At 34.2% G+C, this 72,089-nt stretch overlaps 2 protein-coding genes and 2 long non-coding RNA genes across 4 annotated transcripts in view; all 4 read left to right on the forward strand.

Moving 5' to 3' along the window:
* The first annotated feature begins 2,507 nt into the window (after positions 1 to 2,507).
* LOC136675483 (MAM and LDL-receptor class A domain-containing protein 1-like) lies at positions 2,508 to 26,277 on the forward strand. The gene is made up of 41 exons (XM_066652033.1): positions 2,508 to 2,620; positions 3,083 to 3,123; positions 3,632 to 3,721; positions 4,664 to 4,914; positions 5,055 to 5,136; positions 5,235 to 5,629; positions 6,733 to 7,276; positions 8,473 to 8,669; positions 10,003 to 10,377; positions 11,359 to 11,645; positions 11,737 to 12,002; positions 12,603 to 12,641; positions 12,754 to 12,891; positions 13,075 to 13,331; positions 13,421 to 13,574; positions 13,892 to 13,957; positions 14,194 to 14,331; positions 14,425 to 14,681; positions 14,928 to 15,012; positions 15,202 to 15,429; positions 15,895 to 16,151; positions 16,401 to 16,485; positions 16,675 to 17,292; positions 17,407 to 17,544; positions 17,702 to 17,958; positions 18,163 to 18,247; positions 18,504 to 18,782; positions 18,911 to 19,048; positions 19,177 to 19,433; positions 19,638 to 19,722; positions 20,003 to 20,281; positions 20,411 to 20,548; positions 20,677 to 20,933; positions 21,022 to 21,106; positions 21,351 to 21,464; positions 22,496 to 22,704; positions 23,569 to 23,722; positions 24,322 to 24,683; positions 24,890 to 25,019; positions 25,144 to 25,312; positions 25,813 to 26,277. The coding sequence occupies exons 1-41, from the start codon at positions 2,544 to 2,546 to the stop codon at positions 25,853 to 25,855; spliced, it is 8,106 nt and encodes a 2,701-aa protein (XP_066508130.1). The 5' UTR covers positions 2,508 to 2,543; the 3' UTR covers positions 25,856 to 26,277.
* Positions 26,278 to 30,691: 4,414 nt separating this feature from the next.
* LOC136675484 (integumentary mucin C.1-like) lies at positions 30,692 to 48,707 on the forward strand. Its single transcript, XM_066652034.1, has 22 exons — positions 30,692 to 30,800; positions 32,037 to 32,090; positions 33,486 to 33,515; positions 35,447 to 35,476; positions 37,356 to 37,385; positions 39,366 to 39,419; positions 41,164 to 41,211; positions 41,561 to 41,611; positions 41,941 to 41,994; positions 42,781 to 42,831; positions 43,632 to 43,682; positions 44,483 to 44,533; positions 44,869 to 44,922; positions 45,338 to 45,385; positions 45,716 to 45,778; positions 46,188 to 46,235; positions 46,584 to 46,631; positions 46,963 to 47,025; positions 47,418 to 47,468; positions 47,817 to 47,867; positions 48,197 to 48,250; positions 48,646 to 48,707. The coding sequence occupies exons 1-22, from the start codon at positions 30,740 to 30,742 to the stop codon at positions 48,705 to 48,707; spliced, it is 1,107 nt and encodes a 368-aa protein (XP_066508131.1). The 5' UTR covers positions 30,692 to 30,739.
* A 4,174-nt stretch (positions 48,708 to 52,881) lies between these two features.
* LOC136675365 (uncharacterized) lies at positions 52,882 to 54,054 on the forward strand. Its single transcript, XR_010796178.1, has 3 exons — positions 52,882 to 52,894; positions 53,242 to 53,292; positions 53,625 to 54,054. It is a non-coding gene; the product is annotated as an uncharacterized lncRNA (long non-coding RNA).
* A 16,656-nt stretch (positions 54,055 to 70,710) lies between these two features.
* LOC136675966 (uncharacterized) overlaps positions 70,711 to 72,089 on the forward strand; it is an 8,303-nt gene continuing 6,924 nt past the window's right edge. Inside the window, exons 1-2 of the long non-coding RNA XR_010796235.1 lie at positions 70,711 to 70,746; positions 71,755 to 71,787. This is a non-coding gene — a long non-coding RNA (uncharacterized lncRNA). The remainder of the gene's footprint in view (positions 70,747 to 71,754; positions 71,788 to 72,089) is intronic.

The following is a 72,089-nucleotide window of genomic DNA, read 5'->3' on the forward strand; positions in this document are numbered from 1 at the left end:
CCAGTTCAACTGCTCCACGGACCAATGCTAGGGGCTTTATTCCCAACTAGATGATCCTCTAGGGCATTGGGTATAGTGCAGCTGCTTGTACTTTGAATTACATATTATAATATTGGCCACAGATGTGAGTGTAAGATGCTCTGTGAGGGACTGGTGCCCTGTCCCAGGTTTGATCCCAGGTAAACTCCTGAAAATGATGAAAGTGGTTACAGAAAGTCCATTAAGAAATAAATGAATGACATTTCATTGACGCAGGTGTAAATGTTTTGCAGAAAGTTCAATAAAATTTAGGAATCAACCCTGGACCTTACAGTTATCAATCCAGAAGTTACAGCACTGACAGTAATGGGTGCACCTTCAAAATCCTACTCTAGTCTGGATCCTCTGATAACTTATCACACAAGTCAGTGAGCAGCAATAATAGGCCAAAACCAACAGAGGAATATTGTGAAACTCCATTAGTCCGTATTCTCTCACAATCAAGACATTTCCAGAAAGTTACCTCACTTGTTAATAACTGTCTCCAAACAGTTTACTGTAATGCCACATGACACCAACTTTGTGACGTGGAAAACTTTTCAAATGTTTGTGTATATGTCCAGAAACAATGCCAAAATCGTGCCTGTCACACAGTGTCAAAATCAGTTCTTCATTTTCTTTAATCACTCTTTTCTGACAAGGGTCGTAGTGGGTCCAGAGCCTACCTGGAATCATGGAGTGCATGGCAGGAACACACCCAGGACTGGGTTCTAGCATCACAGGGTTTTTGGAACATGAATATATACACATCACCATATAACACAATGAAATATAGGTCGAGATTTATGTGTACATATGTATATATGGGTGAAGCATGAACAGGTTATTTATGAGCCAAGGTTTACTGTAAGCCGAAGGTGTATATAAAGATAATGTGGGTGCGCTACATGTCACTCAGTCAAATATTCATGTGTGAAAGGCGACATTAATGTTTGACAAGACTCCGTGATGCACGTTCCACCCGACAGCATTCAGTGTACTTTGCTTCTTGAACTTCCCTAAAGGTTTTCCACCTGGACCTAAGTTCTTGGACTGAATCCTGTAGTCCAGTGTGGATAATTAGTTGAGTAATGAGTAATGAGTTAATTCAGCCCACACTCTGTTCCCAGAATCAGGGGTAACTGGTACCAAGAGAAAAAAACTATATATATATATATATATATATATATATATATATATATATATATATATATATATATATATATAGGGTTATACTTCCCCTTAATATTCATCTTAAAAAAGAAAATTCCACCAATGTTACAATGTTACATTCACAGACTTTGTTTTATTGTCTCCATTTAATTTAATTTTGCTTCACTCCATCACATATTCAAGGTGGGTCCCAGTAAAATGGCTCAGCATGTGGAACTGAAGGCATCGTGGTGCTGTAACTTGTGTCACTTCTACACAGCTCCAGTGTTTGGTGTGTTTTCCTCATATCTGTATGGGTTTCCTCCAGCTGCTCTAGTGAATTAATTGCAGGGATACGCTTATTGTTCTATGCACATTAGGGTTGTCAATTGTGAAGAAATTATAGCTCATCAAGGCCATATCTGGTCTTATAATGGAGTCTCAACACTTAGATATTTGACTGAAAATCATTCCCCTTCTTTGTATGAACTATATAAATGAACTATAATTTCTCGTCATAAAATTTGTATTAAATATATTTGTGAAAGTTCACAGGAATTTCTGGATGCCCAGCATGAAAAATCAGCCTTAAAAATTAACTCTGAATCTAAACCTTACTCTAACCATCAACCTAAATTAATCCATAATAAAATTCTAAGCTCCAAACATGTCCATACTTGTTGAGTAATTATGCAACAACCGATAGTTTCAAAGTGGTCTTGTAATGAATGTTTTTCCTATGATTATGTAAATATTTGCTTCACCAAGCACAACATCACAGTAAACAGATTGAGCTGAATATTTGACTAAGTATTGATGTGTTAACTTTTGTTCATTTTTATTTATGTTATCATCAAAGCTCTGTACTTGGGCAGTAGTGTCCTACTGTGGCAGGTGACCACATATCCAGGAAGCCCCCCAAAAAATGACACAATCTTTATGAGCGTTCTCTGAGAGCATGAAAATCACTGTAAATCAATCTCAGAACTTAAATATAGGTGATAGAGTGATAAGGACTTGACAACACTGTGGCATGCACAGAGGTAATAAACAGTGCTTTCACCAAGAAGACGTTACTCCAATTCCAACACCTGAAAAACAAACAGATAAGGTCTCAGAGGACAATTACCTACTGATCAATGGCATTTACCGTAAGTGTGGACCGATCAGTGTCATCAAGACAATCTCTTGTAAGGACCTCCTGATTTCTGAAGCCCTGCCCACACCCACAACGGTCAGCATAAAACAGTGACCTGCACCAGGCTTCAAAACACTAAACCCAAGACACTATCTCTCAGTCTAAGACCAGAAGAAAACTTCCAAAACCTCAAGATAGATGCAAGGGACGTTTTAAAACAGGACTTTACGCCACAATGTCAGGATACACACAGCTGGGGCTGCTTTTAGCAGTGGCCTGGCTTTGTGTTTTCAGCACAGAATCTTATGCAAGGTATGTTTTTCATGGTTCAAATGGATATTGATTTTGGTTAATTATTAGATATATTAAAAGACTCTTAATTTTAATGGATGTTAATGTCATTTTTTTTATTATTTTAATACATTGTTAATACTTTTTTAGGCCATTTATCATCAACTTTGCATGCAGTGTAAAGATTGTATATTCGACTATATATATATATATATATATATATATATATATATATATATATCCATAAACATGAGTCTAGCCCAACCCCAAACCTTAAACCTAACTCTAAACTTGACTGTAACTATAAACCAACCTACAAAATGTAGTCTGTTCAGTTCATGCTTTGGTGGACCCAAAAAGCTGACACACACACATTGGTCCAATATACAAATGTGTATTACACACTAAAGTGGTGGTTACCCCAAAGGTTTGGCCATAGTGTATTGTTTTGTACTGATACTATACGTCTCTTTGTATCCACAGTTATCCATCCATTACACTGCCGGACTGGAGGCCAAATGCAGGTTAGCCTTTTGATCATTTTATGTGGCTTTGGCTTAAATATAATGTAAATATATTACTGTATTAAAAGGAAAAACACTTACATTTTTACAGTGAACACACTTTGAGTTCTGCTCTTAAAAATTGTCTTCTCAAAATGCATTTAAATATCAGCCACTGTGACACATTCTCAGAGTACAGAGGAAAATAAACAAATGTGCCAGAAGTGCCCCATCACACATATTAAGTGGATACATGAAGAAATGTGGCCTAGTGAAGATAAGAGAGAGCGTGACTGTAGGCGAGTGTGGTATCATACTCTCAGGGACCACTCTATATGAAGTGCCCAGAGTAAAGCTAACAATTTCCTACAGCAGTGACCTGAGACAAAGAGAGGCTTTCATTACCGTCCTAATGGAATTGGGTTTTAGAGCAAAAGCACACTTTCCAGGGACTCTAGCCTGTTGTTTTCTCACACTTCTTGTTCCCACCATCTCTTCACTTGTTTGTATTGTCTCTGTTTGCTTCCAGATTACTTCACAAGGTGTGATTTTGACAATGATATGTCTCCGTTCTGTGACTGGACTTCAAATGGTGTAACTAGAAACTTTTCAAAACCTGGTAAAAACATCTTTCAGAAGATACTAATTACTCATCGTGTGAACAACGACACTCATTTAGGCATTAGTGTAAAAACTAGATGTAGTGTTTCAATTTTGTGTATTGCACAGTATGTATATATGCATCAATTATGTAGTACTAAGGTAAATACATACATTGTGACAAATATAATAATTACAATAAAACTTTTAGTTACATTTTTATATTCTGCTTTACAAGAGCCCTTTTGTCATGAATAAATAAACAAACAATTACAAAACAAGACAATGACCAATAAAAATAGTTACTATGATAAATCTACCTTATAACAAAATTTCAAAAAGTGAACAATAATTGTAGCTTGATTTTGTAATCATCAGCAATAACTTCAATTTCAATGAGTAACTCGGCCTAAAAACCTTTAGAAACATTTGTTTTAAAGCCTGTAAGTTGCCTGATGACATGTCATCAATGGTGAATGTGCACACCTTTATTTGGTTTACAGAACAGTCTTTACAGAACAATCTTTACTGATGTCAGTATACTCTTTTGAAATAAGTTACGGCAGGCTACATATTATAGATTAGAGTACACAAGCTTGCCTTTTATCATTAAACGCTTGCACAATTGTGAGAGCAGCTGCATTCAGACAGATTTGTGTCAGACCCAGTATTTTTGTATTATTGTCAATCCACTTTATTTGGCCTATTTTTTAAAATAAAATTACAAATAAAAATAACCTTCAGAAATATATACCATGTAAAGTGCTTTTATAAATAACATATAAATATTTAAAAGAACTATGTATCATTGCTTGTCTTTAGGTACAAGTCTCACAAACACTTTGGATTTTGGATTAATTTTACAGAATTAATCATAATAGAATAACAGAATTAATAATACAGAATCTTCCTCACACACTATACTGCAAGTCTAACATCAGTTTTGTTCCATACATTTCAGGAAAATTCTACCTCACTGGAGATCCTGTAAGATCTGGTGTAGCTCAACTACAGAGCAGCTTTTTGGATTCTTCTGAAGACTTGTGTCTGGAGTTCTGGTTCTATAAACCAAACCCCGCCAGCTCAGAACTGAGAGTCTTCCTTAGTGATGAGGGTCTACAGACCGAAATCTGGACTTCTCTTGATTCTGAGAGTCACATCTGGAGACAAGTGTATATTCCACTGAGTTACTCACAGCTCAATGTTGTGCAGGTACTTTTTACCATTTCATGATTGCTATTACCATTTTTAATTTATCTGATTTCATGCAATCTCTGAATGCAATGGAGTGTTTGTATAAAATCAATAATGTAGCTATCAATATATACTGCTTTATTCTTCCTCACCAACAGATTATTTTTGAGCTCTTACAAGGCCAAGCAAATGGGGAGCAAGTGGTCTTTGATATGATTGGAATACGAAGGGGACAGTGTGGTGAGTGCTTCCAAAATGTCCAAAAGGTTTTACCTGGAAAATATGATCATATATTAGAAGATAAATTTCAATAACCAGCAATATCCCTTCATCTACAGGTTTGCAATGCCAGTCTGATGTCCAGTTTTGGACCGATGAGTCCACTCAGTGCACCTGTACTGCAGGTCAATTGACCTGCAGCCAGAGCCCATGTGGTGATGGCCAAACCTGTGGGCAGACTTTAAGCTCCACTGCGTTGTCCACATCTGCCACCTGCAGAGTTGCTAGTGACCTGCGCTTCACCACCTTTGATGGGGTCAACTTCCGTTTCATGGGTCCCTGCACTTACATCCTGACAAGAGTCTGTGAAGGGATTAACACACTGCCGGACTTTGTAGTGGAGATTCAGAAGAAGCTAAGAAGCAACTCGTCCGTGTCCAGAATCCAGCAGGTGAATGTGAATCTGCAGGGTCTGAGAGTGAGTCTACTGAGGAGAGATAGAAGAAGGGTCATGGTGAGTGGAATTACTATTTTTATACTTCTTTATATAGCCTACTGATACATACAAAGTGCTGCAACTGAGGAGCACCACCTGATTTGTACAATTCAGACCTCAACATAACAAGGAATGAAACCTAGTTACCAAATATATAGGTTATAATTTGGTTGCCCTTTATTAATAGATTATGAATGCTATTAAACCTTTACTAACGTTAGATATCGCTGACTTTAGTCTGTCACATAAAGCCAATGTAGACAATTCTGGAGAACTACTGTTCTCACAGCAAAACAACAGTTTGTATTCATTCTGCATCTTTTAATGTAAAACGGCATGTTTGTGTATTAAACTTACTTTAGCTTGTATATAGCTGCAGTTTAACTTGTCTTGTAGAACTTTCTGTTTGTGTTTACTTTCATTCAATTAGTAATCTCCCAAATGTGGAGTCAGTTCCAACTTAAGTACTTGCAACATCAAAAATGAGTCATTAAGACCCACTTATGGAGAAGTAATTGAGCAACGTCCTCATCTCTTATCATGCTTCTCAATGGTCAGAGGTCTCTCCACATACAAAAACCTCCAGATGCCATTTCTCAGCCATGGCTCAGCCAGCAAAGCAGAGTGAAAAAGCCTGAGCCATTTTTGGATTTGGCTGCGCATTTACTGAACTAGTGGTGCATTCAAATACCAGATCTTTTTCTAGAGTGCAAACAGACCACAGAGCTAACAAATGGTGAGGAAATCATCTCTAAATTTTATAAAGAATGTTTTGGAATAAAATCACAGACATTGCCTTAATATTCTTTTTTTTTCCTATTTCCACAAAACTGAGTTGACAAATGGCTTTGACTTTGTCATTTCCGATTAAAATGTACAGAAGCAGATACTAATGATTTTGGGTTGTCAAGGCTGAAAAAAAAAAAAAAACTTGGGTGAAGATGGCTTCTTACTTCAATTTGGGGTTCCATTTTAAATATTTGAGAAAATGCTATAGAAACTTCAGATCAGCTCCTCCAGTGGTACATGCACATGGTTGTATTGTGGCCTCTCTCCATTTCCCTTGAAATTGCACCAGTATAAAACAAAAACAGCTAAAAAAAATGTATCATATTTTTCAGGTGAATGGGATCTGGAGGAATCTCCCTCTGAGTCTGTACGGAAACACAGTGATGGTCAGCGTCCAGGGGTCAGTCCTGGAACTCCAGACATACTTCAATTTGACCGTGTCCTATGCCAGATCTGGCTCCCTTCAGGTCACCGTACCTGACCAGTACTCTGGGAAACTTTGTGGCATGTGTGGCAACTTCAATAAGGCCATGGACAATAACAGCCAGCTCATGGAGGACGTCCAGGCTTTGGGCCTGATTTGGAAGGCTGGAGACCCCCCGTGTGAAGAGCCCGTCAAGCCGAGTTTGTGTACTGAGGCTGAGAAGCTAGAATATTCCAGTGAAGCCTATTGTGGCATCCTCCTATCCCACCCCAGCCCATTCTCCCAGTGCTCCACAGCTCTTGGGGCAAAGAGCTTCTTTCAGAGCTGTGTGTTTGAGATGTGCTCCACCCGAGGAGATCCTGAGACCTTCTGTGATGTCCTGCAAGCTTTTGCAAAGACCTGCAGCGAGGCTGGGGTCCCTATCTTTGGCTGGAGGAATGCAACTTACTGTCGTATGTTTCACAACATCACAGATTTATTAATGATTTGATCAGATTTAATTATGATATAGGTGCACTACATGGTTCTACACTTATAGACTGTATTCTATTTTACACTGCATCCTTTGGTAGGACCCCCCCACAGCGCAGGTATAATTTGAATGGTAGAAAATACTCAGTGCTGCAGTTTCACTGACATAATGGTAGCATTTTATTGTGTCATACTTGTACGAGTGGATCAGACACAGTGAGGCTGCTGGAGGTTTTAAACATTGTGCCCACTCACAGTTCACTCTATTAGACACACCTACTTGTTGCTCATCTGTTCGAGCACAGTTTGTGTTGGTCATCCTCCAGTCCAGAGGTCTTCAAATCTGGATCTTGGAACCAGGTTCATCAGTGCTCACTGCATGCTGCCAACAGGATGCTGTTGGCTGGATATATATATATATATTTTTTGGTGGACTATTCTCAGCCCAGCTGTGACACAGAGGGGTTTAAAATCTCCAGGAGCACTGCTGTGTCTGATCCAGAGCCACACTCTCTGACACTCCACTAGCATGTTACTGTCACTGCAGCACTGAGACTGATCCACAACACAAATAACAGTAAGAGAAATATATGCATTTGCTATTTGGAAGCTATCAATTCAACATCCCAGAGTTCCAGTCCACTCCAAATTCAACCCTTTTTATCCAACTAATTAGAGAATGTACAACCTGGAACAAGGTACATTATAATTGGTAGATATCCAGGATCATATTTTTATTGCACTTACTTCTTCTTGCCTTTAATACCCACACTGTATGATGCAAATTCTTAATGATACTATGCCAAATGGTAAGAACATCATTAATATTGGGAGTAGTCGTGTTACCTTAATCTCTGTGTATTTTATACTGGACGAACCCTGTCCTGACTGAGTTGGCAGGGATGACTCACTTTTGAGCGCGCGCACACACACACATCCATAATCATTGGTGTGCCAAAAGATCTGTCTAGTATTACACAACCCAGTACCTTTTTAAACAGACTGAGTTTGTTGCTACAAAAAGGCAAGTGTAACTGTCGAGGAACACCAGGTCCGGTTACTGGCTGATGACTCAAATCCAATGTTCTACAACTGGAAATAGCAATTATTTACAATTATAAAAACTCAGTTTTTACACTGTAAAAACTCACTTTGCTTCTCACTGGTTCACTTTTAGCTCTGGTCTGTGGGGCTCGGCGTCACTTCACCTCCTGCTCTAGTCAGTGTCCTGCCACCTGCTCCAGACTGGATGCCTCAGAAGACTGTGGGAGCTGTGAGGAGAGGTGTGAGTGTGATGACGGCTTCCTGCTGAGTGGGGGAGAGTGCGTACCTGCAGAGGACTGTGGGTGCTGGGTGGATGGAGAACACTACAAGGTAACTATAGAGGAATAAATACCTGGAGGGTCACAGACAAGAACTAATTACAGTGCAAATAATGGACTGTAGACAGTAGCATATGAAGCAGCTTCTGGGCAAGTGTCTAAGTATAGACCCGATAATCAGGAGCTGATGAGTTGGATACCCTGTGATCCCCAGTCACTGCCATCTCAGGCTAGGAGTCCAAGGTCCTAGAGAATACAGCTGGCTTCTTGCTCTGCGGGTTAGTATAATGGCCCTCGGTCATAACCTCATCTCTCAATATAATGCTAGCCTATGAGGCAAATGCAGTGAATTGGCCAATAGTATTGAGTTAGCAGCAGTTTGAAAAGAAGCGGTGGCTGTCTTGATATTTCAGAAGACACTTTTGCTACTCTCCTAGCCCAGTAGTATTGTGACTGGGCAAGATCTAGTTAACAGACTGAAAGTAGTCAATCAGATATTTGGTTTCCAATGTTTTGTTCTTTATTTCTGGACACAGATGTACAATGTTAGTTAGCTAAACCATTAATGGCAGCTAACTAGCACCAGAATAAAAACTGCTGTTCAAACTGCATACCTACATTATTGCACACTTGTTTCCAAACCTGTATCCAATATACTTGTTTGTGATGTGTAACTCTCTTTATCATATGCTTATCTGTTAAAATACTAGATCAAAGCAAACAACAAATGCAGGCCTTGGCTATTGTCTGCTTATAGATAATAGTGTTAAAAACACATCAGCATGTCTATAAGAGATTACCTAACAACTGATTTGAGGCTGATTTCAGAATGCTGTTTCTTCAATATTAAGCAAAATTGATTACATTTGAATACAATGAAAGCATTATAGAACCACATGACTTTTCAGATCCAGTCAGACTGAATGAAGGACATATCCCAAAATACCTAAAATATATACTTGAAAATCTGCGCAGGTCCTTGATGAAACATTCCCATATCCCTTTCAGTTAATTATCTCCTAACCATACAGTGGAAGCTGCAGGAGCCTTTTCTGAACTTGTCTTTGATGTAATAAATACATCAAATTGTTTCCTCGTTCAAGGGGAGATACCCTGGTTTGGGGCTTTTATTTTGAGAGTGATGCCATTGAGTGCTGCATATCTTACAGGACAATGGTTTAAGCATCACCTTTGATTCAATCATTGCTTTCAGACAGGGTAGAAATAAATGGCTCGTGCCCATAATGTATTAGAAACACCTGTCAAAATGTGTCCAGTTTCTGTTACACCAGCTCTAACTTATCATATCCAGACTTGTTACAATGAACCTACAGCATTTTGGAATACAACTCTTGAAGTACGATTTTCATCTGCTTCACTTTCAGAAAGGACAAACCTTCATGGAAGGGAAGTGTGAGAGGCTGTGTACATGTGCTGGCCATGGCAACATCCACTGCTCAGCCACATCCTGTCTGGCCCACGAGGTCTGCAAGATGAAGGAAGATGTTCTGGGCTGCTTCCCACCCAACCCAGTGACCTGCAGTGTGTATGGTGACCCTCATTACATAACTTTTGATGGAAAGGCCTATTCCATCCAGGGCACATGCAACTACACCATTGCTACAACCTGCACCGCTAGTCCAGCCCCTTTTACTCTAACAGCTAGGAACGAGGGACGGAACAACTCCTCGTCTCTGAACTCTGTGGCTCTGAGTGTGGATGGCCTTCACCTTGTCATCAAGAAGAACAAGCTGGTTTATGTAAGTTCCACCAACCATGAGCAATGTTAAATATTAGACATGCATGAGCATAAAGTCATCATCCCTAAGATCCGCTAAGAGCTAGAGGTGTTAAAATCCCACCAGCAATGGGCTTTGACACAACAAAACTGCATTTGCTGGAATGGTGGAGATCCATCACATCGGGCAACGATTATTCCAATGTCTATGCTTCTATGCTATCCTCACTAAACTTTTTGTGGCTAACAGCATTAAATGCTCACAGATACGTTCCATTGGAAATAAACTCTATAAAGACTCCTCATATCAGAAAATGTGTGTAAACAAACAGTTCATTGTGAATTACAACATGATTTTTTTTTAGATGATCAAAAAGTATCATTCCAAAGATGCAGTGATTGATTTCAGCAGTTCTCCAGATTGCAATAGTGCTACCTCACAGAATGATGTGTCTTTAAGGGTGGAGGAGTCTTACAAAATATTTGCTCATTACACATGGCTATCCCCATTGTTCATGTCACACAGTGTTTTAGATAAGATCTGCAAACACTGTCATGTGTATGACTTGAAACTTCTTGGGTTTTGTCTTTACTTACCGAGGATTTTGAGCAACAGACGGACAGACAGTCTTTTATTCCTGCACAAAGTGAAACAAGAGTTGCTGGTGTCATAAACATCAAGTTCTAAGGATTATTAACCCTGGAGATTGATTTCAAAGGAATGTCCTTGCGTAATAATTAAGTAGCACCTTCTTTCCACCATGGCGCCAGTTGTAAAAAAGTGTTAAACAACTTTTATTGGCAGGTTTTATGACATTTTACTGCAAAAAGTGTAGTGGATCAGAGTCAGAGTGAGCTGGAAAGAATGTAAGGGTCACTTAAAAGTCAGATTTGGGAATGAATTTTGTTTTCTGTGCAGTCTCCAAACTCTGAACATTTTATGGTGAATGTCATCAGAATTTTGTCAATACTGTTTTTTTTTTTTCCGTGTGTGTGTGTGTAGGTAAATGGAGGTCACGTCACCCTTCCGTATTCACAAAGCAGCTCTGTTAAAGTGTTCCAGAAGGGTCAGTATGTGCAGGTGGACACAAACATTGGCCTGCGATTCCTGTTTGATGGAAACAGCCAGCTATTTGTGCAAGTGGATGAGAGATACCAGGGCATTACGTGTGGACTCTGTGGAACCTATTCTGGAATCCAGTTTGATGATTTCCTGACCCCTGATGGCAGGGTGGTCCCTTACCCGCATGATTTTGCCAGCAGCTGGAACACTCATGACAAAGACTGGATGTAAGCAGCTATTTATCCACATCACCTTGAGTTTATTAGTTGTCAGGAAAATGGGCTTTTGTTTGCTTACTGCCTTCAAACCCTGTTACAGGTGTAGCGATGGCTCTCCAGAAAACCCTAAATGCACCCCTGAACTGAATATCGAAGGGTTCAAAGAGTGCAGCAAGCTGTTTGGAGATGCCTTTAAGGCCTGCCACTGGTTCGTGCCTCCTCAGATCTTTGTCAACAGTTGTGTGACTGACCACTGCTCTTCAGGAGGTGACCAGTCCCAGCTGTGCACTTCTCTGCAGAATTACGTGGCAGCATGTGAGGTGTCGGAGGTTTTTCTGGGAGAATGGTGGAAGGACACTGTTTGTGGTGAGTGGAAGCTTTTAAAGAGATGTTATCATTGCAGTATGATCACATGTTTCTATTAATGTTATCATGTGTTTAACTTAACTAAAGTAGTCCTGAATGTTGTGGGCAGCAACACACCTTGTGGTCATTTGAGTTAGATTCGTCTATTCAAGAATTGACACGACCTGTCCTGGGGTCAGAAGAAAGTCTAGCTGACTCCCGAAGATGGACATTATAGGTTTAGAATATAGCCCAAAGTGCTGGTAAAAATTATACAGTTGTGATTTAAAGTGCAGTAGTGTTCCATAAGAGTACATGCCATCCCCTTCTCCAGAAGAAGACATCACATGAACACCACTTCTCTATAAATCTATAATTTATAAAATAGGGTACAGTTATGTTACATTACTAAAGGTAGGGAATATTTACACCTCAGTGAGAGTTGCTGATTGTCTTCTGTAAAGTTACATATTACATATTTCCACTCGAGAGGTCTCCAAATCTCTTAACTAATACAGTACTGCTTTAAGAAAATTAAAGATCATTGTGAAAGGACTCATATCTCATTGTGTATAAGCTATTAATACTCTGTACTGATACTGTATACATTTCCATCCATAGCCAATATCCCACCACCAACAACAACTGGCCCAACAACAAGTATGCTATTTCTTATCCTTTGTATTCTTTTCAATTTCCATAATCTCCATCTATTCACTTTAACTGTGGTTGTGTGGCTTTAATTCTGAGCTATCCTGATTTGATTCCACAGGTTGTTCATGGAGCTGTACCTTTGACCAGAATGAATGCGGATGGGAGCAGTTAATCCAGGACAGCTTTGATTGGACGAGGTGGTCTGGGTCGACACCCACTGACTTCACTGGTCCAACTGGTGACCACACAACAGGAAGTAAGACACAAAAAAAGGCATATGTTTAAGCATATGTTTTTACACTGTAAAATGTTGTTTACACATTTGTAATTGTTTTGTAAGTATTTGTAACATTAAAACACATTTTCATTTGTCTGATAAAGGTGGTATGTATCATGGTTTGAGAATAAATAGTGGCATCTTATAACCTCTTATCTACAGGTGGTTTTTACATGTACATAGAAAGTGATGGTGTCCATCACGGAGACTCAGCTCGGATGATGAGTCCGGTGTGCGATACTCTTGGTACCCAGTGCTTGAGCTTCTGGTATCATATGTATGGGTGGTCCACTGCTATGGCTCTAAATGTTTATAAACTAGAGGAGGGTCAAGTCACCAAGATCTGGTCCAGGGTGAATAACCACGGCAACAACTGGCACCAAGCCCAGATAGAGATCATCTCAAGGGGACCTTTTCAGGTAGGCAATGGGATATAAAATGCTTAAAAATTAATTCATAATTGCAAAAAGAGGCATTTTCAAGCATACATTTCCATGATTTCATTCAGATTATAGTGGAAGGTATTAGGGGTTCAGAAGTTACATCTGACGTGGCATGGGATGATGTAAGAATAACGCACGGAAAGTGTGGAGACTTCAATGTGAACCTCAGACCTGACAGTCCTTCACCAACCAGTGAAGACCCAACCTTTCTAACCTCAGGTAAAACCATATTCAAGGGAGGGAAATCTGGGGTCAGAATCTTAGCTACACTTAATACATACCTGCAGCCATTCATTGCACTTAAAAGCTTATACTGTTCACTGGTGCATTTTTCAGCAAAGTGGCCAAACTTGACCTGTCCTTGATTAGTAACTGACTAGGCTTTTCCTTCAAGAGATTGTTATACACAAACACACTTTTTTTCTTGAATTTCACATACTACGTTTATTGGACTAGGGTTTGTGGTTGTAGTATGATGTATAGGGTGTATAACAAGAAATACATTTAAATGTAAAACCATTTAAACACTTTTACAGCTCTGGTTCCCAAACCAGTCTACACAACCTTCCCACAACCTGCCATTTCCAACAACCATCATCCAGGTACGCAAACAATTACAGTATACTCAATATTTCCAGGGGAGTAAACTGTAATATTCACAATTAATCATGAAGTTATGGTAAGGCAGCTGTGGCCCTAGTGGAGTAATGTGTGATTGTTAATTCACTGCCATGAATGAGTAAATTGTGGAGGAATAATTTCCTAATTTGCATTTAGTATAAGGTGTGTATAAGCATTATACTGATTACCTTTATTGTTTAATATTAAAATCATTCAGTCTGCCGAATGGACTGCAATTTTGACAACAACTTCTGCACCTGGGATCAATTATTGACTGATGTTTTTGATTGGACGAGACACAGTGGCTCCACCCCCACACCAAGAACTGGCCCTTCTTCTGACCACACAACTGGAAGTAAGTTTTCAAATATGTATATCTATATTAAATATTTCGATATTATAAAATAGAGTTATAGAATAAAATACACACTATCCTCATCATCTCCAGGTGGTCACTACATTTACATTGAGGGGGATGGAGTCTCTCATGGTGATACAGCTCGTCTCCTCAGTGAGGAATGTTCTGACCGCCAGCCACAGTGTCTGGAGTTCTGGTATCACATGTACGGTTACAGTTGGACAATGGGGCTCACCGTCTACCTGCTGCATGGTAACCAAGCCCGAGAGATCTGGAAATTGAGAGAAAACCAAGGAAACACCTGGCATCGTGCCCTAGTGGACTTCACACCACAGGATAACTTCAAGGTCAGTATTTACTTTTTCTCTAAAACAGTTCAGTTAAACCTACAAAATAAATAACAAAACCTATTCTTATATAAAAGCTTAGGGTTAGTAATTGAGTTAGGTTTGGGGTTAGAGTTGATCATAAGGAAATGACAGTACTATGACTTTTCACAGTGATATGTTCCTAAGCCTGTGGAGCAGGAGGATGCACTGAGAAATTATTAAAAACTTCTCACACTGAATTTGTAAATGTTGTTGTTCTGTTAGATTATATTTGAAGGACGTAGAGGACACTCTGAAGATTCTGATGTTGCTGTGGATGACATCTCTCTACACAGAGGAAGGTGTCAAGGTAACTTTCCACTAATAACATTTGTGTTTAAGAATCAAAAGGGGTACTATATAACAACCAAGAACAGTTGAAGAAACTACATTGTTGTAGATATATAGCCTTAAAATTTGCAACTCTACACTGTGACTGTCAAAAATGCCCTTATTTCTTGCTTTGACTGATCTAATATCATTTTGTTCATTCTAAAAGATTTAATAAGGCAGAGAACTGCTGTGCATACACCTGAGAGCTCAACACTAATGACCGTAGACAGCACAGAACAAGACACAACTCTGCAGTCCCTCCAGGCTACGGTAGAGCCGCATGAATCTACAAAACAGCTTCCAGAGACTACGGCAGAGGATCACAAGACTACAGACAGACCTGTTCAAACTACAGTGGCACCAACAGCAGGAAGCTCCAACAAATACCATCCAGGTACAATGCATAACAATATTATCATGAACATGGTATTTACATTAATTTATAATGCTCTAATTCTACTATTTTCAAAAACACATTTATAAAATTTGCACTGATTACTTTTACTGACTTTCACAGTTTGCAGAATGGACTGCAATTTTGATCAGAACTTCTGCAACTGGGATCAGTTATGGACTGATGTTTTTGATTGGACGAGACACAGTGGCTCTACTCCTACGCCAAGGACGGGTCCCTCTTTTGACCACACGACAGGAAGTTAGTATCTTAGATTTCACTTCATTAAAAAAAAACAATCAGTAATGGGCATGTGTTGCACTAAATGAAATGGGGTGGCACTGGTGATTCAGAGGTTCCCCCATCATTGTAGTTTAGAATTTAACTTAAAATCAGTTCATATCAAAAGAATGTAATATATACTGTCTTTAATTTCCTTGTTCTCAACCTTCACTTCATCTCCAGGTGGTCACTACATTTACATTGAGGGGGATGGAGTCTCTCATGGTGATACAGCTCGTCTCCTCAGTGAGGAATGTTCTGACCGTCAGCCACAGTGTCTGGAGTTCTGGTATCACATGTACGGTTACAGTTGGACAATGGGGCTCACCGTCTACCTGCTGCATGGTAACCAAGCCCGAGAGATCTGGAAATTAAGAGAAAACCAAGGAAACACCTGGCATCGTGCTCTAGTGGACTTCACACCACAGGATAACTTCAAGGTCAGTATTTACTTTATCTCTAAAACAGTTCAGTTAAACCTACAAAATAAATAATTACAAAACCTATTCTTATATAAAAGCTTAGGGTTAGCAATTGAGTTAGGTTTGGGGTTAGAGTTGATCATAAGGAAATGACAGTACTATGACTTTTCACAGTGATATGTTCCTAAGCCTGTGGAGCAGGAGGATGCACTGAGAAATTATTAAAAACTTCTCACACTGAATTTGTAAATGTTGTTGTTCTGTTAGATTATATTTGAAGGACGTAGAGGACACTCTGAAGATTCTGATGTTGCTGTGGATGACATCTCTCTACACAGAGGAAGGTGTCAAGGTACTTTTCCACTAATAACATCTGTGTTTAAGAATCAGAAGAGGTACTATATAACAACCAAGAACAGTTGAATAAACTACATAGTTGTAGATATATAGCCTTAACTTTAGCAGCTCTACACTGTGACTGTCAAAAATGCCATTATTTCTTGCTTTGACTGATCTAATATCATTTTGTTCATTCTAAAAGATTTAATAAGGCAGAGAACTGCTGTGCGTACACCTGAGAACTCAACAATAATAGCACAGTTTCCTGATACTACAGCAGAGAATCTTCAGACTACAGTAGGGCTGATTGAAACTACAACACAGAGTCATGACACTGCAGCAGTGGATCTTCAGACTACAGTAGAGCTGATTGGAACTACAACACAGATTAATGACACTACGGCAGTGGATCTTCAGACTACAGTAGGGCTGATTGAAACTACAACACAGAGTCATGACACTGCGGCAGTGGATCTTCAGACTACAGTACAGCTGATTGAAACTACAACACGGATTCATGACACTACGGCAGTGGATCTTCAGACTACAGTAGAGCTGATTGGAACTACAACACAGATTCATGACACTACGGCAGTGGATATTCAGACTACAGTAGGGCTGATTGAAACTACAACACAGAGTCATGACACTACGGCAGTGGATCTTCATACTACAGTACAGCTGATTGAAGCTACAACACAGCTTCCTGGGATAACAACAGAGGTTCTTCAGACTACAGTAGAGCCCCTGCCGACTACAGGCAGACCAGTTCAAACTACAGATGCATCAACAACAGGAGGCTCCAACAGCTACCATCCAGGTACAAATCATTATATCATCATGGTATTTATATTAATATCTGCTGCTGAAATGCTCCCCTTTTTAATAACACATTCATAAAATTTGTACTGGTTACTTTTACTCTCTTTCACAGTCTGCAGAATGGACTGCAATTTTGACAACAACTTCTGCACATGGGATCAGTTATTAACTGACGTTTTTGATTGGACAAGACAGAGTGGCTCCACCCCTACACCAAAGACAGGCCCCTCTTTTGACCACACCACAGGAAGTCAGTATTTATTTTTTAATTCATATAAAATAGGTTATGTTAATAATGAACCAGTTTCCCAAATTATTTTAATTTCGCATTACATTTAAAAGCATGTCATATCAAAACAGCGTAACCATTTTTATCTCCCTCCCTTCATCCTTTACTCTGTCTCCAGGTGGTCACTACATTTACATTGAGGGGGATGGAGTCTCTCATGGTGATACAGCTCGTCTCCTCAGTGAGGAATGTTCTGACCGTCAGCCACAGTGTCTGGAGTTCTGGTATCACATGTATGGTTCCAGTTGGACGATGGGGCTCACCGTCTACCTGCTGCATGGTAACCAAGCCCAGGAAATCTGGAAATTGAGGGAAAACCAAGGAAACACCTGGCATCGTGCTCTAGTGGATTTCACACCGAGGGATAACTTCAAGGTTAGCAGTGTTACTACTGTGTGCCTAACAGCTTGACTTATTAAATCCCAAGAAGCCCCCAGCCTTAATAGCAGCACCAGCCCTGTCATGCAATACCATATGGAAACTTTAACTTACAAAGTCTTTAGATGTTTACACCGCCCTCATTACAAGGCTTTTTATTGTTGAAAAACTGATTGTGTAAATACTGTTTTTTTCTGACAGATTATCTTTGAAGGACGAAGAGGAGATGACGCCAGATCTGATGTTGCCGTGGATGACGTCTCTTTACATAGAGGAACGTGTCAAGGTAATAGTTTACTAATAACATCAGGGTTTATGAATCAAAGCTTACTGTTACAAATGGCAAACAACTGTTGAAAACAAATATAAGAAAATAGTTCATGAAAATACATTATTATAGACACACAACCTTAACATTATCATCTGTTGCTGTTACAATATATATATATATATATATATATATATATATATTCAATCTAATATCAATAAAACAACAATAACTTATTTTTCTTGTTATTGCCATATATTTTTGTGCCATCTAGGATTTATAAACCAGGTCACTGCTGTGCCAACACTTGAGGGGTCGACAGTAGACACCACAGACAGCAGTACAACTACAGCTTCACAGACAACTGCAGAAACCACCATAATTGAATGTGATTCTGTAGGCCCTCCTGTGGAAACTACAGCTACAACAGACAAGCCTGTGCAAACTACAGCAGACCTTCCTAGTACTACAGTAGAGGATCTTCAGACTACAGGCAGACCAGCTCAAACTACAGTGGATCCAACAACAGGAGGCTCCAACATTGTCCACCCAGGTACAAAGCATACAAGTTTAACATAACAATATTAAATAGTATTTACATTTTTTCCTGACTACAATACTACAATTCACAATAATGCTTTCATAAATTATTTTACTCATTACTTGTATTGTTTTTCACAGTCTGCAAAATGGACTGCAATTTTGACAACAACTTCTGCACTTGGGATCAGTTATTAACTGATGTTTTTGATTGGACGAGACACACTGGCCCCACCCCTACGCCAAGGACTGGCCCCTCTGCTGACCACACGACAGGAAGTTAGTATCTTAGTATAAATTTCATTAAGAAGTTCATGTTTAGTTTAACTGAAACTCAGATCATACCACAACAGAATAACACATACCCTTTTTAACCCCACTATCCTCATCCTTCACTCCATCTCCAGGTGGTGACTATATTTACATTGAGGGGGATGGAGTCTCTCATGGTGATACAGCTCGTCTCCTCAGTGAGGAATGTTCTGACCGTCAGCCACAGTGTCTGGAGTTCTGGTATCACATGTATGGTTCCAGTTGGACGATGGGGCTCACCGTCTACCTGCTGCATGGTAACCAAGCCCAGGAAATCTGGAAATTGAGGGAAAACCAAGGAAACACCTGGCATCGTGCTCTAGTGGATTTCACACCAAGGGATAACTTCAAGGTTAGCAGTGTTACTACTGTGTGCCTAACAGCTTGACTTATTAAATCCCAAGAAGCCCCCAGCCTTAATAGCAGCACCAGCCCTGTCATGCAATACCATATGGAAACTTTAACTTACAAAGTCTTTAGATGTTTACACCGCCCTCATTACAAGGCTTTTTATTGTTGAAAAACTGATTGTGTAAATACTGTTTTTTTCTGACAGATTATCTTTGAAGGACGAAGAGGAGATGACGCCAGATCTGATGTTGCCGTGGATGACGTCTCTTTACATAGAGGAACGTGTCAAGGTAATAGTTTACTAATAACATCAGGGTTTATGAATCAAAGCTTACTGTTACAAATGGCAAACAACTGTTGAAAACAAATATAACAAAATAGTTCATGAAAATGCATTATTATAGACACACAACCTTAACATTATCATCTGTTGCTGTTACAATATATATATATATATATATATATATATATATATATATATATATATATATATATATATTCAATCTAATATCAATAAAACAACAATAACATATTTTTCTTGTTATTGCCATATATTTTTGTGTCATCTAGGATTTATAAACCAGGTCACTGCTGTGCCAACACTTGAGGGGTCGACAGTAGACACCACAGACAGCAGTACAACTACAGCTTCACAGACAACTGCAGAAACCACCATAATTGAATGTGATTCTGTAGGCCCTCCTGTGGAAACTACAGCTACAACAGACAAGCCTGTGCAAACTACAGCAGACCTTCCTAGTACTACAGTAGAGGATCTTCAGACTACAGGCAGACCAGCTCAAACTACAGTGGATCCAACAACAGGAGGCTCCAACATTGTCCATCCAGGTACAAAGCATACAAGTTTAACATAACAATATTAAATAGTATTTACATTTATTCCTGACACTGGAATATTACAATTCACAATAATGTTTTCATAAATTATTTTACTCATTACTTGTATTTTTTTCACAGTCTGCAAAATGGACTGCAATTTTGACAACAACTTCTGCACTTGGGATCAGTTATTAACTGATGTTTTTGATTGGACGAGGCACACTGGCTCCACCCCTACACCAAGGACTGGCCCCTCTTCTGATCACACGACAGGAAGTTAGTATCCTAGTATAAACTTCAATAAGAACTTCATGTTTAATTTAACTTAAACTCAGATCATACCACAACAGAATAACACATACCCTTTTTAACCCCTCTATCCTCATCCTTCACTCCATCTCCAGGTGGTCACTACATTTACATTGAGGGGGATGGAGTCTCTCATGGTGACACAGCTCGTCTCCTCAGTGAGGAATGTTCTGACCGTCAGCCACAGTGTCTGGAGTTCTGGTATCACATGTATGGTTCCAGTTGGACGATGGGGCTCACCGTCTACCTGCTGCATGGTAACCAAGCTCAGGAGATCTGGAAATTAAGAGAAAACCAAGGAAATACCTGGCATCGTGCTCTAGTTGACTTCACACCAAGGGATAACTTCAAGGTTAGCAGTGTTACTATTGTGTGCCTATCAGCACCGAAGGGATTTTTATTGTTGAAAAACTGATTGTGTAAATGTTGTCCTTTGTTAGATTATCTTTGAAGGACGAAGAGGAGACGACGCTAGATCTGATGTTGCCGTGGATGACATTTCTCTACATAGAGGAACCTGTGAAGGTATTTTTATCTCATAAGAACTATGTTTAAGTCTAAACTACAAAAACAGAATCTAAACAGCAATGAGGTAGCTAGCAACTGGTGATAAAAAATGTTATGGAAAAAGCCAGGGGAGCATATGTAAGTCTGACAAGTAAGGGGTAAATGTCACTCCATTTTACCATCACTGTTAATACCAATAATAAGAATGTGTCAGTAATATTAGTAATAATTCTTGTTATTTTCTTTTATTTTTACCATCTAGATTTCAAAAACCAGGTGACTGCTGTGCCAACACCTGAGAGCCCAACTCTAGAAACTACAGACAGCAGCACAACTACAACCCCAATAACCACAGAAAAAAACATCACTATTGAAGGTGACTCTACAGACCCGCCTCTCCAAACTACAACTACCTTCACTGAATACAACTACAACTCTTAAAACTACAGCACAGCCTAATACAGCTGAGTCTGTCCAAATTACAGTTGATGATGTAGAGACTACAGTCTCGCTAGATTCAACGACCACATCAACCTCTAATACAGAGAGACTAATTCAAACAACTGTGAAAACAAACAGTTCGTCAGCAATGACTTATCAAGAAGAAACACCAACAGCAATTACGACCACAACAACAAAGACAACCAATTCTAACTACAAATTGCTTCCAATATTTAAACAATTACTACTACACAATTTTACAGGAATGATACATATTTTTAGTGTTCTAAGTACAATTTTTGACACAAAACCTCACAATTCACTAATGTGACAATATGCACATTAGGCTGATTACAGAACGCTGCAACTGCATTAGGTGGCATAATTCCAAGTAATGCTACATCTATTCTACAACGTCATTAATATGCAGATTCACCATGAACCTGAAAGGCAACATTCTGTTCCAGCAATTCAAAGTCATATCGAGACATATTAATAAACACAACTTGACATGTCTTGAATGATGCCATCTCATGCAGTTGTGCTGTGTGATGTTTAAAAATCTTAAAATAATTTGACTTATAGCCCTCAGCTCCATAAACATTGTCCATATTGCTGCATGTCGATGTATCCCTGGGTGTCATATATTACATTCTGTCTCATAAATTGGTGGTGCAATGACATAAATACAGATACAATGGGGTTCCTCATTGTGGCTGGTACTGTGTAATGATTAACTGCTCCACATTCAGACACCACACTATATCAGCAAAAGTCCATAACAACACAATTGGGCATGTACTGTTCTTGTTTATCCTATGATGCATTGTCTGGCTTCGCATGTTTCAGATAAATAGATACTAGACAAAACTAATTCAACTTTGTAGGGTTTGTAAAGTTATGTACTTCATTACCCACACTCATCACTATCTCCATGTGTTTGTCTATTTATCTACTTATCTACAGTGCCCTCATGCCCTCATAACAGTCATTACACAGACTGCATGCCTACCTGCCAGCCAACTTGTGAACAACTACACGGACCCCCAAACTGTAACCCACAAGAGGCGTGTGTGCAGGGATGTGCTTGTGACAATGGATTCATCCTTAAACAGAATGTGTGTGTGCCCATCAGGGAGTGTGGTTGCCAAGATGATGAAGGCAACAACCATTATGTGAGTATTACATGTATTTCATTATTAATTTGTAGTGTGTTCTGACTGTATCACACACATGCTTTTACAATTGTATGTAAAAGCTTGGATGCTTTTGTAGAAATTACATGGCCTAACACATCATCTGTTTTCTATTTCCAACAAATCCTTTATGTTTGATTTTTCCCAACATGCAGTGTGAGAAATACCCACTTGTAAGTGTGTACTATATGGAATGAACACGATTCTTATTTCTTGAATGTTTTATATATAAATAAACATTTTAAATGATTACTGCATACCCAAGTAACCCTAAACCATTACTGCATGTCCTAAATAACTAAATACATTGCAGTTAAAGTGTATACGCACCTTAAACTTTGAATATTATACATAATAACAATAATCCATGAGGCATGCACTGTAAAATAACTGTTAAAGAGTGTGCCATCCTCTTTTTGCAGGAGAGCTGAACCAGCACATAGTGAGAAACATTTGTTTCAGTTTCCGTTTTCTTCAGCAGAGAAAACCAATATTGGGTGTGAGATTGACCAATTGACCTGTGACAGGCCAGTGCTTCTGCACTGGTTAGTTAAGAAAATACAAGCTGAAAATTTCAGTTTTAAAGGCAAAACAGGCAACTGTAAATGTATATTTTCTGAATTCATATTTAGGCATTTTAGGCAAGTATTTTCATAAGGACTCCCCCTTCGCCACCAAAGGGGTTCAAAGGGTTAATTAGGACCCCCTGGGATCTGCAGTCTTTCTGACCTTGCCATCAAGTACAATTCAGCAAATATACAACTGTTTGAATTGTCTGCTGTCCCAAGATATACAGTAACATTAAAATGTTTATTATTGTTGATGGTTTGTTTCTATCCCCAGTTTGGTGAAAAGTGGTACAGTAGCCACTGCACTCGGAAGTGTGAATGTAAAGAAAAGGATGGTCAAGGGGAGTTGAAGTGCAGGAATAAGCAGTGTGACGATGATGAAGTGTGTATGATGAGTGAAGAGGGAAAGTACAGCTGCAAATCTGCAGGTAAAAACTTACTTCAAATGACAGATTTACATTTTTTTTTGTTCAACTGTGATTGAAAACACTCTTAATAAGACATGTGAGCTGAGGACCATACCACACAACAATCACTCGATTAGGAATGCCTACTTTGCATCTACATTCCTAGGCTATTTTTCAGCTTCACTGACCATACAGGAGCACTTTGTACATCTACAATTATACGCTTTAGTTCACATGTTTCTCTGCATACTTTCTTATCCCCATTTCACCACAGATCAGGTATGGTTTGAGTGGTGGATCATTCCCCTCTCTTTAGACCCCCTAGTGGCCAGTAAAATAGGCTTGTATGTTTTGATTTAATATGATGAAACAAACACAAAATAAGTGTGCCCATAACACTGTTGCGTCTCTCTCAGTGAAATACATTGAGCTGCTAGTGAGCAATGAGTAAAATTTTATTGTTAGTTCAGGACAGACTTAAACAGCCAAGGCAATACACTATACTATCAAATTGGTATTGGATGTGTACTTTCAAATATATTAGTATTATTTATTTATTTGTAAACTGTAAAAAAATAAAAAAATAAATAAAACCCTCTGTACTCTCCTGCCTGTCTCAGATTTCAGTAAATGCTTCATCAAAAATGATCCTGAGTACAGAACATTTGACAACATGAAGTATAGTTTCAAAGGCAAGCGTTCGTACATCCTGGTCCAGACCTCTGAGCTGCCCAAGAACATTCCAGAATTCAACGTCATGGGCATTAATCATAAAATCAGAGAGGAAAACGGAGAGGAAGAGTATGTGAATGAAGAGGCAGATGGCAGAGAAAGGGCTGCTGATGGGGATGATGACGATGACAGCAGTGAAGAGTATGATGAGAGCACTGAAGAGTACCATGATGATAAAGGTCGTCTTCGTGCGCTCAGAATTCGAGTGTACAACCACACGGTGGAGTTGAGAGAAGGCAAAAGTGTGATAGTGAGTAATTCACTTTTTTATACAACAGTATAGTACTGCTAAACTAAAAAGACTCCAAAACAATATGAAAACACCAGCTTCAAGTGTTATTTAGAAAAATATTTGCCACCCAGCTTCAACAGAAAAAAAGGTTTTTCTAATATTTGCTATCTTCAACATCCAGTGTCTCGTTCCAAGGGATGACCATATATTTGTTATTATTACAGGTGGATGGGGTACAAGCCAATACTCCTACATTCCCTTCAACAGGGCTAAAGATTCTGGAAGATTCTTCTCGTGTTTACCTCAAGACTGATTTCGGCCTCACTGTAGAGTTCAAAGGCAAAGGCAAAGCAGGTAAGTCAAAGTAATAAATATGATAAAGGGAAATTGACTAAATATGTTTTGTAGTTTGCTGGCTTTTTACAAAGTATGTTCACAAAATTAAAAAAAAAACATCTTCTTTTTTACTTTTATGTAGAAATCTCCCTTCCTGATATGTATGAGAACAAGGTTGGGGGACTCTGTGGAAACTTTGATGACAACAAAAAGAACGACATGATGAAACCAAATGGAGAACAGGCAAAGAATGTAAAAGAGTTTGGAGAAAGCTGGAGAGTTGTGGAGACAAATCTTTTAGTCAGAAAAAGGTACACAGCAAATGTTAGACATGAATAAAGGAATGATGATAATTAAAAGTTACACGAATGTTTCACCTTTCACATACACAAGGAAGTTTTACAATTGAGCAGTTGAGAAGGGTATATAAAAAAAATACAAAATCAGAGAGAGATAAAGTGTTCAGAGGAGAAGATATGATAGAATGAATGAATCAGAATAAAGGTCTGAACAACAGATAACTGAACTCTATTGATTTGCTGATTTTATACACACGCACACACACACACACACAATTCCTTTACAGGAAACTAATTTAAATATAGCATTTCTCTGGCAATTTAATGCAAAATTTCTGAGTATGAAATATTTGGAGGAAACACTAAATAAACACTAATTTCAGCACATTAACAGTAATTGTGCATTAATATATGAAAACCTTCATGCAAAACATCTTTATAAATAATATTTCGCAGCTGTGATTTAAAGTTGGTTTTACACTAGTATACTTAATTTAATTATGTTTTTGCAGGCGGTCTTCTCTGCTCTACACAATCTCAGGCCTACACCAGTGAAAAGGAAATGAAGAATTTGCTTGTGCATTTATTCTGTGAAGAACCAAATCATTGAAGCTCGTTCATTATCCTTTTTGACGTTTATTAAAATTTTAATTTCAACTGAAATTGTAGGCTATATATTTTCTTGTTCTAACAGTTATGTCTTGTAAAGTCTTTGTGTGTGAATTTTATTTATATAGATTTATTTGTGTTTTACTAAAAGGCTCTATATTTACCAAATAGGATTTATTTGCTTATAACTTACCTAAAATGTTGTCTACAAACACACAAAAAAACACTCTGTGTCCCTACATTTTGAATGGGTGTGTAAATTTGTTCATGGTTGTAAGATCCAAGTCATGAAAAATTTACTGTGGTTGCAGCTTTGTTTACATATGCACAGAGGAATGAATACACAGAGCATCAAACCCTTAAAATGTAAACCAAATAAAAATGTTTTATTGCATGGGTTGTTTATGTTTACGATGACATTACTCATAACATATTGTTTCAAATAAAATATATTTTAATAGTTCATGGATTTCTGCCTAAGGATTGATGATGATGGCTTGTGGGCCTTATTTGGAGAGCCAGTGATTTAGTTAAAGGCTAGTGCACTAGCTAGTTAGACATACAAGGCGTAAGTATATAGTTCAGCTCGAAAGTCTATTCAATATCAGATTGCTTACATGATTTATAACCCAGGAAAAGGTTAGCTTAAAGCCATGTTACACACCACACAATATTTAATAGGACTCACACTGTCTAATCAAAGTAACATCATCAATTTGCCAAGTAGTGAACCCAAAAAAAAAAAAAAAAAAACTCATTTTAGTCAAGGAAGTGTTACATTTCTGAAGAGTTTTACAGCTAAACTATTTACAGCATCTAGCTTCACCACAAACATTCATTGCATGCAGCATGTGGGTTGCAGTGTAACATTCTTCTAATGAGGCATGGGAAAAGAAAGAATCATGGGTTATCTTGCCAGTAAATCAATTTCCCTGAGCTCACATTGTACAGTGTCATGACCCATGACCAGAGCAGTACTGATATAGACACAGCAGTGTGTGGTGTGTGTACAGTATTATTTAATGAGGGCTTTGTTTAAGGGGGGACCTTTTTGATATCTTGCTTGGTTTTGAATTTGGTGTATAGTTTAATTAGCTTTGGAATATTGCCAGTTGTAGCGACATCATTGTTTATGGGTTTGTTCATACCTGAATTTATCTGCCAAATCTAGTTAAAAGCAGCAAGTTTTAGGTCAAAATGAGGAAAGGAGAACCATTATTATTCAGACACTTAGCTTTTATAGTGGTTCACACTTGAGCACAGCTGGACCTTATGATTTTTATTTTTAAGATCTTATGAGTTATATAGACTTTAAAACTTGAAATTGGCTCAGTTCCATAATGTTTTCACTAAAAACACTAAAATTGTGTGGAAATGTTAACATTTTAGTTTCATATTTCTAATGACTTCTGTTCCCACAGACTCTTAAAGTATATATGCTTCAGCTCATGGGACAGTGAAAATGAATTTAGGCTCTTGGCTGTACAACTGGGTGCAACAAGTGAAACAAATCACAACCACACTTAGTGGCCATGGTACGCTGCAGAAGCCACCATATTATTGTTTGTACAAACCGGATTCCAAAAAAGTTGGGACACTAAACAAATTGTGAATAAAAACTGAATGCAATGATGTGGAGATGGCAAATTTCAATATTTAATTCGTAATAGAACATAGATGAAAGATCAGAAGTTTAATCTGAGTAAATTTAACATTTTAAAGGAAAAATATGTTGATTCAAAATTTCACAGTGTCAACAAATCCCAAAAAAGGACAAGTAGCAATAAGTGGCTGGAAAAAGGAAATAACAGAATGGGCTCAGAAATATTTCCAGAAAGCATTGTCAGTGAACACAATCCACCGTGCCATCCGCCGTCGCCAGCTGAAACTCTACAGTGCAAAGAGGAAGCTATTTCTAAGCAAGCTCCACAAGCTCAGATGTTTGCACTGTGCCATGGGTCTTTTAAAATGGAGTGTGGCAAAATGGAAGACTGTTCTGTGGTCAGATGAGTCACGATTTGAAGTTCTTTATGGAACACTGGGACGCCATGTCATCCGGACCAGAGAGGACAAGGATAACCCAAGCTGTTATCAACGCTCCGTTCAGAAGCCTGCATCACTGATGGTATGGGGTTGCATGAGTGCTTGTGGCATGGGCAGCTTGCATGTCTGGAAAGGCACCATTAATGCAGAGAACTATGTTCAGGTTCTAGAACAACATATGCTCCCATCTAGACGTCATCTCTTTCAGGGAAGACCCTGCATTTCTCAACAAGATAATGCCAGACTACATTCTGCAGCAATCACAACATCATGGGAGAGCATTCCTATTTTTAAACTTGAGAAACTGGTCTCCTTTGTCCTCAGACGTCTGTTGAGTGTTGTAAGAAGAAGGGGGGATGCCACACAGTGGTAAAAAATGGCCTTGTCCCAATTTTTTGGGATTTGTTGAGGCTATGAAATTTTGAAACAACATATTTTCCCCTTAAAATTATACATTCTCTCAGTTTAAACTTTTGAGCTGTGATTTGTGTCCTATTCTGAATATAATATTAGATGTTGGCGCCTCCACATCATTGCATTCAGTTTTTATTCACAGTTTGTTTAGTGTCCCAACTTTTTGGGAATCTGGTTTGTAATTAAGAATTAATGTATTTGTGTGTGTATTGGAAATTGTACACGGCCTAACTGGCGCAGTGTACACAATAGACTAAATTATAGTACAATTTTTACTTTAAAAATGCAGTCTCAAAATCATTGCGATACTTCACTGACCTGTAATAGAATAGACACTCTGCCATTGCTATTGAGGACTGCAAAAACTGCACTACGTAACTTCTGGAGGAACTCACCTCCCTTCATGGTTTCAGGACAGTGTTATAACTGTGCATCTGTTAGGGGATCCCAGGAACAAAATCACCAAATCTTAGCTAGTGTTACTTTAAACAAAGGAAAATATAAAATTAAGTCTGAATTATTTTAAAGCTAGATTAATGCACAAGTGCAAACAGACAGAAGTTGTTTAAAATATTGATTACGTGGTAAAAGCCTGTTTTACCTTGTACCTCAGACCTGGAGAGATGTTTATTTAAATACTGCAGCCCCTCATCACTGAAAGACAGAAAGCCTGCTGGGTATAGAGTTTCACTATATTGTTCCAGGGTTTAAAAAAAGCAATGAAAGCATTGGAAATAACTGGTGCTTGGTGATTTTGTCAGATATATAAAGCTTTAAGAGAATAAAAACATAAATTGGGGTTTGTAGTCCTGCTAGAAGCTTAGCTGACAGACATAATACATCACACAACTATTAATGTTACCACTAATTCTATATTTAATCATGATGAATTTGTGAATTTTTTGAAGAATGTAGATAAAACAACAAAACATCCCACTCAGTCTCCTTAAAAAGTGTCATTCTCGGTCAAAGAAGAGAAACACAGATATGCAGTTTCACAGCTAAGCAATGAACAACATCTAATCTTTACGTAGACAATCATCACCTGCCGCATGGGGGTTGAGGTAATCCATGGAATAAAGGCAAAAACGTGTGTTATCTCACCTGTAAATCTGTTCCTGTTCACTCTAGTCATATAGGATCATGAGTCGTAACCAGAGCAGTATCAACATAGATCTAATAGGGTATAAAATAAAAGGCTGGCAAGTTACCATGCTATTGTGGTAGCACCTAAGCTATACAATATGGAGAAATGGAGCTTATTTAACTAAACAAATAAACCTGAAGAATTTACTTATAGACATAAGCTGTAACAAAACAAAATGTACATTTCTTGTGAGGATAAAGTAAGGACACTCTATGCCCTAATCACTAGTATTCCACCTCTGGCTGAAATAACCTCAATTACATGCACCCTGTAACCATCTATCAGTCTCCAACATCGACTGTGGGATTGTTTGTCACATTCCTCCGTGCAGAATTCTCTCAGCTATGTGATGTTTGAGATGTTTTTTGAATATACAGATCACCCCACAGCATCTCAGTAGGATTGAGATTCGGCCTGTGATTTGGCCATTCCAGGCCATTCCATTCTTTTGTGCCATTCCTTGTGTAATTACTGGAAGGGTTTTTTTTTGTCATGCTCATGTTGCATGGGCCACGTTCACACTTCAGCTTTTGAACAGATTTTCCTGAAACACCCTCTGATACAGTGAAGAATTCATAGTAGATTCTATGAAGGAGAGCCTGACAGGCCCTAACCATGACATTTCCACCTCTGTGCTTCACAGATCATATGGGGTTCTTGTGCTTAAATCATGTGTTGGTTTGCACCAGACATGTCTTCTGTTAATGTGCCCAGATAATTCATATAAATCTATAACCTTCTTTCTGGAGGCCTCTTTAGATCTCGCCTTAGTGATACACTGAAACATGTGGTGCACCTGATTCTAAATATAGACAATTAAAACATTTAAGACATTTTCCTCACAAGAAATGCACATTTCAGTTCATTACATTTTACAACTTATGTTTATTAAGGTATTTGTCTTTTTATTGTTTTGTTTTTGTTTGTTTGTTTTTTATATTTACCTTGAGGTAATTGCATAACACATTCCAAACAGAACATAAATGGTTTCGTTTTTAAGGTAACAAAGGAAATTAAGGCACTTAATTATAATGGTTCAAAACCACCCTGACTTAGGGAAACTTGTCTGTCAAGCTGCAGGTGACAATGGCCCTGAATTCAAATAAGGACACTTTGAAGCAGGAAGTAAAAGAGAATAAAGCACTGAGGCACATTCCTCTCAGCTTAGTATATGCTTTCATTGAACAATCACAGTCACACTAACACGTCGGCTGTAGATCAGAACCATGAGGCTCTCTCCGTTTGGGCTTTTTCTGCTGCTTTTCATCAAAGCTGAGGGCCAGACAAGTAAGCATCCACACTTCATTTATATTTTTACTTATGGAATTTTACACACATTTATGCCTTGAGTGACTTCAGATTTCTAATGTGTTAGAGACATTCAAATGGATTGTTTGGACTCTTGCCTAAGGACTGTCACTGGTCTAATGTTGTGTGTTTCCCTAAGCTTAAACCTCATTCTGTTTCCCATACAATGTTGACCCTTACTATGCTACAAAAGCTTACCGATGAATTCGGGGCTATAATGATGATACTATTTGTAATTAGGATTATGATCTACAAGTTGATTTGTACCATAGAAGGTATAGAAAAGCTAAAAGCACTTTCATAAACAGACCACGGGAAAAGAAATATATTAAGTATACACAGCCTTAAATACAAATGTGCAGCTTGATATTGTTGGTCTTAGAACTAACCTCTCTCAGTTCCACTTCCACTACAGGTGTATTTTGTAATTCAACATTTTCAAATTGTAGTCTATCTGTTGCTGTGCCCTTTTCTCACTGTTTTTCAATGTTCAAAGCCCCTACAGAAACACCACAAATTGTCACTCGAGTGGGGGTTACTTCCTAGTGCTGCCGTGACACTGCCATGTCTGTGGCCTTTTAATATGTGTTGCACTGGTACGAGTGCATTAGGTACAGCCGTGCTGCTGAATTTAATCATGGATTTTTGTTTTTGCATTTTAATCATTATTTAATGGGATTATTCTCATTTATTTTAAATCAATTTGTCAAATACATTAGTGCCATGGACTACAGAGACAACTACAACACCAAGTCATACTCAAAAGTTAAGAAACAAGGTCATAAAAACGATGAATACACTCTTAAAAGTGATGTGTTATGTAACAACACATTAGCATGTTTCCCACTTCGAGACTATTTTGTTATATTGTTTTACTGTTATACTGATATTTAACATAATCAGTGTTTAAAGTAACACGTTTTTTTTTACCCGTAAATGAACACTATGAGCACTATCAACCATTTTGACTCATTTTGCATTGAAGTGTTTGACTTTTAAATGCATATGACTTTAGAGGATAAAGCACTTTAAACAATATCAAGCTCACCTTACCTCACTTCAAACTAAATTCCATAATTAGATAAAACAATGGCAATTCCAATAAATCAGTTAACAATAAGCTTCTTTTGGCAATCATTATGTTTAGTGATGTGTGGGAGTGTAATTACTAATGTAATAATTTATGGGTTTTTCTTTTTCTTTTTCCTTTATTAGCCAATATAGCAGAGACTACAAATGCAGTAAATAATACAAGCGAGATGGCTACAGGTATGTTCTAAATTTTAATATAATATAGTAAATATAAAAAAAAATCTGTTACAGGGCATACATATTCCCAACACACTTCTAATATTAAAGTTCATTAGGTTAAATTAATATTCAGTATTCTACACATCAAAATTAAAAGCATGCTTCATGTTAGATTTGGTTGAAATGCCTTTTTTTTGTTGAACACTGTGTTTCTGGGCATGAGGCCTGTTGTTTGAATGCAGACGTGGCTCTGGTGAAATTACATGTCTTGTTAACACTGTGTCACAACAGGTAGTGTCACTGTCACTGCAAAGATAAGAAAGAATGACAGGGGGGAAAACAGCCTTAAATACAAATGTGCAGCTTGATATTGTTTGTTTTCAGACTAATCACTCTCAGTTCCACTTCCACTAAAGGTGTATTTTGTAATTCAACATTTTCAAATGTAGTCTATCTGTTGCTGTGCATATTTGTTAGCCCTTTTCTCACTGTTATTCAATGTTCAAAGCTCCTACAGAAATACCACAAAGTGCCATTCGGGTGGTGGTTAATTCCTAGTGTTGCCATGACACTGCCGTGTCTGTGGCCTGTTAATATGTGTTGCACTGGTACGAGTGCATTAGATACAGTCGTGCTGCTGGAGTTTTTACACATTGTGTTCACTCACTGTCCATTCTATTAGACACACATACTCCTTTGATTCTCTTTGTGGAACCAAAGCTTTTCTGTTGCTGCACTGTCTGTGATGGTCCTCTAGTCTTAGAATGGTCTGGTCAGTGGATGAGTCAAATGGTCAATGAGTGTTAAAATAACAAATCATTAATGCTGTGGCTGATTAGTGAATGAAGGTGAGTGAATGTTAGGTGAGCAGGTTTCCACATAAATATTGTTGCTGTTGTTGTTGTAAATTTTGTCATAGAACACAGGGCTCCAGGAGGTTCTGATTATAAGAGGAGTTATAGATTCCACTTTAAACTGTGTCTCTAATTTCTGTGTGAATATACATTAACATTACCTGCAATGAAAATGAACAGGTGGTGTATTTACTGATGGTGTGGTTACAGATGGACTATGGGAGTATAGCTGATGTTTATCAAGTTCAGTTTTACAATTTACACGTACTAGTGTAGTGACTATAAATACATAATTCTGTAATTACAGAAGTAACACTGACTAACATGTACAGAAACTCACCAGAAGAGGGCAGCACACATGCAGAATTCATCCACTCTCTATAGCAGCAGGATCCAGCTAGTGCCAGCACTTCTTGTTGAAATAAATGAATTCATAACAAAATAAATGTACTCCTCGAGTTTGAAGAGAAGTCACATCCACAAATGTTTCAACATCTTCATCTTCTTGTTATTTCAATTTCTTATATAATCTCTTTTTTTTTTTTTTTTTTTTTTTCAGCAAGTGAAATAATTTCATCAACGCCATCTGGTAAGTTCTGAAATCTAACTCGAAGAAGTTATCATTGGACATTTACACTAACAAACTGAACTTAATTATGGGTTGTAGTTTTTAGTGTTTTAATTGTACTTAAATAGTACTGGTATTATTTGTTTTAAATCAACTTGTTAAATACACCAGTGCCATTGACTACAGGGCCATCTACAACACCAAGCCTTGCTGGAAGCATATCAGACATCGTTGTAAAAAAAAAAAAGCATGTATTTGTAAAAGAGATGTGTTTAGTAAGTTAATATGTTATATATTTGTGTATAATGCCCAGGGGTAGTGGCAAAATCAATAGTTGTACTCAAAGCAGTATAAATAAATGCATCTCTAGAAAATGCATACAACATTTAAACTTGTTTCATTAAAATAGACTGTAAAAAGTAATGGGCTGGATATTAATATTTCAAATGCATACATGACACTTGCATGCTTTTTTTTTATTGCCGCACCATAAGGAGCGGGTACTACAACATACACATCAAATTCACCAGTGTTAAATCAACACTATTAGTTGTTGATATTAGTGTTAGAGACATTCAAATGGAGTGTTTGGACTCTTGCCTAAGGACTGTCACTGGTCTAATGTTGTGTGCTTCCCTAAGCTTAATCCTCATTCTGTTTCCCTTACAATGCTGACCCTTACTATGCTACAAATACTTACCAATGAATTCAGGGCTATAACGATGATACTATTTGTAATTAGGATTCTGATCTGCAAGTTGATTTGTACCATAGAAGGTATAGAAAAGCTAAAAGCACTTTCATAAACAGACCTCGGGAATAGAAATATATTAAGTACATAAACTATCTTCAGATATTGTGTTACAAATTAGAGCAAAGATAAGAAAGAATCACAGGGGGAAACAGCCTTAAATACAAATGTGCAGCTTTATATTGTTGGTCTTAGAACTAACCACTCTCAGTTCCACTTCCACTATAGGTGTATTTTGTAATTCAGCATTTTCAAATTGTAGTCTATATGTTGCTGTGCATACTTTGTTAGCCCTTTTCTCACTGTTTTTCAATGGTCAAAGCCCCTACAGAAAGGTGGTTCATTCCTAATGCTGCCATGACACTGCCATGTCTGTGGCCTGTTAATATGTGTTGCACTGGTACGAGTGCATTAGGTACAGTCGTGCTGCTGGACTTTTTACACACGTTGTTCACTCACTGTCCATTCTATTAGACACACATACTCCTTTGATTCTCTTTGTGGAACCAAAGCTTTTCTGTTGCTGCACTGTCTGTGATGGTCCTCTAGTCTTAGAATGGTCTGGTCAGTGGTTGTTTCAAAGGGTCAATGAGTGTTAAAATAACAAATCATTAATGCTGTGGCTGATTAGTGAATGAAGGTGAGTGAATGTTAGGTGAGCAGGTTTCCACATAAATATTGATGCTGTTGTTGTTGTAAATTTTGTCATAAAACACAGGGCTCCAGGAGGTTCTGATTATAAGAGAAGTTATAGATTCCACTTTAAATTGTGTCTCTAATTTCTGTGTGAATATACATTAACATTACCTGCAATGAAAATGAACAGGTGGTGTATTTACTGATGGTGTGGTTACAGATGGACTATGGGAGTATAGCTGATGTTTATCAAGTTCAGTTTTACAATTTACACGTACTAGTGTAGTGACTATAAATATATAATTCTGTAATTACAGAAGTAACACTGACTAACATGTACAGAAACTCACCAGAAGAGGGCAGCACACATGCAGAATTCATCCACTCTCTATAGCAGCAGGATCCAGCTAGTGCCAACACTTCTTGTTGAAATAAATGAATTCATAACAAAATAAATGTACTCCTCAAGTTTGAACAGAAGTCACATCCACAAATGTTTCAACATCTTCATCTCCTTGTTATTTCAATTTCTTATTTAATCTTTTTTTTTTTTTTTTTTTTTCAGGGAATGAAATAATTTCAACAACACCATCTGGTAAGTTCTTAAATCTAACTCAAAGAAGTTACCATTGGACATTTACACTAACAAGCTGAACTTAATTATGGGTTGTAGTTTTTAGTGTTTTAATTGTACTTAAATAGTACTGGTATTATTTGTTTTAAATCAACTTGTTAAATACACCATTGCCATTGACTACAGGGCCATCTACAACACCAAGCCTTGCTGGAAGCATATCAGACATCGTTGTAAAAAAAAAAAAGCATGTATTTGTAAAAGAGATGTGTTTAGTAAGTTAATATGTTATATATTTGTGTATAATGCCCAGGGGTAGTGGCAAAATCAATAGTTGTACTCAAAGCAGTATAAATAAATGCATCTCTAGAAAATGCATACAACATTTAAACTTGTTTCATTAAAATAGACTGTAAAAAGTAATGGGCTGGATATTAATATTTCAAATGCATACATGACACTTGCATGCTTTTTTTTTATTGCCGCACCATAAGGAGCGGGTACTACAACATACACATCACATTCACCAGTGTTAAATCAACACTATTAGTTGTTGATATTAGTGTTAGAGACATTCAAATGGAGTGTTTGGACTCTTGCCTAAGGACTGTCACTGGTCTAATGTTGTGTGCTTCCCTAAGCTTAATCCTCATTCTGTTTCCCTTACAATGCTGACCCTTACTATGCTACAAATACTTACCAATGAATTCAGGGCTATAACGATGATACTATTTGTAATTAGGATTCTGATCTGCAAGTTGATTTGTACCATAGAAGGTATAGAAAAGCTAAAAGCACTTTCATAAACAGACCTCGGGAATAGAAATATATTAAGTACATAAACTATCTTCAGATATTGTGTTACAAATTAGAGCAAAGATAAGAAAGAATCACAGGGGGAAAACAGCCTTAAATACAAATTTGCAGCTTGATATTGTTGGTCTTAGAACTAACCACTCTCAGTTCCACTTCCACTAAAGGTGTATTTTGTAATTCAACATTTTCAAATTGTTGTCTGTCTGTTGCTGTGCATACTTTGTTAGCCCTTTTCTCACTGTTTTTCAATGGTCAAAGCCCCTACAGAAAGGTGGTTCATTCCTAGTGCTGCCGTGACACTGCCATGTCTGTGGCCTGTTAATATGTGTTGCACTGGTATGAGTGCATTACGTACAGCCATGCTGCTGGAGTTTTTACACACTGTGTTCACTCACTGTCCATTCTATTAGACACACATACTCCTTTGATTCTCTTTGTGGAACCAAAGCTTTTCTGTTGCTGCACTGTCTGTGATGGTCCTCTAGTCTTAGAATGGTCTGGTCAGTGGATGTGTCAAATGGTCAATGAGTGTTAAAATAACAAATCATTAATGTTGTGGCTGATTAGTGAATGAAGGTGAGTGAATGTTAGGTGAGCAGGTTTCCACATAAATATTGTTGCTGTTGTTCTTGTAACTTTTGTCATAAAACACAGGGCTCCAGGAGGTTCTGATTATAAGAGGAGTTATAGATTCCACTTTAAATTGTGTCTCTAATTTCTGTGTGAATATACATTAACATTACCTGCAATGAAAATGAACAGGTGGTGTATTTACTGATGGTGTGGTTACAGATGGACTATGGGAGTATAACTCGTGTAGTGACTATAAATACATAATTCTGTAATTACAGAAGTAACACTGACTAACATGTACAGAAACTCACCAGAAGAGGGCAGCACACATGCAGAATTCATCCACTCTCTATAGCAGCAGGATCCAGCTAGTCAATTCATAACAAAATAAATGTACTCCTCGAGTTTGAACAGAAGTCACATCCACAAATGTTTCAACATCTTCATCTCCTTGTTATTTTAATTTCTTATTTATCTTTTTTTTTTTTTTTTTTTTTTTTTTTTTTTTCAGGGATTGAAATAATTTCAACAACACCACCTGGTGAGTTCTGAAATCTAACTCAAAGAAGTTACCATTGGACATTTACACTAACAAACTGAACTTAATTATGGGTTGTAGTTTTTAGTGTTTTAATTGTACTTAAATAGTATTGGTATTATTTGTTTTAAATCAAGTTGTTAAATACACCATTGCCATTGACTACAGGGACATCTACAACACCAAGCCTTGCTGGAAGCATATCAGACATCGTTGTAAAAAAAAAAAAAGCATGTTTTTGTAAAAGAGATGCGTTTAGTAAGTTAATATGTTACATATTTGTGTATAATGCCCAGGGGTAGTGGCAAAATCAATAGTTGTACTCAAAGCAGTATAAATAAATGCATCTCAAGAAAATGCATACAAAATTTAAACTTGTTTTATTAAAATAGACTGTAAAAAGTAATGGGCTGGATATTAATATTTCAAATGCATACATGACACCTGCATGCTTTTTTTTTATTGCCTCACTATAAGGAGCTGGTACTACAACATACACATCAAATTCACCAGTGTTAAATCAACACTATTAGTGTTAGATTAACACGGTTAGTGTAATTATGTAACACTCTCTGTGTTAAGACATTAACATTAATAGTGTTGTCTATTAACATGTTGTTAACACTGGAGAATTTGCTGTGTGTTCGAATCTTGGCCAGAGTTCAGATAAAGTTCACTTTTAAGGTCAGTTGTTCTAACCCCAGTTTTTGAAGAAATTCTGCTAGAAGATCACAAGCAGTGATCTGTTTAAATTATTGGGAGTGGAGGAAGATATAGACTTTTTACAGTGAGGAAAAACATAATAGAAGTTAAATGTTGCTCATTACATTCTCTCAAGTATATTGCAGTATGAATTTGTAATGTGTAACCTCTGAATAAACTACACTGCTCCATAGACTGGGCAGCCCATCCACCCACTAAAGCTTATCTGCTATAGTACTGTTTGTGTCGGTCCTTTAGTCCTAGAACTAAAAGTGCCACTTCATGGTCAGTGATGTACTGTTACAGATGGACTACAGGAGTATACTACACGTACACGTACAGTAATTCGCCAGTAGAGGGCAGCACATATTCAGCAGAATTCCAGCTTGTGCCAACACTGCTCGTTGAAATGAATAGATTTCTATCAAAATAAACGTATTCCTCAAGTTCTAACATAAATCACATTAAAAATGTGTCAGTGTCTTCATCTGATTGTTATAATAGTTTATGGAATTTAATTTCTTAACTTTTTCCAATTCAGGGACATTAATATAAGTTCTAAAATCTAACTGTATGTAGTTGTTACAGGACTTTGTACTAACAGTTTATAAGCTGAATTTAATTATGGATTTTTGTTTCTGCATTTTAATCATTATAATAAGTATTTAATGGAATTGTTCTCATTTTTTTTATCAACTTCTCAAATACATTAGTGTTATTGACTACAGAGACAACTACAACACCAACTCCTACTCGAAAGTTAAGAAACAAGGTCATAAAAACGATAAAAAAAACACCCTTAAAAATGATGTGTTATGTAACAACACATTAGCATGTTTCCCACTTCAAGACTTTTTTTTATATTGTTGTACTGTTATACTGATATTTAACATAATCAGTGTTTAAAGTAACATTTGTAGCCGTAAATACACACTATGAGCACTATCAACCATTTTGACAAATTTTCAATGGAAGTGTTTTCGACAAAATCACTTTTAAAAGCATATGTGAGGATGTCTTTAGAGGATGTCTAATATTCAGCACTTTAAACAATATCAAGCTCACCTCACCTCACTTCAAACTAAATTCCATAATTCAATTAAACAAATGCAATTCTAATATATCAGTTAACCATAAGCTTGTGTTGGCAAACTTTATGTTATTGATGCGTGGGAGGAGGACCAGGTTTGGATCAGAATTTTTTTCTTCTCTTACACAGTACTTATTACTAAGGTAATAATTGATGTGTTGTTTTTTTTTTCTCTCTTTTTCTTTTATTAGACAATACAACAGTGACTACAAGTACAGTAATTACTTCAGACAACATTACTACAGGTATGATCCAAATTTTAATATAGTAATAATAAAAAAAACTGTTACAGGGCATACATATTCACAACACACTTCTAATATTAAAGTTCATTAGGTTAAATTAATATTCAGTATTCTACACATTAAATTAAAAGCTTGCTTCATGTTAGATTTGGTTGAAATGCCTTTTTTTTTGTTGAACTCTGTGTTTCCAGGCATGAGGCCCGTTGTAATTTACAGGGTATAAGCAAAAAACAAAAATACAATACAAGTTTGAATGCAGACGTGGCTCTGGTGAAATTACATGTCTAGTTAACACTGTGTCACAACAGGTAGTGTCACTGTCACACAGCTCCAGGGCCTGAATAAGAGTTTACAGACAATAAATGAATGTATGCTCAACACAGTGTTTCTTCAGTAACAAAAAATGTAAATGCTAATAATTAATTGACAGAGGTGTATTTATTTCTTATGTAATTTTATTTAATAATGTTCTTATATTTTTATTATTCTTCTTTTCTTATTTAAGATAATCACTGTTAAATTAACACAAAATTCATTATTCATTAATGAACACTATGAACAGTATCAAATATTTTGACTCATTTTGCACTGAAATGTTTTCTACACAATGATTTGCCCAGTTAAAGACAGAATGTGTTGCTTTTAAAGACATATGCTTTTAAAGTGTATAATATTCAGTGCTCTTAACAATTTAAAGCCTACAACACCTCATTTCAAACTAAATTCCAAAAGTTGTTAAATAATGCTAATTCATTATATCAGCTAATCATAAGCTTGTGTTGGCAAATACTGTGCTTCATGATGCATGGGAGGGTACACCAGGTCAGAGTTTAGATTAGATAATTTTTCTTCAGTTACATAAAAAGTAATTACTAAAGTAATAATTTATGTGTTTTATGTTTGTGTTGTTTTGTTTTTGTTTTGTTTTTTTTTTATTAGTCAAGTAATGTTTTCTTGGCAAGCATTGTACTACCAGATCTGAGATGCAGATGTCAAATAAACAATACTTAATGATAGCATTTATGATAGAGTTTGTCTACTACACAGCCTATCCTGATACATTGTGAATTTGTTCATCCATTTCTCTAAAATTTAACTGTACATTTAATATTTGGAACGCAATTTTACAGTGCAATATGAATAGTCCCGGTATCTCCTGTAAATTTGGTAATGTTTTTTTTTTCCCTAAAAAAGTGTTATTGCTAACCTTTGGGTTTTTGTTAAACATCTTTATTTTTCTCACAATTCCTCAGGAATATTAATAGCAGAGACAACAGACACACCTACAACAATAACTACTACATTTCTTAAATTTCTTTAATTAAAGTTCTTAAATTTAACTGTACATTTAATATTTGGAACACAGTGTTTTAGTGCAATATGAAATTTAGTGCAATATGTTTTAGTGCAATATGAAAATAAGGTGTTTATTACTCAACATTCAAGAGGATAAAACAATAGAAAGAATATTCCATTTCCAATATAGTTTGTTACTTTTATATTTGGGACATTTATAACATACGTTCTATAAGATATGTGAAGAACTGATATTGTTATATCCATCTATACATTTCGGACACTGAGGTCAACAAAACAAAAAGAAATAAGTGTTTGGGTACCACACGATCTGCCCCGGTATCTCCTGTGAATTTGTTCATATGTTTTTCTCCCCTAAAATAGTGTTATTGCTAAACTAAGAATGAATTCTTTGAGTTTGTTAAATGTATTTTTATCAATTTCTCAGCTGCATCAATAGCAGAGACAACAGACACACCTACAACAACGACTATTAGTAAGTTCTAAAATGTAACTGTAAATGAAAATGGTATAGGCCACATATAGCATAATGTTAGGTACATATAATGTTATAGTGCACATAGTGTATACCACTTTACAATTTCAAATTCATCTTGTCTCAAGACAAACTACATTTTATATTTACAGCTGATCCTCATACTGGCAAACACTGTACTCCCAGACCTGAGACACAGATGTCAAATAAACAATAAGCAATGATAGCGTGTATTTACAACAAAGGCTATGCTGTTACCTTCTGTGAATTTGTTCATCCATTTTTCTCCCCCTAACATACAGTGTAATTGGTTTGTTAAGTGTCTTCTTTATGTTTTTCAATTTCCCAGCTATATCACCAGCTCCTCCTACTGAGACACCTACAACAACGACTACTGCTTGTAAGCTCTTAAACCTCATTACATTCATTTACAGTTTCAAAGCCACATTATTCAACTTCAGACAAAGTTATTGTTCATGAGAGGTTATTGAACAAATAGTAAATAAAAAGACTCATATTCCTGTTTTAGAATAATTTCCAAAAAAACACAAAAAATCTACATGTCAGAGACTGATGTCAACAAAATAAAAAGAGATGAGAGTGTTTAGGTACAACACAATCTGTCCTGGTACCTCCTGTGAACTTGTTCATGCTTGTCTCCCCTAAAATATTGTTATTGATAACCTTTGCATTTTGTTAAACATCTTTTTTTTCCTCACAATTTCTCAGCTACATTCACAACAGAGACAACAGACACACCTACAACAATAACTACTACTACTAGTAAGTTCTAAAATTTAAAAGTACATTTAATATTTGGAATGCAATTTTATAGTGCAATATGAAAATAAAGTGTTTATTACTCAACATTCACGTGCATAAATCAATAGAAATAATATTCCATTTCCTATATGGGTTATTACTTTTATATTTGATTCATATATAACATAATTTCTCTACGATATGTGAAGCACTGATATTGTTCTATTTGTCTATATATTTCGGACACTGAGGTCAACTAAACAAAAAGAAATATGTGTTTAGGTAACACAAGATCTGTCACGGTATCTCCTGTGAATTTTTTTGTATGTTCGTGTTATTGCTAAACTAAGAATTAATATTTGGGTTTGTTAAACTTCTTTTTTTTAGTCAATTTGTCAGATTCATTAACAGCACAGACAGCAGAGACAACAGACACACCTACAACAATGACTACTACTAGAAAGCTCTAAAATGTAACTGTAAATGAAAATGTTATAGGCCACATACAGCATAATGTTAGGTACATATAATGTTATAGTGCACATAGTGTATACCACTTTGCAATTTCAAATTCATCTTGTCTCATGACAAACTACATTTTATATTTACAGCTGATGCTCGTACTGGCAAGCACTGTACTTCCAGACCTGAGACACAGATGTCAAATAAACAATAAGCAATGATAGCGTGTATTTACTACAAAAGCTATGCTGTTACCTTCTGTGAATTTGTTCATCCATTTTCTCCCCCTAACATACAATGTAATTGGTTTGTTAAGTATCTTCTTTATGTTTTTCAATTTCCCAGCTACATCACCAGCTCCTCCTACTGTGACACCTACAACAACGACTACTGCTTGTAAGCTCTTAAACCTCATTACATTAATTTAGTGTCAAAGCCACATTATATAACTTCAGACAAAGTTCTTGTTCATAAGAGTTTATTGAACATATAGTAAATTAAAAGTCTGCTATTCCTGTTTTAGAATAATTCCCATAAAAACACACCAAAAATTCTACATTTCAGAGACTGAGGTCAACAAAACAAAATGCGATGAAAGTGTTTAAGTACAACACAATCTGTCCTGGTATCTCTTGTGAATTTGTTCATGTTTTTCTTCCCTAAAATAGTGTTATTGCTAACCATTGGGTTTTTGTTAAACATCATTTTTTTCTTTCTCACAATTTCTCAGCTACATTCACAACAGAGACAACAGACACACCTACAACAATAACTACTACTACTAGTAAGTTCTAAAATTAAATAGTACATTTAATAGTTGGAACACAGTGTTATTTTGCAATATGAAAATAAAGTGTTTATTACTCGACATTCAAAAAATGTTATAGGCCACATACAGCATAATGTTAGGTAAATATGATGTTTTACTGCATATAGTGTATACCATTTTACAGTTTCAAATTCATTTTGTCTCATGACAAACTACATTTTATACTTTTAGCTGATGCTCGTACTGGCAAACACTGCACTCCCAGACCTGAGACACAGATGTCAAATAAACAATAAGCAATGATAGCGTGTATTTACTACAAAAGCTATGCTGTTACCTTCTGTGAATTTGTTCATCCATTTTCTCCCCCTAACATACAATGTAATTGGTTTGTTAAGTATCTTCTTTATGTTTTTCAATTTCCCAGCTACATCACCAGCTCCTCCTACTGTGACACCTACAACAACGACTACTGCTTGTAAGCTCTTAAACCTCATTACATTAATTTAGTGTCAAATCCACATTATATAACTTCAGACAAAGTTCTTGTTCATAAGAGTTTATTGAACATATAGTAAATTAAAAGTCTGCTATTCCTGTTTTAGAATAATTCCCATAAAAACACACCAAAAATTCTACATTTCAGAGACTGAGGTCAACAAAACAAAATGCGATGAAAGTGTTTAAGTACAACACAATCTGTCCTGGTATCTCTTGTGAATTTGTTCATGTTTTTCTTCCCTAAAATAGTGTTATTGCTAACCATTGGGTTTTTGTTAAACATCATTTTTTTCTTTCTCACAATTTCTCAGCTACATTCACAACAGAGACAACAGACACACCTACAACAATAACTACTACTACTAGTAAGTTCTAAAATTAAATAGTACATTTAATAGTTGGAACACAGTGTTATTTTGCAATATGAAAATAAAGTGTTTATTACTCGACATTCAAAAAATGTTATAGGCCACATACAGCATAATGTTAGGTAAATATGATGTTTTACTGCATATAGTGTATACCATTTTACAGTTTCAAATTCATTTTGTCTCATGACAAACTACATTTTATACTTTTAGCTGATGCTCGTACTGGCAAACACTGCACTCCCAGACCTGAGACACAGATGTCAAATAAACAATAAGCAATGATAGCGTGTATTTACTACAAAAGCTATGCTGTTACCTTCTGTGAATTTGTTCATCCATTTTCTCCCCCTAACATACAATGTAATTGGTTTGTTAAGTATCTTCTTTATGTTTTTCAATTTCCCAGCTACATCACCAGCTCCTCCTACTGTGACACCTACAACAACGACTACTGCTTGTAAGCTCTTAAACCTCATTACATTAATTTAGTGTCAAATCCACATTATATAACTTCAGACAAAGTTCTTGTTCATAAGAGTTTATTGAACATATAGTAAATTAAAAGTCTGCTATTCCTGTTTTAGAATAATTCCCATAAAAACACACCAAAAATTCTACATTTCAGAGACTGAGGTCAACAAAACAAAAAGCGATGAAAGTGTTTAAGTACAACACAATCTGTCCTGGTATCTCCTGTGAATGTGTTCATGTTTTTCTTCCCTAAAATAGTGTTATTGCTAACCATTGGGTTTTTGTTAAACATCATTTTTTTTCTTTCTCACAATTTCTCAGCTACATTCACAACAGAGACAACAGACACACCTACAACAATAACTACTACTACTAGTAAGTTCTAAAATTAAATAGTACATTTAATAGTTGGAACACAGTGTTATTTTGCAATATGAAAAAAAAAAGTGTTTATTACTCGACATTCACAAAATGTTATAGGCCGCATATAGCATAATGTTAGGTAAATATGATGTTTTACTGCATATAGTGTATACCATTTTACAGTTTCAAATTCATTTTGTCTCATGACAAACTACGTTTTATACTTTTAGCTGATGCTCGTACTGGCAAACACTGCACTCCCAGACCTGAGACACAGATGTCAAATAAACAATAAGCAATGATAGCATGTATTTACAACCAAAGCTATGCTGTTTCCTTCTGTGAATTTGTTCATCCATTTTTCTCCCCCTAACATACAGTGTAAATGGCTTGTTAAGTGTCTTCTTTATGTTTATCAATTTCCCAGCTATATCACCAGCTCCTCCTGCTGTGACACCTACAACGACTACTACTAGTAAGCTCTTGAACCTGATTACCTTCATTTAAAGTGTCAAAGCCACATCATTTAACTTCAGACAAAGTTTTTGTTCATAAGAATTTATTGAACAAATAGTAAATTAAAAGTCTGTTATTCCTGTTTTAGAATAATTCCCAAAAAAACACACCAAAAATTCTACATTTCAGAGACTGATGTCATCAAAACAAAAAGCGATGAAAGTGTTTATACACAAGACAATCTGTCCCGGTATCTCCTGTGAATGTGTTCATGTTTTTCTTCCCTAAAATACTGCTATTGCTAACCTTTAGGTTTTTGTGAAACATTTTTTTTCTCACAATTTTTCAGCTACATTCACAACAGTGACAACAGAGACAACAGACACACCTACAACAATAACTACTACTACTAGTAAGTTCTAAAATTTAAAAGTATTTTTTATAGTTGGAACAAAGTGTTATAATGCAATATGATTATAAAGTGTTTATTACTCGACATTTAAGTGCATAAATCAACAGAACAAATATTCCACTTCATAAATAGTTTGTTACTTTTATATTTGGGACATATATAACATACATTCTGTAAGATATGTGAAGCACTGATATTGTTCTATCTGTCTATACATTTCGGAAAATGAGGCCAACAAAACAAAAAGAATAAGTGTTTAGGTACCACACCATCTGTCCCGTTATCTCCTGTGAATTTGTTCATATTTTTTTTCTCCCCTATAATGATGTTATTGCTAAACTAAGAACGAATTCTTTGGGTTTATTAAATGTTTTTTTTTATTTATTTTTTTTTTTTATCAATTTGTCAGCTGCATCAACAACAGAGACAACAGACACACCTACAACGACAACTACTAGTAAGTTATAAAATGTAACTTTAAATAAAAATGTTATAGGCCACATACAGCATAATGTTAGGTAAATATGATGTTATACTGCATATAGTGTATACCATTTTACAGTTTCAAATTCATTTTGTCTCATGACAAACTACATTTTATACTTTTAGCTGATGCTCGTACTGGCAAACACTGCACTCCCAGACCTGAGACACAGATGTCAAATAAACAATAAGCAATGATAGCGTGTATTTACTACAAAAGCTATGCTGTTACCTTCTGTGAATTTGTTCATCCATTTTCTCCCCCTAACATACAATGTAATTGGCTTGTTAAGTGTCTTCTTTATGTTTATCAATTTCCCAGCTATATCACCAGCTCCTCCTACTGTGACACCTACAACGACTACTACTAGTAAGCTCTTGAACCTGATTAACTTCATTTAAAGTGTCAAAGCCACATCATTTAACTTCAGACAAAGTTTTTGTTCATAAGAAATTATTGAACAAATAGTAAATTAAAAGTCTGTTATTCCTGTTTTAGAATAATTCCCAAAAAAACACACCAAAAATTCTACATTTCAGAGACTGATGTCATCAAAACAAAAAGCGATGAAAGTGTTTATACACAACACAATCTGTTCCGGTATCACCTGTGAATTTGTTCATGTTTTTCTTCCCTAAGATACGGCTATTGCTAACTTTTAGGTTTTTGTGAAACTTTTTTTTTTCTCACAATTGTTCAGCTACATTCACAACAGAGACAACAGAGACAACAGACACACCTACAACAATAAGTACTACTACTAGTAAGTTCTTAAATTTAAAAACACATTTAATAGTTGGAACACAGTGTTACAGTGCAATATGAATATAAAATGTTTATTACTCAACATTCAAGTGCATAAATCAATAGAAATAATATTCCATTTCCTATATAGTTTGTTACATTTATATTTGGGACATATATAACATACTTTCTGTAAGATATGTGAAGCACTGATAATGTTTTATCTGTCTATACATTTTGGAAACTGAGGTCAACAAAACAAAAAGGAATAACAGTATTTAGTTACCATACGATCTGTCCCAGTATCTCCTGTTCATATGTTTTTCTTTGCTAAAATAGTGTTATTGCTAAACTAAGAATGAATTCTTTGGATTTGTTAAATGTTTTTTTTTTTTTTTATCAATTTCTCAGCTGCATCAACAGCAGAGACAACAGACACACCTACAACAATGACTACTACTAGTAAGTTCTAAAATGTAACTGTAAATGAAAATGTTATAGGCCTCATACAGCATAATGTTAGGTACATATAATGTTATAGTGCACATAGTGTATACCACTTTACAATTTGAAATTCATCTTGTCTCATGACAAACTACATTTGATATTTACAGCTGATGCTCGTACTAGAAAGCACTGTACTTCCAGACCTGAGACACTGATGTCAAATAAACAATAAGCAATGATAGTGTTTATTTATTACAAAAGCTATGCTGTTACCTTCTGTAAATTTGTTCATCCATTTTCTCCCCCTAACATACAATGTAATTGGTTTGTTAAGTGTCTTCTTCATGTTTTTCAATTTCCCAGCTACATCAACAGGTGTTACTACTGAGACACCTACAACAACGACTAGTACTAGTAAGTTCTTAAACCTCATTATATTCCTTTACAGTGTCAAAACAACATTACATAACTTCAGACAAAGTTCTTGTTCATAAGAGTAAATTGAACAAAAAGAAAATTAAAGTCTGTTATTCCTGTTTTAGAATAATTCCCAAAAAATCACACCAAAAATTCTACATTTCAGAGACTGATGTCAACAAAACAGAAAGTAATGAAAGTGTTTAAGTACAACACAATCTGTCCCGATATCTCCTGTAAATTTGGTCATGTTTTCTTCCCTAAAATAGTGTTATTGCTAAACAATGGGTTTTTGTGAAACATTTTTTTTTCTCACAATTTTTCAGCTACATTCACAACAGAGACAACAGACACACCTACAACAATAACTACTACTACTAGTAAGTTCTAAAATTTAAAAACACATTTAATAGTTGGAACACAGTGTTACAGTGCAATATGAATATAAAATGTTTATTACTCAACATTCAAGTGCATAAATCAATAGAAATAATATTCCATTTCCTATATAGTTTGTTACATTTATTTTTGGGACATATATAACATACTTTCTGTAAGATATGTGAAGCACTGATAATGTTTTATCTGTCTATACATTTTGGAAACTGAGGTCAATAAAACAAAAAGGAATAACAGTGTTTAGTTACCATACAATCTGTCCCAGTATCTCCTGTTCATATGTTTTTCTTCGCTAAAATAGTGTTATTGCTAAACTAAGAATGAATTCTTTGGGTTTGTTAAATGTTTTTTTTTTTTTTTTTTATCATTTTCTCAGCTGCATCAACAGCAGAGACAACAGACACACTTACAACAATGACTACTACTAGTAAGTTCTAAAATGTAACTGTAAATGAAAATGTTATAGGCCTCATACAGCATAATGTTAGGTATATATAATGTTATAGTGCACATAGTGTATACCACTTTACAATTTGAAATTCATCTTGTCTCATGACAAACTACATTTTATATTTACAGCTGATGCTCATACTAGAAAGCACTGTATTTCCAGACCTGAGACACAGATGTCAATTAAACAATAAGCAATGATAGTGTTTATTTATTGCAAAACTATGTTGTTACCTTTGGTGAATTTGTGCATCCATTTTCTCCCCCAACATACAGTGTAATTGGTTTGTTAAGTGTCTTCTTTATGTTTTTCAATCTTCCAGCTACATCAACAGGTGTTACTACTGAGGCACCTACAACATTGACTAGTACTAGTAAGTTCTTAAACCTCATTATATTCATTTACAGTGTCAAAACAACATTATATAACTTCAGACAAAGTTCTTGTTCATAAGAGTTTATTGAACAAAAAAAAAATTAAAGTCTGTTATTCCTGTTTTAGAATAATTCCCAAAAAATCACACCAAAAATTCTACATTTCAGAGACTGATGTCAACAAAACAGAAAGCAATGAAAGTGTTTAAGTACAACACAATCTGTCCCGATATCTCCTATAAATTTGTTCATGTTTTTCTTCCCTAAAATAGTGTTATTGCTAACCTATGGGTTTTTGTTAAACATCTTTTTTTTTCCTCACAATTTCTCAGCTACATTCACAACAGACACACCTACAACAATAACTACTACTAGTAAGTTCTTAAATTTTAAAACAAATTTAATAGTTGGAACACAGTGTTACAGTGCAATATGAAAATAACATGTTTACTACTCAACATTCAAGTGCATAAATCAATAGAAATAATATTCCATTTCCTATATAGTTTGTTACTTTTATATTTGGGACACATATAACATACTTTCTGTAAGATATGTGAAGCACTGATATTGTTTTATCTGTCTGTACATTTTGGAAACTGAGGTCAACAAAACAAAAAGGAATAACAGTGTTTAGTTACCATACGATCTGTCCCGGTATCTCCTGTTCATATGTTTTTCTCCACTAAAATGATGTTATTGCTAAACTAAGAATAAATTCTTTGTGTTTGTTAAATGTTTTTTAATCAATTTCTCAGCTGCATCAACAGCAGAGACAACAGACACACCTACAACAATTACTACTACTAGTAAGTTCTAAAATGTAACTGTAAATGAATATGTTATAGGCCATATACAGCATAAGGTTAGGTACATATAATGTTATAGTGCACATAGTGTATACCACTTTACATTTTCAAATTCATCTTGTCACATGACAAACTCCACTTTATATTTACAGCTGATGCTCATACTAGCAAGCACTGTATTTCCAGACCTGAGACACAGATGTCAAATAAACAATAAGCAATGATAGTGTTTATTTATTTCAAAAGCTATGCTGTTACCTTCTGTGAATTTGTTCATCCATTTTCTCCCCCAACATACAGTGTATATGGTTTGTTAAGTGTCTTCTTTATGACTTTCAATCTCCCAGCTACATCAACAGGTGTTACTACTGAGGCACCTACAACGACTAGTACTAGTAAGTTCTTAAACCTCATTATATTCATTTACAGTGTCAAAACAACATTATATAACTTCAGACAAAGTTCTTGTTCATAAGAGTTTATTGAACAAAATGTAAATTAAACGTCTGTTATTCCTGTTTTAGAATAATTCCCAAAATAACACACAAAAAATTCTACATTTCAGAGACTGATGACAACAAAACAAAAACCAATGAATGTGTTTAAGTACAACACAATCTGTCCTGATATCTCCTGTGAATGTGTTCATATTTTTCTTCCCTAAGATAGTGTTATTGCTAACTTTTGGGTTTTTGTTAAACATCTTTTTTTTTCTCACAATTTCTCAGCTACATTCACAACAGACACACCTACAACAATAACTACTACTACTAGTAAGTTCTAAAATTTAAAAGTACATTTAATAGTTGGAACACAGTGTTACAGTGCAATATGAATATAAAATGCTTATTACTCAACATTCAAGTGCATAAATCAATAGAAATAATATTCCATTTCCTATATAGTTTGTTACTTTTATATTTGGGACATATATAACATACTTTCCGTAAGATATCTGAAGCACTGATATTGTTTTATCTATCTATACATTTCGGACACTGAGGTCAACAAAACAAAAAGGTATAACAGTGTTTAGGTACCATAAGGTCTGCACCGGTATCTCTGGTTCATATATTTTTCACCACTAAAATAGTGTTATTGCTAAACTAAGGATGAATCCTTTGGGTTTGTTAAATGTTTTTTTTTTTTCAATTTATCATCTGAATCAACAGCAGAGACAACAGACACACCTACATCAATGACTACTACTACTAGTAAGTTCTATAATTTAAAAAGACATTTAATATTTGGAACACAGTGTTACAGTGCAATATGAATATAAAATGTTTATTACTCAACATTCAAGTACATAAATCAATAGAAATAATATTCCATTTCCTATATAGTTTGTTACTTTCATATTTGGGATATATATAACATACTTTCTTTAAGATATCTGAAGCACTGATATTGTTTTATCTGTCCATACATTTCGGACACTGAGGTAAACAAAACAAAAAGGAATAACAGTGTTTAGGTACCATACAATCTGTACCAGTATGTCCTGTTCATATGTTTTTCTCCGCTAAAATAGTGTTATTGCTAAACTAAGAATGAATTATTTGGGTTTGTTAAATGTTTTTTTTATCAATTTGTCAGCTGCATCAACAGCAGAGACAACAGACACACCTACAACAATGACTACTACTAGTAAGTTGTAAAATGTAACTGAAAATGAATATGTTATAGGCCACATACAGCATAATGTTAGGTACATATATTGTTATAGTGTATACCATCCATCCATCCATCCATTATCTGTAACCGCTTATCCAATTTAGGGTCACGGGGGGTCCAGAGCCTACCTGGAATCATCGGGCGCAAGGCGGGAATACACCCTGGAGGGGACGCCAGTCCTTCACAGGGCTATAGTGTATACCATTTTACAATTTCAAATTCATCTTGTCTCATGACAAACTCCATTTTATATTTACAGCAGATGCTCGTACTAGCAAGCACTGTACTTCCAGACCTGAGACACAGATGTCAAATAAACAATAAGCAATGATAGTGTTAATTTACTACAAAAGCTATGCTGTTACCTTTGGTGAATTTGTTCATCCATTTTTTCCCCCAACATATAGTGTAATTGGTTTGTTAAGTGTCTTCTTTATGATTTTCAATCTCCCAGCTACATTAACAGGTGTTACTACTGAGACACCTACAACAACGACTAGTGCTAGTAAGCTCTTAAACCTCATTATATTCATTTACAGTGTCAAAGCCACATTATATAATTTCAGACAAAGTTCTTGTTCATAAGAGTTTATTGAACAAAAAGTAAATTAAACGTCTGTTATTCCTGTTTTAGAATAATTCCCAAAATAACACACAAAAAATTCTACATTTCAGAGACTGATGTCAACAAAACAGAAAGCAATGAATGTGTTTAAGTACAACACAATCTGTCCCGATATCCCCTGTGAATGTGTTCATATTTTTCTTCCCTAAAATAGTGTTATTGCTAACCAATGGGTTTTTGTTAAACATCTTGTTTTCCTCACAATTTCTCAGCTACATTCACAACAGACACACCTACAACAATAACTACTACTAGTAAGTTCTTAAATTTTAAAACAAATTTAATAGTTGGAACACAGTGTTACAGTGCAATATGAAAATAAAATGTTTACTACTCAACATTCAAGTGCATAAATAAATAGAAATAATATTCCATTTCCTATATAGTTTGTTACTTTTATATTTGGGACACATATAACATACTTTCTGTAAGATATGTGAAGCACTGATATTGTTTTATCTGTCTGTACATTTTGGAAACTGAGGTCAACAAAACAATAAGGAATAACAGTGTTTAGTTACCATACGATCTGTCCCGGTATCTCCTGTTCATATGTTTTTCTCCACTAAAATAATGTTATTGCTAAACTAAGAATAAATTCTTTGTGTTTGTTAAATGTTTTTTAATCAATTTCTCAGCTGCATCAACAGCAGAGACAACAGACACACCTACAACAATTACTACTACTAGTAAGTTCTAAAATCTAACTGTAAATGAATATGTTATAGGCCATATACAGCATAATGTTAGGTACATATAATGTTATAGTGCACATAGTGTATACCACTTTACATTTTCAAATTCATCTTGTCACATGGCAAACTCCACTTTATATTTACAGCTGATGCTCATACTAGCAAGCACTGTATTTCCAGACCTGAGACACAGATGTCAAATAAACAATAAGCAATGATAGTGTTTATTTACTACAAAAGCTATGCTGTTACCTTTGGTGAATTTGTTCATCCATTTTCTCCCCCAACATACAGTGTATATGGTTTGTTAAGTGTCTTCTTTATGTTTTTCAATCTCCCAGCTACATCAACAGGTGTTACTACTGAGACACCTACAACAACGACTAGTACTAGTAAGCTCTTAAACCTCATTATATTCATTTACAGTGTCAAGGCAACATTATATAACTTCAGAGAAAGTTCTTGTTCATAAGAGTTTATTGAACATATAGTAAATTAAAAGTCTGCTATTCCTGTTTTAGAATAATTCCCATAAAAACACACCAAAAATTCAACATTTCAGAGACTGATGTCAACAAAACAGAAAGCAATGAAAGTGTTTAAGTACAAAACAATCTGTACTGATATCTCCTGTGAATTTGTTCATGTTTTTCTTCCCTAAAATATTGTTATTGCTAACCTTTTGGTTTTTGCTAAACAACTTGTTTTTCTCACAATTTCTCAGCTACGTTCACAACAGACACACCTACAACAATAACTACTACTACTAGTAAGTTCTAAAATTTAAAAGTACATTTAATAGTGGGAACACAGTGTTACAGTGCAATATGAATATAATATATGTATTACTCAACATTCAAGTGCATAAATCAATATAAATAATATTCCATTTCCTATATAGTTTGTTACTTTTATATTTGGGACATATATAACATACTTTCTGTAAGATATGTGAAGCACTGATATTGTTTTCTGTCTATACATTTCGGACAATGAGGTCAACAAAACAAAAAGGAATAACAGTGTTTAGGTACCATCCGATCTGTACCGGTATCTCCTGTTTATATGTTTTTCTCTGCTAAAATAGTGTTATTGCTAAACTAAGAATGAATTTTTTGGGTTTGTTAAACTTCTTTTTTCATCATTTTGTCAGCTGCATCAACAGCAGAGACAACATACTTACAACTATGACTACAACTAGTATGTTCTAAGTTATAGGTCACATAATGTTCTAGGGCTTTGTGTGCACATATTGTATACTTATAATTGATAAGTACATATATGAATTTTGTATTACAGTTATACAATAAACATTTTATAATCTATTTGTACATGTAATATGTGCTAGATTATTTATTATAGGTGTTTTGTGTTTTAGAATTTGTTGTTATCAATTTGTTTGATACATCATCAGTTAATACTATAGTGAAACCTACACCAACTTCTAGTAAATTCTAAAACCTGACTTTAAACATGTTAAAAATTTGTATTTACTAATAAGGTTACATTTTCTAAACAGTTTAAATCCTGTCCCACAACTTTTCATATTGTATAAAACCCATAATATTTAAATGAATGTTACCATTCGCAATGTATTTAGCAATGTATCAGATGACTTCCCCCAAGAAGAACTAATCTTGATTAACACATGCTGTGATTAGTCACTAGTAATTCCTACCAATTCCTACATATACATAATTACTACATATTTGTAGATGTAATAATTGCTAGAACAAATCAATAAATGTGTTGTTTTATTTGTAATGTAGTTAATGCTAGTTTGAATCAATGGGTTTTGTAATTGTTATTTTTCTGACCCATCATCAGTTACTACAGTGAAAACTACAACATCGACTCCTAGTAAATTCTAAAACCTGCTTTTGAGTTAACATGTTAAAAACTATTTTTCACTTATGTTCAAGGCTCCAAACGGTTTTAATTCCACTCCACACCTTTACATATGCATACAAGGTCATGAACTTTAAAAATGCATCAGATGACTTCCCCCAACAACAACTAATCACAAATAACCCTTGCCATGATTAGTCACTTACAGTTCCTACTAATTCTCTCCATATCCCCCACTTAAATTATCCAGAATAACAAAACACAACAGAGACCCCAAGGATATATTTTGACAGCTCCTGTCATTGAAGACATTTCCATAAGAAACAAATTTATTTGTGCCATTTCTCTTTGACTGCTACTTTTTATGTTATTATATATCTAATTCTTTTGTCATTTTATGGTAACTGATGTTAAACACTAAATTAACATTTTTCCTTTTATTGAAAAAGTAATGTAGAACTTAAATATTAATAGACTACATTCAAGCTCATTCACAGGGAAATCACATTTTTGAATCATCTGAACCAAAACTCACACATCCTCTTTGATGTAATAAGGGACACAATGAAGCACATGTTTTTGGAGTGCTTTTGCCTTGAATGCAATGTTAAAACTAATTCCTCTCGCTTGTCATTTTCAAAGTACTTATTTTTTAGATTCTTTGGTAAAGTACAATAATAAGTGTAAGTTTTAAAACTATGCACAAGTTATTGTTAATTATTTAAAGAGTGGGAGATGTTTGAATTTCATTTAGATTCATATGTTACACAATAAACACTTTAAAACTTCTGTGTACCTTTAACGATGTACAAGTAACAACAATAAATCAGTGTTTTGTGTTTTATAATTTTTTGTCATCCATTTATTGCTTTATCATCAGATATTACTACAGTGATACCCACAATACCGACTACTAGTAAGTTATAAAATCCACTTTTGATTTAACATGTTAAAAATTATTCACTTACATTCACTTTTCCAAACAGTTTGTAGCCCACCCTGCATCTTTTCATGAAAAACACAACTTTATTCAATTGAAATAAAATGTACCTTTAAAAGTGTATCACTGACACCTCAACCATTTTTTTTTCTATTTCACCCCCATACATTATGCAAAAGCCACAGAACACCACAGAGACTTAAACACAATATTTTGACAGCTCTGGTGAATGGATATATTTTCATGAGTAACAGTGTGAATGTGGCATTTCTCTTAGATTGTTATTAGGATATTATAATGATAGAAAATATCTAATTATACTCCTTTGCTTTCCTGCGCATGACTAAATACAGTATGATATTGATCATCACAGTTTTCTTCTTTAATTACAACGTATTAGGTGATTAACACAAGTTTTAATTGTTTATGCATAACATATAATTGTAATTTAACATTCAAGCATTCTCTGACTGTTTTGTCATTTTATGGTGATTGATGCTAAGCACTAAAATGACAATTTTTTCTTTTAACAAAAAAGTAAACTAGAAATTAAGTATTAATATGACATGTTACAGATAATTTACCTTCAAGTAATCAATTTAAATCATCTTAATTAAAATTGACACATAGATGTGGATTTATGACACATACATTTAGATTCTTTGGTAAAGTACAATAATAAGTGTCAGTTTTAAAACTATGCACAAGTTACTATCAATTATTTAAAGAGTGGGAGATGTTTACATTTCATTTAGATTCATATGTTACACAATAAACACTTTAAAACTTATTTGTTCCTTTTACAATGTACAAATAACAACAATGAATCAGTGTGTGTTTTGTGTTTTATAATTTTTTGTTATCCATTTATTTGCTCTATCATCAGATATTACTACAGTGATACCTACAACACCGACTACTAGTAAGTTATAAAATCCACTTTTGATTTAACATTTTAAAATTGATTCAGTTAAGTTCAGTTTTCCAAGCAGTTTGTAGCCCACCCTGCATCTTTTCATGAAAAATACAACTTCATTCAATTAAAATAATATGTACATTTAAAAGTGTATCAGATGACTTAGTCACTAGCACCTTGTCCAATTTTTTTCGATTTCACCCCCATACATTATGCAAAAGCCACAGAATACCACAGAGCCACAGAGACTTAAACACAATATTTTGACAGCTCTGGTGAATGGATATATTTTCATGAGTAACAGTGTGAATGTGGCATTTCTCTTAGATTGTTATTAGGATATTATAATGATAGAAAATATCTAATTATGCTCCTTTGCTTTCCTGTACATGACTAAATACAGTATGATATTGATCATCACAGTTTTCTTCTTTAATTACAACGTATTAGGTGATTAACACAAGTTTTAATCGTTTATGCATAACATATAATTGTAATTTAACATTCAAGCATTCTCTGACTGTTTTGTCATTTTATGGTGATTGATGCTAAGCACTAAAATGACATTTTTTTCTTTTAACAAAAAAGTAAACTAGAACTTAGGTATTAATATGATATGTTACAGATAATTTACCTTCAAGTCATCAATTTAAATCATCTTAATTAAAACTCACACATACATGTGGATTTATGACGCATACATTTAGATTCTTTGGTAAAGTACAATAATAAGTGTCAGTTTTAAAACTATGCACAAGTTATTATCAATTATTTAAAGAGTGGGAGATGTTTGAATTTCATTTAGATTCATATGTTACACAATGAACACTTTAAAACATATTTGTACCTTTTACAATGTACAAATAACAACAATGAATCAGTGTGTGCTTTGTGTTTTATAATTTTTTGTCATCCATTTGTTTGATATATCATCAGATATTACTACAGTGATACCTACAGCACCGACTACTAGTAAGTTGTAAAATCCACTTTTGATTTAACATGTTAAAATTGATTCAGTTATGTTCAGTTTTCCAAGCAGTTTGTAGCCCACCCTGCATCTTTTCATGAAAAATACAACTTCATTCAATTAAAATAAAATGTACATTTAAAAGTGTATCAGATGGCTTAGTCACTGGCACCTTGACCAATTTTTTTCGATTTCACCCCCATACATTATGCAAAAGCCACAGAATACCACAGAGACTTAAACACAATATTTTGACAGCTCTGGTGAATGGATATATTTTCATGAGTAACAGTGTGAATGTGGCATTTCTCTTAGATTGTTATTAGGATATTATAATGATAGAAAATATCTAGTTATGCTCCTTTTCTTTCCTGCGCATGACTCAATACAGTATGATATTGATCATCACAGTTTTCTTCATTAATTTCAATGTATTATGTGATTAACACAAGTTTTAATCATTTATGCGTAACATATAATTGTAATTTAACATTCAAGCATTCTCTGACTGTTTTGTCATTTTATGGTGATTGTTGATAAGCACTAAAATGAATTTTTTTTCTTTTAACAAAAACATTAAATAGAACTTATGTATTAATATGATATGTTACAGATAATTTACATTCAAGTAATCATTTTAAATAATATTAACTAAAACTCACACATACATGTGGATACAATAAAGGACACAATGAAGCACATGCTTTTGGAGTGCTTTTGCCTTGAATGCAATGTTAAAATTAATTCCTCTCGCTTGTCATTTTCAAAGTACTTATTTTTTAGATTCTTTGGTAAAGTACAATAATAAGTGTCAGTTTTAAAACTATGCACAAATTATTATTATTTATTTAAAGAGTGGGAGATGTTTGAATTTCATTTAGATTCATATGTTACACAATAAACACTTTAAAACTTATTTGTACCTTTTACAATGTACAAATAACAACAATGAATCAGTGTGTGTTTTGTGTTTTATAATTTTTTGTCATCCATTTGTTTGATATATCATCAGATATTACTACAGTGATACCTACAACACCGACTACTAGTAAGTTATAAAATCCACTTTTGATTTAACATGTTAAAATTGATTCAGTTATGTTCAGTTTTCCAAGCAGTTTGTAGCCCACCCTGCATCTTTTCATGAAAAATACAACTTCATTCAATTAAAATAAAATGTACATTTAAAAGTGTATCAGATGACTTAGTCACTGGCACCTTGTCCAATTTTTTTCGATTTCACCCCCATACATTATGCAAAAGCCACAGAATACCACAGAGACTTAAACACAATATTTTGACAGCTCTGGTGAATGGATATATTTTCATGAGTAACAGTGTGAATGTGGCATTTCTCTTAGAATGTTATTAGGATATTATAATGATAGAAAATATCTAATTATGCTCCTTTGCTTTCCTGCACATGACTAAATACAGTATGATATTGATCATCACAGTTTTCTTCTTTAATTACAATGTATTAGGTGATTAACACAAGTTTTAATCGTTTATGCATAACATATAATTGTAATTTAACATTAAAGCATTCTCTGACTGTTTTGTCATTTTAGGGTGATTGATGCTAAGCACTAAAATGACATTTTTTTTTCTTTTAACAAAAAAGTAAACTAGAACTTAAGTATTAATATGATATGTTACAGATAATTTACCTTCAAGTCATCAATTTAAATCATCTTAATTAAAACTCACACATACATGTGGATTTATGACGCATACATTTAGATTCTTTGGTAAAGTACAATAATAAGTGTCAGTTTTAAAACAATGCACAAGTTACTATCAAATATTTAAAGAGTGGGAGATGTTTACATTTCATTTAGATTCATATGTTACACAATAAACACTTTAAAACGTATTTGTTCCTTTTACAATGTACAAATAACAACAATGAATCAGTGTGTGTTTTGTGTTTTATAATTTTTTGTCATCCATTTATTTGCTCTATCATCAGATATTACTACAGTGATACCTACAACACCGACTACTAGTAAGTTATAAAATCCACTTTTGATTTAACATGTTAAAAATGATTCACTTACATTCACTTTTCCAAACAGTTTGTAGCCCACCCTGCATCTTTTCATAAAAAATACAACTTTATTCAATTGAAATAAAATGTACCTTTAAAAGTCTATCACTGACACCTCAGCCATTTTTTTTCTATTTCACCCCAATACATTATGCAAAACCCACAGAATACCATGGAGTCTTAAACACAATATTTTGACAGCTCTGCTGAATGGATATATTTTCACAAGTAACAATGTGAATGTGGCATTTCTCTTAATATGTGTCAGTTTTAAAACTATGCACAAGTTATTTTCAATTATTTAAAGAGTGGGAGATGTTTGAATTTCATTTAGATTCATATGTTACACAATGAACAATTTAAAACATATTTGTACCTTTTACAATGTACAAATAACAACAATGAATCAGTGTGTGTTTTGTGTTTTATAATTTTTTGTCATCCATTTATTTGCTCTATCATCAGATATTACCACAGTGATACCTACAACACCGACTACTAGTAAGTTATAAAATCCACTTTTGATATAACATGTTAAAAATGATTCACTTGCATTCACTTTTCCAAACAGTTTGTAGCCCACCCTGCATCTTTTCATAAAAAATACAACTTTATTCAATTGAAATAAAATGTACCTTTAAAAGTCTATCACTGACACCTCAGCCATTTTTTTTCTATTTCACCCCAATACATTATGCAAAACCCACAGAATACCATGGAGTCTTAAACACAATATTTTGACAGCTCTGCTGAATGGATATATTTTCACAAGTAACAATGTGAATGTGGCATTTCTCTTAATAAGTGTCAGTTTTAAAACTATGCACAAGTTATTATTATTTATTTAAAGAGTGGGATATGTTTGAATTTCATTTAGATTCATATGTTACACAATGAACACTTTAAAACATATTTGTACCTTTTACAATGTACAAATAACAACAATGAATCAGTGTGTGTTTTGTGTTTTATAATTTTTTGTCATCCATTTGTTTGATATATCATCAGATATTACTACAGTGATACCTACAGCACCGACTACTAGTAAGTTGTAAAATCCACTTTTGATTTAACATGTTAAAATTGATTCAGTTATGTTCAGTTTTCCAAGCAGTTTGTAGCCCACCCTGCATCTTTTCATGAAAAATACAACTTCATTCAATTAAAATAAAATGTACATTTAAAAGTGTATCAGATGACTTAGTCACTGGCACCTTGTCCAATTTTTTTCGATTTCACCCCATACATTATGCAAAAGCCACAGAATACCACAGAGACTTAAACACAATATTTTGACAGCTCTGGTGAATGGATACATTTTCATGAGTAACAGTGTGAATGTGGCATTTCTCTTAGATTGTTATTAGGATATTATAATGATAGAAAATATCTAGTCATGCTCCTTTTCTTTCCTGCGCATGACTCAATACAGTATGATATTGATCATCACAATTTTCTTCATTAATTTCAATGTATTATGTGATTAACACAAGTTTTAATCATTTATGCGCAACATATAATTGTAATTTAATATTCAAGTACTCTCTGACTGTTTTGTCATTTTATGGTGATTGTTGATAAGCACTAAAATGAATTTTTTTTCTTTTAACAAAAAAATTAAATAGAACTTATGTATTAATATGATATGTTACATATAATTTACATTCAAGTAATCATTTTAAATAATATTAACTAAAACTCACACATACATGTGGATACAATAAAGGACACAATGAAGCACATGCTTTTGGAGTGCTTTTGCCTTGAATGCAATGTTAAAATTAATTCCTCTCGCTTGTCATTTTCAAAGTACTTATTTTTTAGATTCTTTGGTAAAGTACAATAATAAGTGTCAGTTTTAAAACTATGCACAAGTTATTATTATTTATTTAAAGAGTGGGAGATGTTTGAATTTCATTTAGATTCATATGTTACACAATGAACACTTTAAAACTTATTTGTTCCTTTTACAATGTACAAATAACAACAATGAATCAGTGTGTGTTTTGTGTTTTATAATTTTTTGTCATCCATTTATTTGCTCTATCATCAGATATTACTACAGTGATACCTACAACACCGACTACTAGTAAGTTATAAAATCCACTTTTGATTTAACATGTTAAAAATGATTCACTTACATTCACTTTTCCAAACAGTTTGTAGCCCACCCTGCATCTTTTCATAAAAAATACAACTTTATTCAATTGAAATAAAATGTACCTTTAAAAGTCTATCACTGACACCTCAGCCATTTTTTTTCTATTTCACCCCAATACATTATGCAAAACCCACAGAATACCATGGAGTCTTAAACACAATATTTTGACAGCTCTGCTGAATGGATATATTTTCACAAGTAACAATGTGAATGTGGCATTTCTCTTAATAAGTGTCAGTTTTAAAACTATGCACAAGTTATTATCAATTATTTAAAGAGTGGGAGATGTTTGAATTTCATTTAGATTCATATGTTACACAATGAACAATTTAAAACATATTTGTACCTTTTACAATGTACAAATAACAACAATGAATCAGTGTGTGTTTTGTGTTTTATAATTTTTTGTGATCCATTTATTTGCTCTATCATCAGATATTACTACAGTGATACCTACAACACCGACTACTAGTAAGTTATAAAATCCACTTTTGATATAACATGTTAAAAATGATTCACTTACATTCACTTTTCCAAACAGTTTGTAGCCCACCCTGCATCTTTTCATAAAAAATACAACCTTATTCAATTGAAATAAAATGTACCTTTAAAAGTCTATCACTGACACCTCAGCCATTTTTTTTTCTATTTCACCCCAATACATTATGCAAAACCCACAGAATACCATGGAGTCTTAAACACAATATTTTGACAGCTCTGCTGAATGGATATATTTTCACAAGTAACAATGTGAATGTGGCATTTCTCTTAATAAGTGTCAGTTTAAAACTATGCACAAGTTATTATCAATTATTTAAAGAGTGGGAGATGTTTGAATTTCATTTAGATTCATATGTTACACAATGAACAATTTAAAACATATTTGTACCTTTTACAATGTACAAATAACAACAATGAATCAGTGTGTGTTTTGTGTTTTATAATTTTTTGTCATCCATTTATTTGCTCTATCATCAGATATTACTACAGTGATACCTACAACACCGACTACTAGTAAGTTATAAAATCCACTTTTGATTTAACATGTTAAAAATGATTCACTTACATTCACTTTTCCAAACAGTTTGTAGCCCACCCTGCATCTTTTCATAAAAAAATACAACTTTATTCAATTGAAATAAAATGTACCTTTAAAAGTCTATCACTGACACCTCAGCCATTTTTTTCTATTTCACCCCAATACATTATGCAAAACCCACAGAATACCACGGAGTCTTAAACACAATATTTTGACAGCTCTGCTGAATGGATATATTTTCACAAGTAACAATGTGAATGTGGCATTTCTCTTAATAAGTGTCAGTTTAAAACTATGCACAAGTTATTATCAATTATTTAAAGAGTGGGAGATGTTTGAATTTCATTTAGATTCATATGTTACACAATGAACACTTTAAAACATATTTGTACCTTTTACAATGTACAAATAACAACAATGAATCAGTGTGTGTTTTGTGTTTTATAATTTTTTGTGATCCATTTATTTGCTCTATCATCAGATATTACTACAGTGATACCTACAACACCGACTACTAGTAAGTTATAAAATCCATTTTTGATTTAACATGTTAAAATTGATTCAGTTATGTTCAGTTTTCCAAGCAGTTTGTAGCCCACCCTGCATCTTTTTTATGAAAAATACAACTTCATTCAATTAAAATAAAACGTACATTTAAAAGTGTATCAGATGACTTAGTCACTGGCACCTTGACCAATTTTTTTCGATTTCACCCCCATACATTATGCAAAAGCCACAGAATACCACAGAGACTTAAACAAAATATTTTGACAGCTCTGGTGAATGGATACATTTTCATGAGTAATAGTGTGAATGTGGCATTTCTCTTAGATTGTTATTAGGATATTATAGTGATAGAAAATATCTAATTATGCTCCTTTTCTTTCCTGCACATGACTAAATACAGTATGATATTGATCATCACAGTTTTCTTCTTGTATTACAATGTATTAGGTGATTAACACACGTTTTTATTGTTTATGTGTAACATATAATTGTAATTTAACATTCAAGCATTCTCTGACTGTTTTGTCATTTTATGTTGATTGTTGCTAAGCACTAAAATGACATATTTTTTCTTTTAACAAATAAGTAAAGTTGAACTTAAGTATTAATATGATATGCTACAGATAATGTACATTCAAGTCATCATTTTAAATCATCTTAACTAAAACTCGCACATACATGTGGATACAATAAAGGACACAATGAAGCACATGCTTTTGGAGTGCTTTTGCCTTGAATGCAATGTTAAAATTTATTCCTCTCGCTTGTCATTTTCAAAGTACATATTTTTTAGATTCTTCGGTAAAGTACAATAATAAGTGTCAGTTTTAAAACTATGCACAAGTTATTATTATTTATTTAAAGAGTGGGATATGTTTGAATTTCATTTAGATTCATATGTTACACAATGAACACTTTAAAACATATTTGTACCTTTTACAATGTACAAATAACAACAATGAATCAGTGTGTGTTTTGTGTTTTATAATTTTTTGTCATCCATTTGTTTGATATATCATCAGATATTACTACAGTGATACCTACAGCACCGACTACTAGTAAGTTGTAAAATCCACTTTTGATTTAACATGTTAAAATTGATTCAGTTATGTTCAGTTTTCCAAGCAGTTTGTAGCCCACCCTGCATCTTTTCATGAAAAATACAACTTCATTCAATTAAAATAAAATGTACATTTAAAAGTGTATCAGATGACTTAGTCACTGGCACCTTGTCCAATTTTTTTCGATTTCACCCCCATACATTATGCAAAAGCCACAGAATACCACAGAGACTTAAACACAATATTTTGACAGCTCTGGTGAATGGATACATTTTCATGAGTAACAGTGTGAATGTGGCATTTCTCTTAGATTGTTATTAGGATATTATAATGATAGAAAATATCTAGTCATGCTCCTTTTCTTTCCTGCGCATGACTCAATACAGTATGATATTGATCATCACAGTTTTCTTCATTAATTTCAATGTATTATGTGATTAACACAAGTTTTAATCATTTATGCGCAACATATAATTGTAATTTAACATTCAAGTACTCTCTGACTGTTTTGTCATTTTATGGTGATTGTTGATAAGCACTAAAATGAATTTTTTTTCTTTTAACAAAAAAATTAAATAGAACTTATGTATTAATATGATATGTTACAGATAATTTACATTCAAGTAATCATTTTAAATAATATTAAATAAAACTCACACATACATGTGGATACAATAAAGGACACAATGAAGCACATGCTTTTGGAGTGCTTTTGCCTTGAATGCAATGTTAAAATTAATTCCTCTCGCTTGTCATTTTCAAAGTACTTATTTTTTAGATTCTTTGGTAAAGTACAATAATAAGTGTCAGTTTTAAAACTATGCACAAGTTATTATTATTTATTTAAAGAGTGGGAGATGTTTGAATTTCATTTAGATTCATATGTTACACAATAAACACTTTAAAACTTATTTGTTCCTTTTACAATGTACAAATAACAACAATGAATCAGTGTGTGTTTTGTGTTTTATAATTTTTTGTCATCCATTTATTTGCTCTATCATCAGATATTACTACAGTGATACCTACAACACCGACTACCAGTAAGTTATAAAATCCACTTTTGATTTAACATGTTAAAAATGATTCACTTACATTCACTTTTCCAAACAGTTTGTAGCCCACCCTGCATCTTTTCATAAAAAATACAACCTTATTCAATTGAAATAAAATGTACCTTTAAAAGTCTATCACTGACACCTCAGCCATTTTTTTTTCTATTTCACCCCAATACATTATGCAAAACCCACAGAATACCATGGAGTCTTAAACACAATATTTTGACAGCTCTGCTGAATGGATATATTTTCACAAGTAACAATGTGAATGTGGCATTTCTCTTAATAAGTGTCAGTTTAAAACTATTCACAAGTTATTATCAATTATTTAAAGAGTGGGAGATGTTTGAATTTCATTTAGATTCATATGTTACACAATGAACAATTTAAAACATATTTGTACCTTTTACAATGTACAAATAACAACAATGAATCAGTGTGTGTTTTGTGTTTTATAATTTTTTGTCATCCATTTATTTGCTCTATCATCAGATATTACTACAGTGATACCTACAACACCGACTACTAGTAAGTTATAAAATCCACTTTTGATTTAACATGTTAAAATTGATTCAGTTATGTTCAGTTTTCCAAGCAGTTTGTAGCCCACCCTGCATCTTTTCATGAAAAATACAACTTCATTCAATTAAAATAAAATGTACATTTAAAAGTGTATCAGATGACTTAGTCACTGGCACCTTGTCCAATTTTTTTCGATTTCACCCCCATACATTATGCAAAAGCCACAGAATACCACAGAGACTTAAACACAATATTTTGACAGCTCTGGTGAATGGATACATTTTCATGAGTAACAGTGTGAATGTGGCATTTCTCTTAGATTGTTATTAGGATATTATAATGATAGAAAATATCTAGTCATGCTCCTTTTCTTTCCTGCGCATGACTCAATACAGTATGATATTGATCATCACAGTTTTCTTCATTAATTTCAATGTATTATGTGATTAACACAAGTTTTAATCATTTATGCGCAACATATAATTGTAATTTAACATTCAAGTACTCTCTGACTGTTTTGTCATTTTATGGTGATTGTTGATAAGCACTAAAATGAATTTTTTTTCTTTTAACAAAAAAATTAAATAGAACTTATGTATTAATATGATATGTTACAGATAATTTACATTCAAGTAATCATTTTAAATAATATTAAATAAAACTCACACATACATGTGGATACAATAAAGGACACAATGAAGCACATGCTTTTGGAGTGCTTTTGCCTTGAATGCAATGTTAAAATTAATTCCTCTCGCTTGTCATTTTCAAAGTACTTATTTTTTAGATTCTTTGGTAAAGTACAATAATAAGTGTCAGTTTTAAAACTATGCACAAGTTATTATTATTTATTTAAAGAGTGGGAGATGTTTGAATTTCATTTAGATTCATATGTTACACAATAAACACTTTAAAACTTATTTGTTCCTTTTACAATGTACAAATAACAACAATGAATCAGTGTGTGTTTTGTGTTTTATAATTTTTTGTCATCCATTTATTTGCTCTATCATCAGATATTACTACAGTGATACCTACAACACCGACTACTAGTAAGTTATAAAATCCACTTTTGATATAACATGTTAAAAATGATTCACTTACATTCACTTTTCCAAACAGTTTGTAGCCCACCCTGCATCTTTTCATAAAAAATACAACCTTATTCAATTGAAATAAAATGTACCTTTAAAAGTCTATCACTGACACCTCAGCCATTTTTTTTTCTATTTCACCCCAATACATTATGCAAAACCCACAGAATACCATGGAGTCTTAAACACAATATTTTGACAGCTCTGCTGAATGGATATATTTTCACAAGTAACAATGTGAATGTGGCATTTCTCTTAATAAGTGTCAGTTTAAAACTATGCACAAGTTATTATCAATTATTTAAAGAGTGGGAGATGTTTGAATTTCATTTAGATTCATATGTTACACAATGAACAATTTAAAACATATTTGTACCTTTTACAATGTACAAATAACAACAATGAATCAGTGTGTGTTTTGTGTTTTATAATTTTTTGTCATCCATTTATTTGCTCTATCATCAGATATTACTACAGTGATACCTACAACACCGACTACTAGTAAGTTATAAAATCCACTTTTGATTTAACATGTTAAAAATGATTCACTTACATTCACTTTTCCAAACAGTTTGTAGCCCACCCTGCATCTTTTCATAAAAAAATACAACTTTATTCAATTGAAATAAAATGTACCTTTAAAAGTCTATCACTGACACCTCAGCCATTTTTTTCTATTTCACCCCAATACATTATGCAAAACCCACAGAATACCACGGAGTCTTAAACACAATATTTTGACAGCTCTGCTGAATGGATATATTTTCACAAGTAACAATGTGAATGTGGCATTTCTCTTAATAAGTGTCAGTTTAAAACTATGCACAAGTTATTATCAATTATTTAAAGAGTGGGAGATGTTTGAATTTCATTTAGATTCATATGTTACACAATGAACACTTTAAAACATATTTGTACCTTTTACAATGTACAAATAACAACAATGAATCAGTGTGTGTTTTGTGTTTTATAATTTTTTGTGATCCATTTATTTGCTCTATCATCAGATATTACTACAGTGATACCTACAACACCGACTACTAGTAAGTTATAAAATCCATTTTTGATTTAACATGTTAAAATTGATTCAGTTATGTTCAGTTTTCCAAGCAGTTTGTAGCCCACCCTGCATCTTTTTTATGAAAAATACAACTTCATTCAATTAAAATAAAACGTACATTTAAAAGTGTATCAGATGACTTAGTCACTGGCACCTTGACCAATTTTTTTCGATTTCACCCCCATACATTATGCAAAAGCCACAGAATACCACAGAGACTTAAACAAAATATTTTGACAGCTCTGGTGAATGGATACATTTTCATGAGTAATAGTGTGAATGTGGCATTTCTCTTAGATTGTTATTAGGATATTATAGTGATAGAAAATATCTAATTATGCTCCTTTTCTTTCCTGCACATGACTAAATACAGTATGATATTGATCATCACAGTTTTCTTCTTGTATTACAATGTATTAGGTGATTAACACACGTTTTTATTGTTTATGTGTAACATATAATTGTAATTTAACATTCAAGCATTCTCTGACTGTTTTGTCATTTTATGTTGATTGTTGCTAAGCACTAAAATGACATATTTTTTCTTTTAACAAATAAGTAAAGTTGAACTTAAGTATTAATATGATATGCTACAGATAATGTACATTCAAGTCATCATTTTAAATCATCTTAACTAAAACTCGCACATACATGTGGATACAATAAAGGACACAATGAAGCACATGCTTTTGGAGTGCTTTTGCCTTGAATGCAATGTTAAAATTTATTCCTCTCGCTTGTCATTTTCAAAGTACATATTTTTTAGATTCTTCGGTAAAGTACAATAATAAGTGTCAGTTTTAAAACTATGCACAAGTTATTATTATTTATTTAAAGAGTGGGATATGTTTGAATTTCATTTAGATTCATATGTTACACAATGAACACTTTAAAACATATTTGTACCTTTTACAATGTACAAATAACAACAATGAATCAGTGTGTGTTTTGTGTTTTATAATTTTTTGTCATCCATTTGTTTGATATATCATCAGATATTACTACAGTGATACCTACAGCACCGACTACTAGTAAGTTGTAAAATCCACTTTTGATTTAACATGTTAAAATTGATTCAGTTATGTTCAGTTTTCCAAGCAGTTTGTAGCCCACCCTGCATCTTTTCATGAAAAATACAACTTCATTCAATTAAAATAAAATGTACATTTAAAAGTGTATCAGATGACTTAGTCACTGGCACCTTGTCCAATTTTTTTCGATTTCACCCCCATACATTATGCAAAAGCCACAGAATACCACAGAGACTTAAACACAATATTTTGACAGCTCTGGTGAATGGATACATTTTCATGAGTAACAGTGTGAATGTGGCATTTCTCTTAGATTGTTATTAGGATATTATAATGATAGAAAATATCTAGTCATGCTCCTTTTCTTTCCTGCGCATGACTCAATACAGTATGATATTGATCATCACAGTTTTCTTCATTAATTTCAATGTATTATGTGATTAACACAAGTTTTAATCATTTATGCGCAACATATAATTGTAATTTAACATTCAAGTACTCTCTGACTGTTTTGTCATTTTATGGTGATTGTTGATAAGCACTTAAATGAATTTTTTTTCTTTTAACAAAAAAACTAAATAGAACTTATGTATTAATATGATATGTTACAGATAATTTACATTCAAGTAATCATTTTAAATAATATTAAATAAAACTCACACATACATGTGGATACAATAAAGGACACAATGAAGCACATGCTTTTGGAGTGCTTTTGCCTTGAATGCAATGTTAAAATTAATTCCTCTCGCTTGTCATTTTCAAAGTACTTATTTTTTAGATTCTTTGGTAAAGTACAATAATAAGTGTCAGTTTTAAAACTATGCACAAGTTATTATTATTTATTTAAAGAGTGGGAGATGTTTGAATTTCATTTAGATTCATATGTTACACAATAAACACTTTAAAACTTATTTGTTCCTTTTACAATGTACAAATAACAACAATGAATCAGTGTGTGTTTTGTGTTTTATAATTTTTTGTCATCCATTTATTTGCTCTATCATCAGATATTACTACAGTGATACCTACAACACCGACTACTAGTAAGTTATAAAATCCACTTTTGATTTAACATGTTAAAAATGATTCACTTACATTCACTTTTCCAAACAGTTTGTAGCCCACCCTGCATCTTTTCATAAAAAATACAACTTTATTCAATTGAAATAAAATGTACCTTTAAAAGTCTATCACTGACACCTCAGCCATTTTTTTTTCTATTTCACCCCAATACATTATGCAAAACCCACAGAATACCATGGAGTCTTAAACACAATATTTTGACAGCTCTGCTGAATGGATATATTTTCACAAGTAACAATGTGAATGTGGCATTTCTCTTAATAAGTGTCAGTTTAAAACTATGCACAAGTTATTATCAATTATTTAAAGAGTGGGAGATGTTTGAATTTCATTTAGATTCATATGTTACACAATGAACAATTTAAAACATATTTGTACCTTTTACAATGTACAAATAACAACAATGAATCAGTGTGTGTTTTGTGTTTTATAATTTTTTGTCATCCATTTATTTGCTCTATCATCAGATATTACTACAGTGATACCTACAACACCGACTACTAGTAAGTTATAAAATCCACTTTTGATTTAACAGGTTAAAATTGATTCATTTACGTTCAGTTTTCCAAACAGTTAGTAGCCCACCCCGCATCTTTTCATGAAAAATACAACTTCATTCAATAGAAATAAAATGTACCTTTAATAGTGTATCAAATGACTTTGTCACTGTCACCTCTACAATTCTTTTTCTACTTCACCCCCATACATTATGTAAAACCCACAGAATACCAAAGAGACTTAAACACAATATTTTGGCAGCTCTGGTGAATGGATATATTTTCATGAGTAACAGTGTGAATGTGGCATTTCTCTTAGATTGTTATGAGGATATTATAATGATAGAAAATACCTAGTTATGCTCCTTTGCTTTCCTGTGCATGACTGAATATAGTATAATATTGATCATCACAGTTTTCTTCTTTAATTACAATGTCTTAGGCGATTAACACAAGTTCTACTACAGTGAAACCTATAACATGGACTCCTAATGTGTTCTAAAACCTGCTTTTGAGTTAACATATTAAACATATTTTTTTTTGTTCAAGTTTCCAAATGGTTTCAATCCCACTCTACATCTTTTCATATAAATAATAAAGGATCTCATAATGAATGCATTGACAATGATATTACACTTACATTTTATAAAGCATCATCAGTTATTACTACAGTGACAACTACCACACCAACTCCTAGGAAATTAAACAGTTTAGATCCTTTCCCACAATGTTTCTTATTTTATAGAAACCCATAGTATTTAAGTAAATGTTACATTTAGCAATGTATCAGATGACTTCCCCCAAGAAGAACTAGTCTTGATTAAAACATGCTGTGATTAGTCACTAATAATTTCTACCAATTCCTACCTATAAGTAATTCCTATGTATCTGTAGATGTAATAATTGCTAGAATGAATCAATAGATGTGTTGTGTTTTATTTGTAATGTAGTTATTGCTAGAATTTGAATCAATGAGTTTTGTAATTTGTTGTTATTTTGTTGATACATCATCAGTTACTACAGTGAAATCTACAACACCAACTCCTAGTAAGTTCTAAATCCTGCTTTTGAGTTAACATGTTAAAAATTATTTTTCACTTATGTTCAAGGTTCCAAATGGTTTCAATCCCACTCCACACCTTTTCATACAAATAATAAAGGATCTCATAATGAATGCATTGACAAAGAGATTCTTTTCAAAAGTTTTACATTTTATAAAATATACATTAAAGATGAATATCATTATTAAAACTTCACACCAGTTAATGTACAAACCGAATTCCCAAAATTTTGGGACACTAAACAAATTGTGAATAAAAACTGAATGCAATGATGTGGAGATGGCAAAT

Source organism: Hoplias malabaricus, chromosome X1 (assembly GCF_029633855.1).
Source record: "Hoplias malabaricus isolate fHopMal1 chromosome X1, fHopMal1.hap1, whole genome shotgun sequence".
Lineage (NCBI taxonomy): Eukaryota > Metazoa > Chordata > Actinopteri > Characiformes > Erythrinidae > Hoplias > Hoplias malabaricus.

Coding starts and splice junctions, on each gene's coding strand:
- LOC136675484 (XM_066652034.1), top strand. CDS start 30,740: ATGAGGCTCTCTCCGTTTGGGCTTTTTCTGCTGCTTTTCATCAAAGCT. Junction 39,420..41,163: donor TTCAGACAACATTACTACAG/GTATGATCCAAA, acceptor TCAATTTCTCAG/CTGCATCAATAGCAGAGACA. Junction 42,832..43,631: donor TACAACAACGACTACTGCTT/GTAAGCTCTTAA, acceptor TCAATTTCCCAG/CTACATCACCAGCTCCTCCT.
- LOC136675483 (XM_066652033.1), top strand. CDS start 2,544: ATGTCAGGATACACACAGCTGGGGCTGCTTTTAGCAGTGGCCTGGCTT. Junction 14,682..14,927: donor CACCACAGGATAACTTCAAG/GTCAGTATTTAC, acceptor TTGTTCTGTTAG/ATTATATTTGAAGGACGTAG. Junction 21,107..21,350: donor ACATAGAGGAACCTGTGAAG/GTATTTTTATCT, acceptor TTTACCATCTAG/ATTTCAAAAACCAGGTGACT.